This window comes from Cannabis sativa, chromosome 6 (assembly GCF_029168945.1).
Source record: "Cannabis sativa cultivar Pink pepper isolate KNU-18-1 chromosome 6, ASM2916894v1, whole genome shotgun sequence".
In the NCBI taxonomy this organism is placed as follows: Eukaryota; Viridiplantae; Streptophyta; class Magnoliopsida; order Rosales; family Cannabaceae; genus Cannabis; species Cannabis sativa.
The window spans coordinates 68,411,570-68,483,658 of NC_083606.1; the positions used below are offsets into that span (position 1 = coordinate 68,411,570).

Consider the following 72,089-nt stretch of genomic DNA (forward strand, 5'->3'; position numbering starts at 1 on the left):
GTATAAAAGAGAAATTAGCTAAAAGTTTGTTAATGTTTAACTATTTTAAATTCGTTTGGTTTGGTATACGGTACTGTTATATTGTATAATATTATATTAAATTATATTTTATACAAATATTTTTAGGTAAAATTACGTATAAGTACTAATTTTAATTTTTAAGTATTTAAATATATAATATTTTAGTATAAATTAAAATTTAACATAATATTATATAAAAATAAAATAATTTGTGGCATAATTACTTAAGTTTCATTTTCAGTTGTAAATAAATAGTTAAGTTTAATTTTTTACGGTAATAATACTTAAATTATATTTTTAAAACTTTGTAGGTACGTGGTCTTTAAATGTCAAATCATTATCCACGTGTCATTTTTTATTGGTATATTTAAACTATTTTTTTTAGAAAAATAAAAATTTAATAACGTGGACCAATTAAGAAATACCACATGACACTTTACTTAAAACTTAGAGTCAGGTACCTACAGAAGCTCCAGATATATAACTTAGGTATTATTACCGCAAAAAATTAAACTTAGGTATTTATTTACATCTGAGAGTTAAATTTAAATATTTATATCATAAATTACTCATAAAAATATGATATATAACCCAATTTAATATAATATATATAATACAATACGACTTAATATGTTAGAGAGTCTTACATTGCTAAGGTGTGAAAATATAATAAAATATATAAGATCCATAAACTACTCATCTCATAGTCAATTAATTTTGAGATAGAAACTCATGCATCTTATCTTGAATTCTAATATGGTATCAGAGCAAAAAAAAAAAAAAATGTAACACACCAATCTAATCCCAAAAAAAAAAGTTGAACGAAAAAAAGTAGAAAAAAAAAAAAAGAGCCGCCAAATCTAAAAATTAGAGCTAAATAAAAAATAACCGGTTGTGATTTAAAAATAGCCAGTCATTAAAAGGGAAATAGTATTACATTATTAAGGTATAAAAAGATAATAATGTATATAAGATTCTTGAAACTATTTTTCTTATAGCCAATTAATTTTAAAATAAAACATTACAAATTACAATGACATTTCTAATAATACAACACAAATAAGCACATTTTTTTATGATTGGATTCACATTAACATGTTTAAATAACTTGAGTTTTCACATGATTTGCAAAAACTATGAAACACTCAAATTTTCAATACAAGTTTCTATTATATCCTTTTGTTATAAGGGATTTTATCATTAAAAAAGGCAAAGGGTATTCTTTAATTAGAAAAATAAATAAACACGATGCAAATTTAGATATCACATAATTGTATATATTTTTTTTCTATTTTTTTTTTTAAAAAAAAGTCTATATACTAATCAAATTGTATTTGACCATTTTGGCATCACTCACACAAGCCATCGTTTCTACTGGAAGGTCAAGCTTAGACCAACTGAAAAATAATACCAAACTCTATGATATGAGTTTACATCTTTAGACAATGGCATAATCGTATTTTACATTAATTGGTCACATTTTGACCAAAATTTGTTACTTATCATACCATTTAAAAATAATTTTTCTATAGTATATCATTTTTTTCTCTCTCCCAATTCTAATAATTTGATCAAAGATAATGTTTTTTTTTTTTTTTTTGACTATTGATTAAAGATGAATTTAAAATTTTGTGTAAATACAAAATAGGGTTCTGGTAGCATGGTAGCATGTTCATTTTTTTTCCTATCACATTTTATAATTAATATATATATATATATATATATTATGTAAATTTTCTTATACTTTACACACTTTTCACCTAATATAGTTAGTAGAACACTTGTATAAAATTATCCAAAAATATAAACATGGTTTGTCCATAAAATTTTGTTTTTATTATTAATTAGATAAATGAAAATGAATAATATTATAAAATGAAAGGGAATAAAAAGGATGGGCAGATAACTTTATTTAATTTTTAATTATAAGTGAACAATTTTGTAATACAAATTTATGGTGTAATAATAATAATAATAATAATAATAATAATAATAATAATAATAATAAACAACTTGTTATGTAAAGATCTTTCAAGAGATTTTAATAAATGTAAGTTATTAGCAACTTGAATCAAACCATTAAAAAATCAATGATTTGGCATAAGTTGTAAACTATAATTAATTTAAGAGAAATGTTAAAGGGTACTAGTGGTGCCTAGCACCCTCCTATGTGTCAGTATCGCTATTAGTCTAAACTAAGTATCGGGTCCCATGTAATTTAATAAAATAGTTTTTAGGGAGTATCGCTAACCAATCGCAACGTGACATGTCGAGAAGGTGCTAAGCACCACTAATACCTTATAACAATACTCTTAATTTAATTATAATAAAAATGATACATATATTAATTAAATTGGAATATTGAAATTTGTTTGTGTTAGGAACTCAAAAGGGCACATGCTCTCTCCAACTTCATAACTACTTAACTGCTTTTATTTATTTTAATCAATTTCTTGGCTTCTTTATTAGGCAGCCAATCAACCCATAAACATATAATTAATAATTAGTTCATGCTAGCTAATCAATCATTAGTGTATAAGTACTTAATTTATTAGGTTTATTTTTGAAGAAAACGCAAGTTTTTTTTTTTTTTTTAAAAAAAAAATATATATTTTCTTTTCATGCTCAAAACTTTTTTAATGTTTTGAATTTGTTTTAACTAATAGTTCATTATCAAGTTCCTCAAGGGGTGAAGCATTGTGGTCCCAAATGGCTTTTAGCCTCAAATATTTGTAAAGTGATATTTTTTTGGGGGGAAAAATTTATCTCTCTTGTAATTTTATTTTTGTTGTTAACAATTTAATTTGTTTAGTATATATGTTATAGCTAAGTAATGGTGTTGTTCTATGATCACACACTACAAAAAACAATTACATTTAGTGATAATTTTTTAGTCATAATATAAATTTTTGTAACTAAATGTGACTTTTAGTCACAACAAAAAATTACTTGTGATTAAACATAGTATTTAGATACAAGTTATCACTAAATTAGTTTTAGCCACAACAAATATATTGTGACTAAAAATACATTTAGTCACAATAAATTGTTATTTTTTGTGACTAATACTTTTAGACACAGACCTTTTAGTTACAACATAAGAATGATAATTTATAATTAGTCCTAATTTTTTTTATTTTTAGTCACAAATTTTATTGTACTAAAAATAAAAAAATTTGTAATACGTACAAGTAATTTCGATTTTGGGAAGCTGCCCTCCCAGTGTATTGTCAAAGTCTTTAAGTCAAATTTTACTATAAAATATTTCCCTAAAATATTTTTTTTTTCTTTATATTTGTAAGGTAAAAGCTATTTTTATCATTCAATTTCAATTAACACATAAATAGCCAAATTAAGAAATGTGGAATATATATATATATATATATATATATATGGAAGAGGTTTTAATGGTTACATTTTTATTGTAACCATCATGGTTACAATTTTTGTAAGCCATTGGATTACTATTAAATGGTTGTGATTAATTTGGAAATTAAATAAAAATAAATAATAAATAACTTGTAACTTGAAAGTAACCTAATAATTTATTTCTTTATAAAACTTTAATTAAGATTAATTATATTTTAAAATTAAATTAATTATTTTAAGAAAATAGTTAATTATAATTAATTAATTTTAAAAAAGGAAAGTCTACCTATTAGTAACCTGCTATTACAGGTCAAAGAAAAATGTAACCATATAGTTACAATAAAAATGTAACCATTGAATAGTCACCCATATATATATATATTTGACTACACAAATTAACTTTAATAATCTTTACAAATCAGAAAACTTAGGATTTTTGGTAGTAATATTTATTATTTATTGGTGAGCTCACCATATTTAATGTGAGTGACTCATATATAATTTCTTATTTAAAGTATTTCACACTATTGTTATAGAAATGTTTAGAAGAATTTTACCAATAATTATAATTTAAAACATAAAAGTTTTGATGCTGCATTTAAACTAAAATGATACATATGTTAGTAGATCCATTAGAGATTATGTTTGATTAAACTAATGCTACAAGACATGGTTAAGATTAATAATTGAAAAAAATGTATATATATTTAGTAATGTATGTAGTCCAAGATTTTATTATCATTATTACTTCAATATTTATACAATAAAATAAGTAATATTAATTATACCATTTTCTTCACTATCCCCAAAGTATTTTTTTTCCTTCAAAAAATTGATTTAATAAATAATAATATTTATAGTGAAGGTGGAAAATGAACTTGACAAGTTGGAAATAAATATCATCATCATCATTATTATATTATTATTATTATTATTATTATTATTATTATTATGACATGCATGATTAATTTTGTATCTGTAATTTTGTCAACTCGGAGCTTGACATGGATCTCTTAGTGTTTTTTTGGGGGAATTAAATCCCTTTAGTGTAAAATCACCAACAAGCAAATTGTAATCTCATTAAGATCCACCCACAAACATGAGGAATAATAAATATTCGACCATGTTTAATATATTTATATATACTATATGATTGTTACGTGTCAAGCTACGTAGTGTTAGTTTTATTTAATATTTTAGTTTTTTTTTTAATTAATAATTAAAATAGTATGATTATTTGAACGATTTGTTTTATAAAAATAAAATATGTGTGAGTATATTTAGTAAGTAAAACATAGTTGTGTTCTAATAATATATGTTATTAATAGTAAAATGTACATTAATCTTCTAATTGAAAAAAGTTCTATTATCTCATTTCATATCTAATAATAGCTACACAACTATATATTTATAGACTTTCACATTCTTTGCAAATTACTAATAAGCACCAATAATATTTTCATATTCTAATATTTTTCAACCTTCTCCTCTTGGTGGCAAAATTAAAAATAAAACTAAAAATAAGCACAAACATGTAAGGTAAATACTAATTTCAGCCCATTTCATCTTCTTTTTAATTTTTTTAAGCCCAAGCCCAAAAATCTCTAAGCCAACACAATCAATCTTATATTATCTTTTCTCATATACAGTCTCACATTTATATTATCTTTTCTAGACATTTTATCTATATTTTTCTTTTTTAAAAAATAAATAAAAAAATTATTAATATTCTCCCAAGATAGGTTTGTTAGAGAGATATGTGGGTAAAATGATTTTTTTAATTTAAAAAGAGATTATTAATATTTAAAAGATTTTTTAATTTTTTGGGTTTAATTATTGGACTTATTTGTTAAATCAAACCTAATTGTTAAATTTAACAGAATATTCTTTTATTTTTAAGTATATTCTGTTAAACCAAGAAATGTTAAACCAAAAAATACCGTTAGATAGTCACTTTTAATATATAAAGATATAAAAATAGATATTTAATCTCTTTTATCTTTTAATCCTTTTTTTATTGATCACTTATTGTAAAGAAATTACAAATTTTATGATTTTCCTACTTTTTAAATTTTTTCTTCAATTTTTTCATGAAATAATATTTTTTAAAATATCATATTTTTCATAAGAATCTCTGGTTACACTCTTTATCTGATTTTTCCATATTTTTCAACTTTCTCTTCAATTTTTCCATAAAATAACTTTTTGAAAAATAAAATCATATTTTGACATTTCAATTAGGGCGGTGGTTTGGTCCATGGGACAATTGAAGGCTCCTGGTCCGGATGGGATGCCGGGTCGGTTCTATAGAGCTCATTGGGATATTGTGCGCGATGATGTCATTGGTTCAGTCATCCAATTTTTCCAGACGGGGGAGTTCGTTAAATCACTTAATCAAACCTTCATCGTTCTCATCCCAAAAAGAGGTAATGCCCAGTGTTTTGATGATTATAGGCCAATTAGTTTGTGTAATTTCTCCTACAAGATTATTTCGAAACTCTTGGCCAATCGTATTAAGAAGCTTTTGCCTGGTATTATCTCTCCTTCTCAATCTGCTTTTGTCCCGGGGCGATGGATTGCGGAGAATGGTATCATTGCTCATGAGATTATGGATTCCTTTAAGAAGATGAAAGGCCGTAGGGGGTTCGTTGGTCTAAAGCTAGACATGTCAAAGGCGTATGATCGGATGGAATGGGGATTCCTTGACAAGGCCTTGGATTCCTTTGGGTTTGGTGCCGACTTTAGGCGGTTGATTGCCAAGTGTGTGTCTTCGGTGGCTTTCTCGGTTCTCTTAAATGGAGGACCTCTTAAGCAATTCTACCCTGAAAGGGGGCTGAGACAGGGGGATCCTCTCTCCTCCTACCTTTTTATCATCGGTAGTGAAGTCCTCTCCCGGCTCATGCTTAACTCTGAACGGCTTGGTTTAATTAAGGGGTTCTCTCACGCGAGGAATGGTTTGCCTATTTCCCATCTTATGTATGCCGATGATACCTTCATATTTTGCGAAGCCAATAAGGAGAACGTTTTGGAAGTCAAGCGATGCTTGGAAATGTATTGTAGGAATTCGGGTCAGTGTGTGAATTCCCACAAGTCGGCCGTTGTCTTCTCGGATAATGTTGAGATGGGGATTAGAGGTGAGATCAAGGGTCTGTTGGGGTTTCGAGATCTTAACCGTGAGGATAAGTTTCTCGGGAATCCGATTCTGCTGTCGGGGAGTAAAGTAAGGGATTTTGGATTCCTAGTGGATAAGATGGCGCGGCGCATCGAAGGGTGGAAATCTAGACTCCTTTCTTTAGCAGGCCGCTCTACCTTGATCCAATCTGTGGCTATGAGCGTTCCCATTTATACCATGTCAACTTTCCTGATCCCTAAGTCCATTTGTGCTGACTTGGATAAATTGGTTCGCCGTTTTTGGTGGAAGGGATCTGATGACTCCAATAGATTCTTAGCTTTGACAAACTGGGATTCGATCTGTGTCCCTAAAGGGTGGGGTGGCCTTGGTTTTAAGAAGTTTGAGGACCTTAATTTTGCTCTTGTAGCTAAGCTTGGGTGGAACCTGGCTGCTGAGAGTAACACCTTATGGTGTCAATTTTTCAAGGATAAGTATTTCAGAAGATCCTGCTCCTTTTGGAGCGCCCCCAAATCTAATCTATGGTCGTACGGAGCCAGAAGTATTATGGCCACTAGAGATTTCATCCGGGATGAGTCCTGTTTTGCTATTGGTAACGGTGAGTTGGTGGATATATGGCATACTCCGTGGCTGCCTGGCTATGGGTGGGAGAGATATGTAGCTTCCTTCAATCCAAGAATCTGTGAAAAAGGGGTGCGGGCTAGCTCTTTACTCATCCCGGGAAGTGGTGAGTGGAACCGAGAGGCTCTTGAGTCTTGGTTTTTTCCTAGTATGGTTCGGGATGCCCTTGAGGTCCCTAGGCTCTCGATGACGGCGACAGATGAGCTGTTTTGGGAAGCGGCTCCGGATGGCCGGTTTACAGTTAAAAGGGCCTTCTTGGCTCGGATTCGAGGAAGAGGAACTCTCGAACCCCTTTGGAGGTCTCTTTGGAAGGTTTCGGGTCCTGAACGGATTAAAATTTTCCTATGGAGGTTGGCTAGAGACATCCTTCCGTTTGGCAATAGACTTCAACGTATCTTTGGTAATAGTTCTCAATGTGTGCTTTGCAATTCTGGAGAGGATTCGGCTAGCCATTTGTTCTTTCACTGTGATGTTGCTGTCCAAGTGTGGAGATCGGGACCGTGGGGCTTCTGTTCAGATTCCATGGTTTTTGGTGATAATTTGGAGCTGGTCAAGTGGTTATTGCATCCGTCTGGCACTCCCTTGGGTGAGAATGATTTAGTTCGGTTCACTATATATGCTATATCTCTGTGTTTTGTGTTGTGGAGGGTTAGAAACTCTTCCTTCCATGAGGGTCTCAACCCGATGGTGACTAAAATTCAGCAAGAGATTTCCTCTTTGGTGGCCGACTGCTCTTTGGATAGGCCTTCTTCTTTGGAGATGCAGAGATCCATTCCTGCAGTGACGGAAGCAAATTGGAGAGGCCTTTGGACTGAAGTTAATGTGTTTGTGGATGCGGCAATTCGTGAGGAGTTCGGTATAGTGGCGATTCTTGTGTTGGATCGTTCGGGGACTGTGATTGAAGCTGTTACCGCTAAGAGGAAGGTGCCTACTCCTTTTGTTGCTGAACTGGAGGCCTTCTATTCGGGTTGCTGCAGAATTCTGCAGTCGGGTTGGGTGAATGCTACCATTTTCTCCGACTGCCAGACTTTGGTGAAGAGTTTGGCGGCTGGCACCTCGCCTGAATGGAGAGCTTGTGGGCTGTTCCAGGATACCCGCAACCTCCTCGCTCGGCTGTCGCATTGTCAATACCGTTGGATTCCTCGCCGTTTGAACTCCGGAGCTCATTGTCTTGCTGCCTGGGCTGCTGATCATAGCAGCTTTAAGTTTTTTACTCCAAGGGAAGTGGCACCCTTTGTTGCTACTATGAACCATGGCTGTTAAGCCTTTTGTTTTTCTTCAATAAAGCTTTGTTTTTCATCAAAAAAACAAAAAAAAGTACCACACAAAAATATTCCTCATATATTATTACTACTCCAAAAATCCCATGAAGTACTCATTGCACTACCTAATAGTTTAGATTTTAATGACAAAGTGAGTAAATGTGATATTAGTGTTAGGCATAACCAAAACATTACATATATTATTTCTACAACCTTTCTCCATGAGATTGTCTATACTTGAAAACTATACCCATTTGCATCTTTGTAGATCTCAATGAAAAAATATAGTAATAAAGCAAAAAGTATGTTTTCTTCTTCCTCATTTCCTTTACCCTTTTCAGTCAAAAAGGGCAAATTTTTATTTTTAATTAAATTTTTAATAAAATATTCAATAACAAATCAATTCATATTGTAAAATATTAATTATAATCAATTATTGATACCCTTCCAAATATATTAATTAACTAACCTAATTGCAATATATATGAATTGAGTATATATCCAAAAAAATATACATTTTTTCTTGGCATGGTATCAAATTTGTGAAATATTTTTGAAAGAAAATTATTTTTACTTGAAAAGAAAGGTATGTGTGTAATGATTTACTATTATTCCCATAATGAATTTACTCAAAAATAGTATTGAAAATGATTGCTCTTTATACCATGACCACTAGTCTTACTAATCATATTTAAAAGTACCTTTTTTCCTTTTTTTTTTTTTGAAACAGAGTACCTTTTTTCCTTAGGAGTAGAAAAGAAGAAAAAAAAGTTATTTATCTTGAATAGTTATGAGGGTCCATAATATAGTGTTTAATTATCAATTTTTTTATCTTTACTTCATGTGCAACTGCAGTATATGTTGAGAAAAGATTTTGAAGATAAAAAGGTATCACAAAATAACAATATATATATAAATTTTAGAGAAAAAAAAAAAACATATTTCTTTTTGTGTTTTTTCACCAAATCTCATGATCTTATGTCTCCTAAAAATCTCTTTTTACACAGTGATAAAGATTAAAATAGAAAAGAGTTGAAGATTTAGGGAATATTTGCTGGGACCTGATGATGGGCTACCATTTGTGATCCCTTAATTAATGTTGGATCAAATTAGGATCTTCTAATAATAGTTGGAACTTCTTATTAATTACTCCTTTTCTCGAATTCATTTTCAATTAAAATTTTTATTTAAAAATTAATTAAGATCCTTCAAGATATGTTACATGCATGTAGAGCAAGTGTAGTAATTTGATGTTACTAGATATAGAGGCATGAGATCTTTTTTTTTATTATTATTATTTTTTATATATCTATATATATTAATTAACATAAATTTTAATAGTTATTTAATGCATGTGAATAATTTAGTAATTTATCAAAAATATTTACAAAAAGTTTCCAAGTCATGGTAGTACTTTTTTACTCAATACTAGATTTAAGCTCCATTTCCAAAAATAAATAAATAAATAACACAACTTGATTTAACCTAATATTGTACTGGTGTACTTCAATTAATCAAAATGATAATAAAAAAAAGATAGGTTAGTTTGGTAGGATTGTCAAATCTATGTATACTATATATGATGAGTGGGAGTGACTATATCTCAAGTTCTCAACAGTAATAATTAGTTAGATTGATAATGACCATTTATATTTATATATATATATACTCATTTGATGATATTGTTTAATTTAACTTCAACTTCAACACATGTAAATGAAATTTATAAAAATTAATGAGGTGTGCATGGCTTCAAATATTATTAGCTTCAGTGATAAACTAATAAGAGTTCGTAGAATTATTGTGCATGTAGCTTATGACATTTCCATAACTCCATGCATGCATGATTTAATACTAAGTTGTCTAAGAAAATATTCTAATTTTCACACGTTATTTTTGAAAATTATGGGATTCGATGTTCCATTTGTTCGCTTATTCTTGTTCGTGGCTGGAATACCATTTTGCTCGCTTGGGATATGGTTCTACTATACCATGTTCAGAATCATGAGGTTCTATTTCAAAACTAATTGGTGATGAGTAGAATAGCCTATGTTCTTATATATAGTTCAATACTTTCACATTAATCCATGAGGAACAATGTTCTCTAATAATCTTATAATTATATGTTTGTAATTTTTTAAAATTTGTAGTATATATGTTTATTGGAATTTTGATGAATATTTTAACAAAATATAGAAGTGTCCTAGCGTGTGTAATGTGGAAAGAGTCTCATATTCTTGTTTATAAGGTGCAACTTTAGCACTTGGATTTGGGCCGAAGGGCAGCCTGAATGTGCCATCACTAACAAACCACAATGATACTTCGGTATGAAATTTTCATATATAGGTATGAAGGGAAGATGATATTAAGACAAGCAAGTTACATTGATTATATTTGTAAGAAAATTGAAGATGAAAGATGCTGCCAATGGATCAATGCCCAAAAAAATATATGAAAAGGAGATGGAAATGGTTAGTAGATTTATTACTCTTCAAACAAAGATAGCATAGCATCACTAACTTCTTATGTATTTTTTTTACTAACAAGAATTGTATAAGTTGGAAAGGTTTGTAGTTGTCTTAATCACCACAGAACCTGAGTTTATGGCCACTGCTGAGGCTTTCAAAGAAGCAATATGACTTCCAAGGCATTATTCTACAATAGTTGAAATTATTAAAGAAGAAAAGGTAAAATTTTGTCAGATAACCAATTTTCAATTCATTTATATTTGTTAGATATTAGATGTATATTAGCTGTAAAAGAATTAGATATTTAGTAGATATTTAGTAGATATTTAGTCTCCTAACTTTGTATATAAATATGTATTATTCTATGAAATCAACACACAATTCGAATCATTATTTTCTACATGGTATCAGAGCATTGTGATTCAAAATTCGAAATTCGAAAATAGGGTTCTTAAAAAAAAAAAAAAAACAAAAAAACAAAAATTAGGGTTTGAGTTTAGGGTTGTTTTTCAGAAACCCTATTTGGAGTGCGAATTTAGTCTCACCGCCCACTCAGCCGTGTTGCCCAGCCGCCGATCTACGAAACCCCGAAGTCCGGTCGCCGGATTCCTCGCGCGTGGGGCTCACGAGCCGCCTGAAGCTTCTGCGCGTGGGGCTCACGCGTCGGCGCGTGGAGGCGCGTATGACGGCGCCTTCGACGGCGTTCTGTTGTCGATTCTTCACTGGGTTCTTCTAAGCCCACTCACATCTGTTCTAGGTTGTAATTCGGTATTTGTTTGTCTTCTTCGTGTTTGGGTGTTCATTCTTTGGTGTTCTTTTGTTCTTTTTCTCTGTCCTTTGTGTTTGCTTTTGAGATTATGGCAGAGATAAGATCAAATTCAAAATCAGTTGTTGTTTCTGATGTTGTTCCCGTGATGTCTAAAATCACGGACCATAAGTTGATTGGTTCGAATTATTTGGAATGGAGTAAGACGATTCGACTGTATTTGAGGAGTATTGACAAAGATGATCACTTGACTGACGATCCTCCTGAAGAAACAAACGATTCAAGGAAAATATGGCTCCGTGAGGATGCTCGCTTGTTCCTTCAAATTCGAAATTCTATCGATAATGAGGTAATTAGTTTGATTAATCATTGTGAATTGGTTAAAGAACTAATGGGTTACTTGGAGTTTTTGTATTCTGGCAAAGACAACATATCTCGCATATATGATGTTTGCAAAGCTTTTTATCGCGCGGAGAAACAAGATAAGTCTCTTATGAATTATTTTATGGCTTTCAAGAAAACATATGAAGAACTTAATGTGCTATTACCCTTTAGTCCTGATGTAAAAGTTCAACAGCGCCAACGAGAACAGATGGCTATTATGAGTTTTCTTGCAGGACTCTCATCTGAATTTGACTCTGCAAAGTCACAAGTTCTCTCGGTTACGATGTCTCCTCTTTACAAGATGTGTTTACTCGTGTTCTTCGCACAGAGACTACCTCTTCAACTCCTCTTAATAGCGCCTTGGTGAGTCGTAATAATTCTGCACCGGAAAGAAACTCTACTCCCAGTGGATTTAAATGAGGTAATTCACAAGGACCTGATAACACCAAATTCTGGGAGCATCATGTGCAATTATTGTAAGAAACCAGGCCACACCAAGTTTGAGTGTAGGAAGTTACAATTTAAGAATCGACAACAACACTCTGCCAATATTGCAAGCACTAGTGATGCATCTGACAAATCGGTCCTTATTTCTGATGAATTTGCCAAGTTCTCAAGGTATCGGGAAACACTTAAGTCTTCATCTTCTTCTCATCGCGATTCTTGATTCAGGTAACTCTAATGCATGCCTTCTTTCCAAATCCTCAAAATGGGTCATTGATTATGGTGCCACAGATCATATGACAGGTAATTCCCGTCTCTTTTCCACTTTTCAGTCTCACAGTCCCACTTCTGTTGTCACCTTAGCTGATGGGTCAACAGCTTCTGTTCTTGGATCTGGCACTATTGTTCCTACACCTATGCTATCTTTGTCATCAGTCTTACATTTACCTGATTTGTCGTTTAATTTGCTTTCTGTTAGTCAACTCACTCGTAATCTAAATTGTTGCATCTCATTCTTTCCTGATCATTGTTTGTTTCAGGATCTTATGACGAAGAAGATTATTGGTAAAGGACATGAATCTGGTGGCTTGTATGTTCTTGACCCACTTCCGCCAACCTCTATTGTTTGTTCGAGTGTTGCTTCCGCTTTTGAGGCTCATTGTCGTTTAGGTCATCCATCCCTTCCTTTGCTCAAGAAACTGTGTCCCCAATATAGTAGTTTATCTTCGTTAGATTGTGAGTCATGTCAGTTTGCCAAACATCATCGTGTTAGTTTGAGTCCACGTGTCAATAAACGTGCTAGTGTTCCTTTTGAGTTAGTTCATTTTGATGTTTGGGGTCCTTCTCCTATTTTGTCTCAACCTGGATTCAGGTATTTTGTTACTTTTGTGGATGATTATTCTCGTGTAACTTGGTTATACTTAATGAAAAATCGTTCTGAGTTGTTTTCTATATTCTGTGCTTTTTGTGCTGAGATTCAAACTCAATTTAATGTATCTATTCGTACTTTGAGAAGTGATAATGCCAAAGAGTACACGTCTGCTCAATTTCAATCTTATATGACCTCTAATGGCATGCTTCATGAAACTTCTTGTGTTGATACGGCACCTCAGAATGGTGTTGCAGAACGTAAAAACAGACATCTTCTTGAAACTGCACGTGCTCTCTTGTTTCAAATGAAAGTTCCTAAACCTTTTTGGGCCGATGCAGTTTCCACGGCATGCTTTCTTATTAATCGCATGCCATCCTCTGTTCTTAATGGTGAAATTCCATTTAAAATTCTTTTTCCTAATAAGTCATTATTTCCAGTTGCTCCGCGAGTATTTGGTAGTGTTTGTTTTGCTCGCGATGTCCGTCCATCTGTCACCAAATTAGACCCTAAGGCACTAAAGTGTGTCTTTCTTGGTTATTCTCGTCTTCAGAAAGGGTATAGGTGTTATTGTCCTGATCTCAACAAATATCTTGTTTCTATTGATGTTACCTTTGTAGAAAATACACCTTATTTTTCATCTTCCACTACTTCTACTAGTCAGGGGGAGGATGATGATTTGTTAGTTTATTCTGTCACATCCTATGCGCCTGCTACATGTTCTGGCGGGTCTCTTGTTCCTTCACCTGCCTCGGTCGTCACCCCGACAATACCACCTCCACCACTCCCTCAGCCTCCACCACCTGCACCACCTCTACCACCTCCACCACTCCCTCGGCCTCCTATAGTGTACACCAGGCGCCCCCCTCCTCCACCTCCTGTTTCATGTCCTGCACCTGCATCTTCATCATCAGATCCGGAAATCTCAGATGATCTTCCCATTGCACTACGTAAAGGTAAACGCCAATGTACTTTTCCTATTACTTCTTTTGTGTCTTATAATCATCTCTCCTCTTCTTCTTGTTCTTTTATTGCTTCTCTTGATTCTATCACTATTCCTAAAACTGTTCGAGAAGCGATGTCTCATCCTGGTTGGCTTGCTGCAATGATAGAAGAGATGAATGCTTTGGTTGCGAATGGTACTTGGGTCTTGGTTGATTTACCTTCCGGAAAACAGGCCATCGGGTGTAAATGGGTGTTCACGGTTAAATTCAATCCAGATGGCACAGTTGCTCGCTTAAAGGCCCGTCTTGTTGCCAAGGGTTATGCTCAAACCTATGGAGTGGACTATTGTGATACTTTTTCTCCTGTTGCTAAACTCACATCTGTTCGACTGTTCATTTCCATGGCAGCTACTCATCATTGGCCTTTGCATCAGCTTGATATTAAAAATGCTTTTCTTCATGGAGATCTTGAGGAAGAAGTATATATGGAGCAACCTCCTGGGTTTGTTGCTCAGGGAGAGTTAGGGCGAGTTTGTCATCTTCGCAAATCTTTATATGGATTGAAACAAAGCCCTCGTGCTTGGTTTGGTAAATTTAGTCAGGTTGTTGAAAAGTAAGTCAGATCATTCTGTGTTTTATAAAAGATCAACTGTTGGTATCATTTTGTTAGTGGTGTATGTTGATGACATCGTTATTACTGGAAATGATACTGAAGGCATCTCATCCCTTAAGTCTTTCATTCACACCCAGTTTAACACGAAAGATTTAGGAGAGCTCAAGTATTTCTTGGGGATTGAAGTTACTCGGAGTAAACAAGGTATTTTTCTGTCTCAAAGAAAGTATGTACTTGATTTGCTAACTGAGACAGGGAAATTGGGAGCAAAACCTTGCAATGCTCCGATGAATCCAGCTGTGCATCTTACACGTGATGGGAAACCATTTGAAGATCCTGAGAAATATCGCAGGTTAGTTGGAAAGTTGAATTATTTAACTGTGACTCGTCCAGATATTGCATTCCCGGTTAGTGTTATCAGTCAGTTCATGTTTTCTCCAACAATTCATCATTGGGCAGCATTAGAACAAATTTTATGTTACTTAAAAGGAGCACCAGGACGAGGTATAGTTTACAAGGATCATGGACATACCCAGATTGAGTGTTTTTCTGATGCAGATTGGGCAGGCTCCAAGGTAGATAGACGATCCACTTCAAGATATTGTGTATTTGTTGGGGGCAATCTGGTCTCTTGGAAGAGTAAGAAACAAAATGTTGTATCTAGATCCGATCTTTGAATCAGAATATAGAGCTATGGCCCAGTCTGTGTGTGAGGTAATATGGATTTATCAGCTTTTGAATGAATTCGGGTTTAAGACTTCTATTCCAGCAAAATTATGGTGTGATAATCAAGCTGCTCTTCATATTGCCTCGAATCCCGTATTCCACGAGCGAACTAAGCACATTGAGATTGATTGTCATTTTGTTCGTGAGAAAATTCAACAAGGTCTGATCTCCACAGGATATGTGAAGACCGGAGAACAACTAGGAGATATTTTTACAAAGGCTTTGAATGGAGTGCGGGTTGATTATCTTTGTAACAAGCTGGGCATGATTAACATCTATGCTCCAGCTTGAGGGGGAGTGTTAGATATTAGATGTATATTAGCTGTAAAAGAATTAGATATTTAGTAGATATTTAGTCTCCTAACTTTGTATATAAATATGTATTATTCTATGAAATCAACACACAATTCGAATCATTATTTTCTACAATATTGAAATCCAGTATATAATGAAAAGAGCACACACACATAGATGTTAGATTATATATAAGAGAGCAGATTGTTCAGCTTGAAAAAGTTCTGAAGACAGGAGAGCCTTGTTGATATGGGCAAGTTTAAGCATTGTTTAAGTTTCCGAAATATTGACATTTCTAAGCTCATCCGTTTAGAACTTTCCTACTTCAAATTTTGATGAATGAAGGTTGAAATTGTTAAATAATTTCCTAAACACATTGATAGAAGACACTGAAACTAAAATGGCACCTCAGACATGGCTGAGATGAGATGGCTAAGACTGTAGACAGCGACTCCACGAGCATGCATGCTGACTTTCCCCAGCACCTTGGGCCTGAAGAATTCCTTTCGAAAAATGTTTTTAAGGGATTATTTATAGGTTACCTGTTAAACACCTGCACTACACAAATGGCAAAACAATTTCAGTCGAAAAAAAAAGGCAAATTATGTTGCTAAAACTTGTGAGAGTTTATTTAAAAATATCAAAACAACATCATACTGTTATGTAATTACTTACTCGTACGAAACGATGGATGATTCCGTAGTCATAATGGAAAGAGAAATTAACAATGTTCCTTTGAAGTGCACTCACTGAACACCTCTTCACCATTTTAATCACTTCCTCCTTCAACACTCTTCTTTCTTCTTACATTTTCCATCTGCTAATATGGTAAAATGAGCTTCTTGCACAAACCACTAGCCGAAATCTAAAGCAAGCATAAAGCTATCCCTGAATGTATGAAATTCTGGTTCAGAACTTAGAGTCTCTATTTCTGTTGTTAACAAAACTAGGGAGTCATATACTAGTTTAGATTGAGGATGTAAGTTATCGCCAACTGTGAACTCATGAACAATGCCATTAACCTCAATTGAGCTACAACCAGGAGTCTTCTCCACTCCTCTGTCCTTCATCATTTTCCGTACCTTTGCTGCCTCATCCCACATATTTGCTTCCACATACATACTTGCAAGCAGGATGTAATTCCCACTATCATAAGGATCCAACTCAAGAAGCTTATAAGCTGCTCTTTCTCCTATTAGAATATTTTTATGCATACGACAAGCAAAAAACAATGCACCCCAAACTACAGCATCTGCCTTGATTGGCATGTTCTTGATAAGCTCTTCAGCCTCTTCCAAAAGGCAAGCTCTACCAAGAAGATCAACCATACAGGAGTAGTGTTTACGGCTCGGGGAAAGATGAAATCTGGAGCTAATTTGGGAAAAGTATTTGCGGCCCTCGTCAACCAAACCTCCATGACAACAAGCAGATAAGACCCCAATAAATGTTATTTCATCAGGCACCAACCCTGTATCAATCATATTTTCAAAGTAAGAAATGGCATCATGTGCTTGGCCATGAGCAGCCAAACCACAAATGATAGCCGTCCATGTCAAGGAGTTTCGTTCTGGCATATTCTGAAACACCTGAAGTGCCTTTGTGATGTTTCCACATTTGGCATACATGTCAACTAGAGCAGTTCCGAAGGGAACATAAGAAGAAATGAGATGTTTTTCAACATAATGATGAATCCATATTCCAATATCAAGAGCTCCAAGTTGTGAGCATGCTGATAAGCAACCAACCATGGTAATCTCGTCAGGCTTTATGTTCCTAGCCTGCATGTCATGGAACAGAACTAGTGCCTCTTTACCACGGTTAGCTTGGACAAATCCAGTAATTAGTGCATTCCATGGCACAACATTCTTCTCTGGCATTTCAAACAAAAGCTCTCCAGCAATATCAAAAAACCCAAATTTGGCATAACCCACTATCATTGTAGTCCATGAGACAATAGTTTTATTCACCAAACCACCAAATAATTCTTCAGCTGATGCAAGATCACCACACTTCACATACATATCCATGAGCGCATTACCCAAAGGGGCCGTTAAATTTAATCCATTTACTTCAATAAACCGATGAAATTCTCTCCCTTTATTTAAATCCCCTAGTTGGGCACAAGAAGAAACCAACCCCACCATTGTAACTTCATCCGCCTTAACTTGATTCGCTTCCATGTCTTGATACAACCTTATCGCTTCAGATGCTAGTCCCACCCGAGCATACCCATTAATCAAAGAATTCCAAGAAACTAAATCTCTAACAAAACTTTTATCAAACAGGTTGCGTGCTTCATCCAATTCTCCACATGAAACAAGCATATGAATCATAGCATTGTGAACAAATAAATCAGAACAAAAACCCAATTGCAACACATGCCCAAGAACTTGAAACCCGATCAAATTCGACTGCAACAAAGCACAAACCTTGAGCAGTAAAGGATAAGTATACTTATCCGGCCGAGACACACCATCTCCAACCATCCTCTTATACAAAACAACAGCCTCCCACGGTGATTCACTCTCCAAATACCCTCTGATCGCTACATTCCATGAAAATACATTTGGGTTTTCAGTGTTGAACAAAATTCTGGTGCCGTAATCATGATTCTTCAATTGGGATAGCGAACAAAAGGCAATAAGGCGACTGGAAGCGAATGGGTCAGCGATCAAGCCAGTGATGGTCATTCGAGCTTGGATTTGCTTCAAATGAGAAATGGATTTGGAATTTTCAAGAAGAGCAAGGAGTGGATTGGCTTGAACAAGGGCATGAGTTACATTCCAATTGGTGGCGGGTTTGTGTTTGTGAGATGGAATTGAAGAGCGGGTGTGAATGAGAGAATGAAATGGGTACGAGAACGACGTTGGCAATCGGCGATGAGATCTGAGGCCGCCGCCGCCTAACCCCGAAAAGGCTGCCGACGTTGGCAACATGCAAAATTGGATGTAAAGATTTTATGGAGGCATGGTTAAGTCAAACACAACAACTACAAAGCAAGAAAAAAAAAATCCTCAAATTCTTGTGCCCCTCATTTTCAAGTCAAATAATCCATAGAAGACATGTTATTATAAGAACAAAAATAAAGCATCTAATATACCTGAAGATAAACCTTTTGTTCAATCACATCATAAAAAATAATGAAGAATAAATAAAAAATCTATATCAAGTGTTATAAATGGTGTCTCAAATTCAAGTTCATTACTCTTCTTAGTAGCTAGTACATTGTTCTTCACAATTTCAATAATTGTGACAATAGTTGTTATCGATGGTGATGAAATGAAGTTAAGATCAAAATCTTTATAATATGCTTGGCAATGATAACATATAGCATGTATGAAAAATGGTCAAATGAAATGTACCCATTCCGAGAGAAGAAAGCTCGGCCTCATTGTGTTTCAATGTTACTATATTCCCCTCTGCATCAAAAAAAATAAGAAATTCAATCGCAAAGCCTTATCTGAATTTCTGCAATATGAAGCATCAAATCTTGGAAAATAATAAGCTAGTTGATAGGAATTTCCTATCATTTAAGTGTAAACAGTAGCCAATAGAAGAATATAATAACTAATATTGATATTGGAGTGATAAGAGAACAAGTTATTGGGTGTATTCGAGAGACCCAGCTCTCTCCCAAGAGCTAAAGCTCACTTGACTAAATGATTCACACCCCGAACTTTTCTAATACCAGTTTATATATACTACCTCAATACCCCATTATAATGAACCATTTACCCTCATTATTTAATACCCTAAGGCCTAACACTAGTTTTCAAGTATTCAAACAAAGGCTGAGGCCTGAGACAGAATACCTATTAATTTGATCATTGATGGGAAAAGTAAATAAAGAAAATAAGTCAAACTTGATTAACATACATTGAAGATTTAAATCTTTAATTCTTCCGTTTCAATATTTATCGAAAAGCCAGCAAAAGGTGAAAGCAAACAAAATAATCTAGGCCTGGTTTTTGTTTCAACTTTATTGTGAAGGGTGGTTGCTAGAGTGAGACTTATAGGTATAACTCCCAACCTAAAAGCAACAATTTTATGCAGTGTGTTGTACTAAAGGCAAAAGCTTCAAGGCTTGTCCTTGAGCACCAACTCAAGAGTTGCAAGAAACTAAACACTTAGTAGCAACCACACTTGCTTTCATCAAACCTCCCAAACATATACAATGTACATGCAAAGAGACAACAACAACTTAATTAATGACAAAGAGGTTTAATCAATCATGTATACAAAGAAAATCATAGATACAGAGAAAGCTTTAAATTTTTAATCAACTAAGTATTTCTATAGAGATGAAAGAAAACCTTGTAAGTCTCCTCTTACAATCTATCCTTGTTAGCATCAACTTATAACTTGAATTCAATAACAAATTTCATTAACATTGACCAACCATAACAACTGCTTCAGAGCAATACAAACTCTACAAGCAAGTATTATTCATATCAATTATCATATGCTTATCTTTCCTATCATATATATCACACGTACAGACATAATTTTAGATAACATAACAGAATGGGCTTAATCTAAAGCTTATGCATACAAAACTATTCTTTCAAACAATAATGTCAACAAAAATTAAGGTCTTAAGGTGTTAATAAAGCTAGAGACTAAAAATGGGTCTTTGAATACTGCAAGCACCAAACTTTCTTCATCAAACAATAAAATTCAACACTTTCTTAAAGTTGATATCATGATGGTAAGTGAAGAGCTAAGTAGTAGAGGCGTTAATAATGAGTTTTTCAAGAGATAAATTTAAATTAAAGCTGAGGAGCTCAGCTATGTAAATCAAAAACTATACTAACAAATCAATAAATAACAGAATCTAAAGAATCAAAATCAGAAGAAAAGAAATAGACAAAAAGTAACCCATACCTGCGTTCACCGGAGCCACCACCTGCGAACCAGCAGTAACCCTCCCGTTCGTCTCTACGTCGCCGGCCCCCGCGTTTGTTCTGTAGCAGCTCCCGGCGTTCTCCCGCGTTTCTCCCTGGTTTTTCTAATTTATGATTTTTTTTTATGGGTTTGAAAGTGAAAATAAGCAAGGTTTTTTCTTCCTTTTTTTATCACTTCAAATTAGTTTTTTTTTTTTTTTTACATAAATTCACATAAAAATTAGCAATTTAAATTACATCTAAAATAACTAACAGAACAATACAAATGATAAAAATTAAAAAATAATACAGAGTAATTCCCCAATTAATAATTACTTATAACTTCTTATTTTTATTTTTCTAAATGAGTAGTAATTATCTAAAATAATAATATTTTGTAATTATAACCAATAATTCTTTTTTTTATCCAATACAACCAATAATTCACGTGTCTCTACTATGAGAATTGATGAGCGGATATCTCTTCATTATCTTTAATTAAATGGTTATGGTTAGGAGTGTTCATTGGACTATATTCAATGTTTTTTTAAGTCTATTCAGATCTGATCTAATTATATATGGAATGTTAGATTTTACCAATCCAATTAATTTTAGTTATCCAATCAATTCAACATCCATTGGATATTGGATTGGATCGGTTATATCCGTTGGATGTATTTCATATATATTTATTAATTTAATTTAAGTTTATTCAATATTTTAGATCTAGTATTTTTTGGATCGGATCGAATCCATCCAATATTTTAGGTCCAGTATGTATTGGATTGGATTGGATCCATCTAATCTAAGAAAAAAATAATATAATTTCAATGTTAATTTTTATATATACATATAAATTTTACGTATAACAATATAAAATCTAATTGTTAATTCAAACTAAAAGAAAATACTAATTAGTTCGATTGAATGTTGGATGTATTGGATTTTTGAACACACTGTTTAGTCAAGAACAGTCATTATTTGTTTTGTGTGAGTTCTCTCTTTTTCAGTTCCTAATCCTCTCCCTTTCTTTACGTGGGTGATTTTTATTTATATGGTACGTTCTTTGATTGCACGGGCAACCTGTTGTTTACCTACTCTTCTGACGCGTGTCCTTTCTCTCTGTTCCTTCCATCTTGCTACGTGTCTGCTTTCTGGTCAACTGCTGTTTTTACTATTGCTCTCTCTTGGTCTGACGGTGTTGTATCCTTCTTTGAAGTGTTTATCTCTCTCTTTGTAGACTACATCTCTTTTCTCTGCCGCAATTCCTTTCCTTACTTGAGGCGGGTTGGGTCTTCTCCCGACGGAAGTATTTGTCCTTTACTAAGGCGTTATCTTGGTGTGTTACCTTATTATGTTCTAGGGACAAGTCTTCCGTCAGCCGGTCGGTCGGAGGACTCCCCTTGGGTCCTCCTCTTTAATATGTCCTGCGCCTGGCCCTTCCTCCTTCAGTAAACTTTGGCTTTAACCTTCCATCTCTCCTTTTCTATAATTTCCGTCGACGTTTATTTCCCTTTCTTGTCGTTAGTGCTTTTTGTTTGTATCTATCCTCTAGGGTTCTTATTGGGCCGCACAATATTGGACCTTTTTAATGTACCCGGACCTCGAGCTTTTGGGTACCCACCCATTCTGTTTGGGCCTTTTAATGCTTTTATTCTATTTTATTGGGTTTTTGCTTTGTGCCCATATTTTCTCCCCCAAACACACCTCATCCAACATCTAATCTTATCCAATTGGATATTTAAAAATAGCATCCGATCCGATCCAATCACAAATTAGATATCCAATGTTTAGCGGTCGGTTGTAATTGGATTGGATAATTTATGTACACCCCTTATGGTTAGTGACAGACACAAAATTTTTACTATGTAAAAGTTAATTGTGATAAAATATATATATACTTACACTAAACAAAAAATATAATTACTTTTAATAAATTTATTTAATTTTATAAAAATTTAATTATTATAAAATATATTTGTAGGTTTTTTTTGTTATTTTGTTCTTTAATTATTAAATAAAAAAAATTAAAAAAAAAAAGATTAAATTAAAACTCCATACAATTTTTATAAAAAATAAATTATAAATCTGCCTTACTGCAACAAATGAAACTATTAGTGTCCATATTTTTTACTTCAAAGTTTCATAAGAACTACATTTTTTTACTAAAATTTTTATTTAAATAGACCAACTCGGCCTCAACAATGTTAGCAACATCAAAAGGGAGATAAAACTCTAAATATATACGACCAATATATAAATGAAATACTCTAGCCATATAGTGAGCAACTCAATTGGCAGATCATTTGACAAAACGTAAAAAAGCACTATTAAAAGAAGCTAGAAGTTGTTTACGATCCTCAACGACACCATCAAAAGTGGATGACAAAATACTTAAATTTTTAGCAGCTTGTACTAATACCAGACAATCTGATTTGATAACATTAACACTCAAAAAATCTCGCTTTAACCACGAAACCACTTTCTTGAGAGCCATGGCTTTAGCAATCTCTAGACAAACACGCCCAAGCCGCAATCCTGAAATCCCAACCACGACCCAACCCTGGTGATTCTGAACAACCCCATTGAAACCATGCCTTCCCTCCTCGTCAAACAATGCAGCATCAATGCTTACCTTGAGTTTTTCATAACTTGGTTTAGTCCATAGCTCAGCCCAATCTGAGAGATACCAAGTACCAAACGAAGGAAACAAACTTCTTTCTTGAGCTTTCCTCCACTGATCAAGAACGAGCCAAATTGACAACGAACTCCACCTAACTTCTTTTACTCAAACTAAATTGCCCAAACTAACATCACCGCATGAACACTTTGCTCCTCACCTAGCCGTGAGAACAAGTGTAAGAACTAGTCCCCAAACAACCTTGCATCAACTGAGACTATAGCCAAACCCGTTACCTGCCAACAATTATGCGCAAAATTACAAGAAACTAAACAATGCAAAATTGATTCACCTGCCCCATGACACACCAAACACAATAGAGAAACATCCACATGTTTAGTCTTCAACTGAACTCTTGTCGACAAACACCCACTAACTGCTCTCCATACATAGTTTTTTGCCTTTGGGGGAAGTTCTAACTACCAAAACTTCTTCCAAAATGCCATAACCTCCTTGTCCACACTACCATCTGTATAAGCATATAACAAATTAAACATATTCTTTACTGTTGTTGTGTTAAAATTAGATACGCAAGTGCACGTAGTCACAAACAAGTAATACAGTGATAAGTAATGAGTATCGTCTCCACAGGGACTGTGAAAATAAAATTTCTATTGCAAAAATTAATTACCAAGCAACAAGCCTAAAAACTAAAATTAAATGATTAATGAATCAACTAAAGGAGTAAGAAAATAAGTAAATTAACTCAAAAGTAGATGCAAGATGAAAATAAAATTTAGTTGTAATCTTTTGAAATGTGAAAGGCTTGAACTATTGAATCCCCCTATGTTTAGCAAAAACTGTGCGTTTTTGCTGCAGCAAAAAGTTAGCAAATCTTTAGCAAAAATCCCAGGTTAACAAGAACTCCATTAAAGTGCACAAAACTCTTCCAAATTTTATGCAATCAATCCTTGGACCTGTTCAAACATATTCCTATGCCAAGCAAGCTCAAGAATACCATTTCAAGCATAGTTCTCAATTGTTACACAATGATATAACATATTCCTATGTTATTTCAAATCTAATCTAAAAAAAGATTAAGAACTTGTGTCATTCAAGCTAAGTCCATTACATTTAACCTTTCCAGAATTAAATATAACTCAATAATCAAGCTATTGGTGGCCAAACAATATCAAGAAATTAGCAATACACACACTTGAATGAACATGAGAATTTTTACTAAATATTTGCATAAGAAAATTACTCAACTAAACATAGGGTTCTTCAACAATTCAAACCATTAAAAAGTTTAGCTCATAGCTAACTTAAGAACCACCATTACAAGATAAAACTTAGACATAGAGTTTGAATGTTAAGTTAAAGAAATTAAAAGAGAGAAGAAAGAAATAGCAAACAATAATAGAGGATTTTTCCAAAAGGATGGATGTTGAATCTTGTTGTGCTTTCTCCTCTTTCCTCCTTCTTCTTCTTCTTCTTTCAATCTTCTTTTTTTTTTTCTGTGTAAAAATGGCAGCCAAGAGTTCCCTTTTCGTTCAGCCCCTCTTTTTTTCTCTAAATGGAGGCTCCCTTCTTTCTTCTCTCTCCTTAGGTTTTGTACCTTTTTGCCCCAAAATAAACCCTACACATGTCATGTAGATATCCTCTCCATGTAATAGCTCCAGCCACCACTCTTATATTGCCACGTCATCTCCACAAATGCCACCTCTTTTAATGAAATGCCAACTCACCCTTTTTCTAAGAAAATAAAACACATCAGCCACAAATCTGTTTGCTGCAGCAAAAACTTCACAGAATTTCAGCAAAATTAAGAACATGACTAACTTGCTATTTTCTTTGCCAATTTATGCACAAGAGTTATTGATTTTAACTAACAACTTCAAAATACACACAAAGACATAAATCACTGAAACTTTCACAAATTAAGAGACAAACATAATTTAAATGACACACAATTACATAAAAAAAATGCTTAAAGTGATATCAAATAACTCTTTACTCAAGAGTTATCAACTGTATACGTGTCCAAAGATTCAAAACCCCAATACCAATAATTCTTAGAAACTAAATCAAAAAGGAAAACACCAAGAATATTGGTTGTTACTTCCTCTTCAAACAAGTCTTTGACAATTCTAACATTTCAAGCTTTCTCACCCACCACAAAAAAACTACTAACATGTTCCTTGGCCAAACCAGGATCCAAACTAGTTAGACTCAAAAATGAACCATTCGGTAGCCACAAATCATCAAAATAAGAGTCTCCTTCCCATTACCAATTCCCTTTTTTGCCCCCTTACAAACCAACTCTTTTACCTCAACAAGACTTCATCAAATATAACTTCGATTGCTACAAAGTCTTGTCGAAAGGAAGTTCCCATTTTTAAAATACCAAGCTATGTAGGCTCTAAAGATCAACGAATCAGGCTTGGTTAGAAACCTCCAAGCTTGTTTACCTAATATTTCTAGATTGAAATAATGAAGAGAATAAAAAACCCAACCCAACAACCTCTTTACTACACGCCATCCTCTCCTATCTCATCCACAAAATTCCTTGACTGGAATTCGTAGACGACTTCCACTAAAAGTTAGCCATAAGTTGTTATAACTCATGACATGTTCCTGTAAGCAAAAGGAAAATGTTCATAGCATAAGTTGAAAGATTTTGAGCCATATTACGAACCAAATCCTCCTTACCAACATGCGACAAGAGTTTACCATTCCAACTTTGTATACGCTTCCTCATCTTCTCTTTTAGAAAACATAATACAGTAGACTTGTTATGACCACTTGTACTTGGGAGACCCAAATACATACTATTCGCATCCAGCTTCATGTATATTCAAATAGCACTAACAACCTCCCAAAAGTAGTAGATTTAGTCAAATTAATCTTTTATCTTGACATAATATCAAAGCTATGTAAAATCTCCACACTTTTTGAGTCCCCCAATGTTAGCTTGGACAAGAAAATAGCTATCATCAACAAACAACATATGAGAAATTGGCGGAGCACCCCTAGCCACACGACACCCTTTTATTAACTGATTCTACTCATACCTACGAAGTAATCCCAAGAAGCCTTCCACACAAATAAAAAACAAATAAGGGGACAAAGGGTCTCCCTGCCTAATTCCTTGAGAAGGAGCAATAGGCCCCATCCTATGACCGCCATGAACAACTTGATACCTCACCGTGAAAAAACAAGACGAAACCATTTTCACCCAGTATTGTGAAAAACTAAGTTTCTGAAGCATAACCCTTAGATAATTCCACTTTACCATATCATACGCTTCACTCATATCAAGCTTTAACGTCATAACTCCTTCCATCCTAAAAACCTTACGCTTCAAATAATAATATTATAAAAAATCAACCAACCCAGTATAAATGTACTTTTTGTGTCAAAAATTACCAATGGTAGCACCACTTTAAAACGATTGGCCATCACTTTAGAAACAATCTTGTAGACCACATGACACAAAGAGATTGGCTTTGAGTCCCCCATCTTCATAGTGTTCTTATTTTTTTGGAATAAGAACAATATTTGTATCGTTAATGCCAACTAGAAACTCACCTGAAGAGAAAACCTGTTAAACCAACCTTACCACATACGCCCCCTCAATATGCCAAAATTTCTGATAAAATCCTAAACTCATCCCATCAGGACCCAGAGCCTTCTTCGAATGCATTTTAAACAAGGCCCTACGAACTTCCCATTCCGAAATAGGTCGCACCAGATCATTATTTTGAGAAGCTGAAATCGAAACTTTAATATCATCAAACATGTTACCCCACTCGGTATTCAAGGCAGTAAAAAGACCTTGAAAATAGTCTTTTATTAACTGAGGAAGGCCATCATCCTTAGTAAACCAAGCTCCACTATCATTCTACAGCTTAGAAATATAATTTATCCTTTTACGAGCACTCCTTTCAAACCAAAATTGTTTCGACCTTTGCTTCAACAAAAAAAAAAAAAAAAAAAACTTCTTCAAAAAACAACTACAAAATAATTAAGAATTATATAACCAGATTAGTGGCAATAATCAGTAAATATTATTCTAATTTTTATATTATCTTAAAAATTAGAGAAGCAAAATCATATTAAGCAGAAGATAAAAGAAATCAAAGATAATTGAAGTGAGGAGTGAGGACCCAAATTTCATCACTTTCTCCTCCAAATTTCAACCCAAAATCACTCACTACACTCTTCTCTTCTCTTGCTGGTACTGGTGAGTTTCCAAAAATCTACTCTTTTTCTGGATAATGTTTTAATTTCTAATCATTTTCTATATTTACACCAAAAAAAATTCGCAAAAAGGTGAAATTTTTATAGCAATGTCACACCTGGTTCTCCACTATCCACCGCTCTCACCCTCTCAATATCGCCGTCATACTCCGTCATCACCACCATCGTCATCTTCGTCATTATCGTTATCCTTAAGTTTAACGGCGTGGAGTAAACCCACGAATCATGGGGTTCGTCTCAGTTCGCGGTCTTTATTAACGATAAGGTGTATGGCTAAGCCGAGGAGAGTGGCAATGGTGGCTAAGCAGATAAGAAGGGAACTCTCTGATATGCTTCTCACTGATACCACTTTACAATACGCAATTTTACCTGAAGCTGCTTTGGGAGCTGACCGTTATCTCTCTTCTCTTACCACCATTAGTGATGTTGAAGTTTCATCTGACTTGCAGGTACCTTTTTCTTTGCTGGGTTCTCTTTGGTTAGTATTGTTCTACTAGAATAATTTCAACATAAGTGGGAGTGAGAGTAGGAGCAAGTGTTTGGGGTAAATTATTGGGGTTTAAGGACTGGTATTGGTTCCCATTTGGGTTTTGGATTGTGTTTGTATATTTAGAAATGTAATATCTTATTTTAGAGAATGGTAGGGGTAGTATGTGAAATCATAGATACTTGTTTAGAGATTGCAATTTTGCTGATTTCTTGGTTTGAAGAGGTCTTGCTTTATTTATGGCATGATGCATGATGATTGAAGTTGTATTGAACTGTTGTTCAGTTATACTTGATGATGTTGGAGTTAATCAGGTAGAAAAAAAGGATTTGCTTTATATAAATTGAAGGAGGTCTATTTATGTGATTGTTTTCATTTTTTAAATGTATGTAGGTGGTTAAAGTTTATGTATCTGTTTTTGGGGATGAAAGAGGGAAGGAGGTTGCTCTTGCTGGGCTAAAGTCGAAAGCCAAATATGTTCGTGGTGAGTTGGGAAGGCGTATGAAGTTGCGATTGACTCCCGAAATTCGTTTCATAGAAGATGAGTCTTTAGAAAGAGGAAGCAGGGTGAGTTATAATCATATCTTTCTAATTGTGTCAATATGTTACAACTTCAACTAGAGAGCTTATGATTCATGTTCTTGAATTTAAAATACATGTTTGTTTTTGAACTTAGTACAAATTGCTTTAGGTCACTCATGAGCTCATTAAGGTTGGTATGAATTGGAGCAAAATGCTTGTATATAGATAGAGCTTGACAAGACTGTTCTGATAATTTGTTTGTAGGTCTGTTATGATATTGGGGTTTGGATTTTCATATGGAATTCTGTTAGTATGTTTCCGCTATGTTGGGTTTGCTGTGGTACGAAAATAAATTGATTTTAATCCTTGGTGAAAAAAAACTTCACCTTTATCCTTATTGTTCAAGAATTAGGTGTTGGCTGCCAATTTCTTTATATTAAGAGAAAATTCTATTTGCAATTAAGAGGTTTATAAAATTCTCTTTTATAAATTGCTGTCATTTTATCCAACTGCCCTTGCTCTCACAGCATTTCATACAAAATAATGTTTTGTTTTCTCAGTAGAAAGTTGCTATTTGCTGTAAGAGCTTTCTAAATCTCTCTTTTAGGTGTTCCATCTTACTTTCATTGTTTGCTAATCATTTTGTTCCTGGTCGAACTGCCATGGCCATGAAAAAAAGAAACTAGTTAAGCTTTGTCCGCTTTTTAGTGCCATGCTAATCGGTTAAAGTTGATTGTTTCAGGTGATAGCAATTTTAGATAAGATAAAAAATGAAAAGAATACTGCACAAAGTGAAGATGATGAGGAAATTGAATCATCTGATGCTCCTGAAGATGGCAGAGATTGGGAGAGTGATGATCCTGATGAAGATATTATTTACATAAAGTAGTTTCTTTTTCAACTCCGATTTACTCGTTTTGCTTGTTGAATTGAGGTGTAGCTCTGCTTGTTACAGGTTAGTTGTATTTCTAAAAATCACAATGATGTTACAACTACAAGCTTGTTATTTTTCATTTGTCGTCTATAGATTCGGTTATTTACTTTTCGCGCTACCTTTTTCTCTAGAAATAGATTGTGAAAAGGAAACAACTGAGAGCCTTATCATGGTTTTTGGATCACCATAAATATGTATTTGTTTTAACTTTGTTGTATATTTTTATATTACTTTTAGTACACAAATATTTATACTTGGATAAAAAAAAGGAAGTATTTGTCCTGAAAGCCTTTTCTTTTCATTGTTTTTCAATTGATGAGAGCTGATATTGAGATTGTTTCTGAACAATAATGTCTGCATAAACAAAGAATAGATAATTTCCACTATACTTTTTGTATTGAGCTCCATTAGGATAGATTCCTAATTGCTTTGGACTTATAGTTCATTCATTAGATTCTAAGTTCAGCATGTAATTGTTCCGAAGAAAATTACAAAATCACAATACCAGATGCACTCATTGACCTAAAGAAAATTACAAAATCACATATTCCAATCGAAAATGTTCCAGTTCGAATTGAAGTCCCAGAAGGACAATTAGCTAATGATTCTAAAGCATGCTTAAAACGTAGTAGACCAGTCAATTCTAAAGAAAAAAAATTCTCGAAAAAGAAAAGAGCAAATAATCAAGATGACCCTAATAAAGAGGCTAAAAATTTTGAGGAAGATGTTGATATAAACAAATTTCTTGAGGAGATTTAGGTACCTGAAAATATTAGAAATAATGAGATCTCAATAAATTATGTCAATACAAGAAAAGAATGGAGCCGACTCGAAGTAATTGTCGATAATATTTTTGCTTATAATGTAGCGCTAGAAATTGTAAATGAATACGAGGATCTTGAACCTAAATCTATCAAAGAATGTCAAAATAGAAAAGATTGACCAAAATAGAAAGAAGCAATTCAAGCAAAATTGAATTCACTTGCTAAACGCAAAGTATTTGGACCTATAGTCCAAACACCTAAAGGTGTGAAACCCGTTGGATACAAATGGGTATGTTTACGTAAAAGAAATGAGAAAAATGAAGTTGTGAGATACAAAGCAAGACTTGTAGCACAATGTTTTTCCCAAAGACCAGTTATTGATTATGAGGAGACATATTCTATTGTGGTGGATGCAATAATATTAAGATATTTTGTTAGCCTGGCTGTGAGTGAAAAACTCGATATGCGATTAATGGATGTAATCACAACTTATTTATATGGATCGCTAGATAGTGATATTTACATGAAGATCCCTGAAAGACTTAAGATGCCTGATGCATATAATTCAAGCAATCGAGAAATATGCTCAATTAAATTACAAAGATCACTGTTGATTAAAACAATCAGGACGCATGCGGTATAATCGACTCAGTGAATATTAAAGGAAGGATATAAAAATGATTATATTTGCCCATGTGTTTTTATAAAAAGTTTAAGTTGTGAGTTTGTTATCATTGTTGTTTATGTTGATGACTTGAATATTATTAGAACTCTTGAAAAACTTTCAAAAGCTGTGGAATATCTAAAGAAAGAGTTCGAAATGAAAGATTTAGGAAAAATAAAATTTTGTCTTGGTCTATAAATTAAGCATTTAAAATGTGAAATTTTCATTCATCAGTCAACTTATACTGAAAAAATTTTGAGAAGGTTTTATATGGATAAATCACACCCATTAAGTAGCCCAATGGTAGTTAGATCACTTGATGTGGAAAAAGATCATTTTCAGTCTAGAGAAGAACATGAAGAGCTCCTTGGTCCAGAAGTACCATATCTTAGTGCAATAGGAGCATTGATATATTTTGCTAATTGTACAAGACCTGATATAGCTTTCTCTGTCAATTTGTTAACAAGTTTTAGTTCTGCTCCAACATATAGACATTGGAAAGGGATTAAACACATACTTCGCTATCTCCAGGGTACTATTGATAAATGATTGTTCTATTCTAATAATTGTGGGTCACAACTTATTGGCTACGCATATTTATCTGATCCACATAAAGTTAGATCTCAAACTAGGAATTTGTTCACTTGTAGTGACACTGCTATATCTTAGCGATCAACAAAGCAAACTCTAGTGGCTACTTCCTCAAATCATGTTGAGATACTTGCAATTCACAAGACAAGTCAAGAATGTGTTTGATTAAGATCAATGACACAACATATTCAAGGAACATGTGGATTAATATCTAATAAAGAAGTACCAACAATCCTCTATGAAGATAATACTGCTTGCATCGCTCAACTTAAAAGAGGGTACATTAAAGAAGATAGAACCAAACATATTTCACCAAAATTCTTCTTTACACACAATCTTCAAGAAAATGGTGATTTCGATACTCAAAAAATTCGATCAAGTTATAATCTTGCAGACTTATTCACAAAATCATTACCAACATCAACTTTTGAGAAGATAGTTCACAAGATTGGAATGAGTCGATTAAAGGATCTCCATGAATGCCAAAATGAGTGGGAGTAATTTCATACTGCACTCTTTTTTCCTTGATCGAGTTTTGTCCCACTGGATTTTCTCGGCAAGGTTTTAATGAGGCAATTATTATGGACATCTAGGAGAGTGTTATAAATATTAATAATTATGTGGATGTCTAAATCTTTTATTTATTACCATCAATTGTAATCAATATTCTCCTTTTCTTATTAGTTTTCATTTTTCTTAGTTTCTTAATATTTGACTTTTATATATGTATAAATAGGAGATCTACCATTGGAATAAAACACTAAAAAAATTATCATCTCTTCTCTATTTTCTTTCTTTAAATTATAATATTTCATAATAAAGAATAATTTTTTTAAAATTATTTAAGTTTATATTTTTTAATAATAAAATGTACTTATTATTTTACGGATGCAAATAGAATTCTATAAATAAAAAAGGGTAAATTGCGGTATAAATACTTAATGTTTCAGATTTTATACACTTAAATACCTTATCTTTATTTTTAGATGCAAAAATACCCAATGTTACAATTGTCTTACATCTCTTACTACCACTTCCGTTAACTCATAAATATGGACACGTGGAGGGTCTAGATGTATTACATTTATTTTTTTATTTTAAAATTTAATATTCTTAATGTTAGAAACTAAATACCCTTTTTTTCACAAAAAAAAAAAAAAAGTTCTCATTATAATTTTTACACAGTATTGACATTTTAATTCGATAATGGTATAACATTTCTCTCATTTTTTTCTTGAAATATGTAACATTTAGTTTATGGTATTAAGAATATTAAATTTTAAAATAAAATAAATAAATACAATGCATCTGGACCTTTTATGTGTCTATATTTATGAGTTAACGAAAATAATAGTAACATATGTAAGAGAATTGTAACATTAAGTATTTTTACCACTAAAAATAAAAATAAAATATTTAAGTGTAGAAAATCTAAATCATATTTTTGCATTAATTTATATATAAAAAAAGTTAGCAATTTTAAGGTCGAACCAGCAGAAGTGACTACGGACGAGCCCTTTTCATCAATTTCTACCCAAATCTTAATCCAAAATCAGGCGACGCCCTCTCTTCTGGTTAGTTTCATTATCTCTTTTCCTCGTTTCTTTGGTGTATGAAATCATTGTTTTTGTTGGGTGAAGATAGTTCGGATTTTCCGTTTTAATTTCTAGTGATTTCCACGTTCGTGTTATCTATCACTAAACATGGAGAAGAATCAATTTTTGTATCTGATATGCATTCTATCTTTGTATTTTGAGGTTTCTTTCTCACTCTCTTTCCAATTCTTGTGTATATTTTCTTGATTTTTCTTTTTTGGTTTCACATTAATAATCAAGTGGTTTTTCAATTTTGAATGTTGGATTGAATTATGATGGGTGTTCGTGTATTCAGTTCTATGAAGTGTGTATTGCTCCAATTTTGGTGAAATTTTGGCTCTACTATGATGGTGATTAGTGATGCTAGCCAATAATGATGAAGGGTGTGCTTCTTTAATGGGTTTATGGAGTCTAAATTTTTCCAGATATATGTGAAACTTTGAACAATGATGTTGGTAAAGAGTGATGAATCCTTTGGTGCTGTTAATGATTGAAAATGTTAAGTCTGATCACTGTTTGAAATTTGAATGTTAAAGTCCCAAAATTTCTTTCAGTGGTTGTGGTTCTTTTTCCACCCTATTTGCTTTCCACCTATAGATTCTGTGAATTGGGGCAATCATGGTCCTTTTTTTTTGAAAGAGCCCAATCAGTCTTAGTTGTACAGATTGTGTTTTTTTTAGTGAGAATCAAATTTTCTGAGTGGGATAGTACTAGAGAAGGTTAATTGTGTACATTTCAAGTTTTATACTGGTGTTGAATTTGATGCAGAGCATCTTTAGTTGTCGTTTTAAGTCATTAAACTTCTCTGTTTTTGTTGTTTGCACCATATTTTCTTTCAGTTAAAACTTATTTTCGATTCTTTTTTTTAAGTGGTGAGGACAGAAGTTGTTATGTTGTTATATGAACTATGATATTGATACTAAGTTTATTTCACTAATCTGTGTGATTACAGACTACAGAGTACCCAACACAACAGTCACCTTGCTTGTAGTGTCTTAACTAGCTAGCTATTTCGATAAATATGTCAGAGCCATATGAGAAGGTGAAAGGAAATAGGCTAACTTTCAAAGGAGGAGATTTAGCTACTCGGAGCAAACCCATTAGCAAGACTAAGAATAAGAAAAAGAAAAAAGTTAAGCTAGATGCTCAAAATGTGGATGGCTCTGAGTCCAACGGTGTAGCGACTTCTGCTGCTGCTGCTGTCGATGGTTCAGGTGGAGCAAGCGAGTACACAATTGATGCAGCGAAGCGCATGAAGTATGACGAGCTGTTCCCTGTTGAAGCCAAGAAATTCAGTTACGATCCTAAAGCGAAGGTGAAGTCCATTGAGGATGCACTAGACGACCGTGTTAAGAAGAAGGCCGATCGTTACTGCAAATGATGTGATGTTCTCTTTGCCCCTTCAGACTAATTTTCTGCTCCATGGCATTTCCTTGTGTTGAAGATAATTTTAGTGATGAACATCGAGCCAATAGCATAACAAACAAGTGTTGTATGTAATTTTAATCACATTGGAGAAGGAGAATAGGATCAGTATGTGCATGTTTTTGCTACTTATATTTGCTGATTTAGTCATTTGAAAATATAATTAGACAAAGTATAATGTTGTTTAGATTCATGATGTGTTGCACTTGTTGAACCTTTTTCTCACTCTTTGACTTTCTCCTTGTTAACTGTTATAATTATTGAACATCTACTTTCAAAAACTTGAAGTAAATCTGTTTTTTTGTAGCTTAATAACAAGAGAAAATTATTTAAAGAAAAGGAGAAAAAAATATTGATAAAGGAAATGATTTTGCATTATTTCAAGTGTGGCAATCTATTATTAAAAAAGAATAATTTTATGCAAGAGAGAACTAAGTAAACACCAATTCAAGAAACCAAGAAACAAACAAGAGTTTCCAAATCAAATGCCACAACGCATAGATGGAACAACACTATACCTTACTAAGATAACATTAGATATAACTACAACAAAAAAATGTTATTAACAATAACATAAAAATGTTAAATTAGCAAGATAACTATATTCAATTTTCAACATTATAATATTCTTACATTTATAGTTGCAACACAATCATAAGTCTTTTTATAGTAGCATAGCGTAACTTTTGGTAATTTGAGTGACCAAATAGGATATTTTGCTAATAAATTTTTTTATTGTGATTATTTTTAAAATAACATTGCTACAAGGTACCATGTTTAATGTTAGATACATATTTAAATTATACACTTTTTACCCACAATAATATGTAATTAATTTTGACCATATAATTAAAAGTAATGTGGTCCTTACTTAAAAATAGGGGTGGGTAACATTTAATCTATTCCAATTGAACCGAATCGAACCGATTCAATCCAATTCATTACAAAAAAAAAAAAATGGGTATCTAATTACAATTGGATTGGATTGGATGCTAAAAGTTTGATTCTAATTGAATTGGATCGGTTATTGAATGCCAATCTCAAAATTCTATAAAAAAAAATGATAAAAGTCAATTACATTTATATATATTAAAATGTTTTTTATATTTATTTATATAAAAAAATATTAAAAAATATAATATATATTAATTATATTTTTATTGGATTTTCTTTTGTGTTGAATTTGCAACACTTGATTGTTTTGTGTATTTATTTTTATGATATTTTGTTCTATTTTATTATTTAGAAATGCCGTTGTTTTAATTATTTGAAACTTTTAGTTGCATTACATTGTAACGATAATATGTTTATGGAGTATTAAACTTATATAAAGAGTGGTATTTAATTTTTATGTATTTTTCTTTATATTTTTATGTTAATATTAAAATTTAAGTGTATAATTGAATATCCAATTAAAAAATTGATCCAATTTAATTAGTAATTGGATTGGATTTTAAGGTCTAATTGGATTGGATCGGATAAGCAAAAAAATGTTAGATTGGATTAGATGTTCATCCCTACATGATAGCATGTAATCAGTGTGTGTAATACACAATGATACAGCGTCTTGTAAATTGTTAACAATATTTTATAATAGTTATTAAATTATATTATTTGAGATATCCTACCTAATTATTTTAATAGCAATATGCTATTATAAGTGGATGGTGTTAATAAAACACATAATAAGAATGAGCATTACTATAAAAGTACTAATAGTGTTTAATATCACCTAGAAATAGGGCCTTACAGCTGGTTAGTGATCTTCCATACAAATTAATACATTAATTTATATTGATTGTACCATATTGAAAGTGCTAAATGTGTCATCATATTCCATATTGTAACATTAAGGCAGTGAATGAAAGTGCTGGGACCCCTGAAGGTATGGTTGTGGAAGGTCCTTCTCACCTACCACATTCTTCTGAAGTTAATATGGAGGCACCTCTTAATGACATAGCAGAGGAGTTGGTGGATTCTACTACAAAGGCCAATGTTAATGTACCAGGTGGTGATATTGAAGTCTTGCGTAGTAACTTTTTGGAGTCTATGTCACTGGAGCTTGAACCTGATTTTGAACTCACTGCAGAAGTGGTAAATACTGGTGTATTGGTGAGCTTTTTAGGTGGTAATGGTGTTTCCAGGTCTCGACTGAGAGATATTCTCACTCAGATCTGGAAGCTAAAAGGGTTTTGGAAAATCAAATCAATGAAACCAGGGGTGTGGGGAATTTTCTTTGATAAACAAGAGGACTGTAAGGCAATTCTCAGAAATAGACCATGGATAATCAATGGTAAACTGCTGATCATCAGAGAATGGCCTGAGGATGGGGATTGGTTTAATATGGATATGGGGAAGGCAGTTTTTTGGGTCATGGCTTCTGGTCTTCCAACTCCGTATCTCAACGCTGTTAATACTCGGACGATTGCCTCAAAAGCAGGGGTTTTTATTGGAAGTGATCTAGCAAATCAAAGGACCATCACAAGGAGGGGTTTCTTAAAGTTTCAAGTAGAGATCAACACCTCTTTCCAACTCATCTCTGGCTTTTTTCTTGACATAAAGAGAGGAAGAAAAGAGTGGATACAATTTCGATATTTCAAGCTACCAAAGCTATGTTACAATTGTGGCTACCTTGGCCATGATAAGAAAGCATGTTTCCGCTCAACCGCTTATGCGTATCCTCCCCAAGGTGAAGCGGTTCCTGCTTACGGACCTTGGATGAAGGCCGAGTCGGCGGTTTTTAGTTGCTTTAACACACGAAATCAACTTGAATTTTACAGACAAGATGGAGGCCGGACGGTATCTCCGGTGAGAACACCTGCTGAGCCTAGCCCGCAATCCAAAACTCAAGGAAAAAGACCCATCAAGAGCAGTGATGGGAGCCTGAACCTGCATCATACAGCTAGCAAACTAAAGAAGAAGGTAGTCAGGGTCAATGAGAAGGGTGCAGGTGCTGTTTTTGGAAAAAATTTGAAGGTTGTGGAGAGTCCAAGTATCAATCCGTTGGACAAAGGCAAGCAAGTTATGTGCTCTGGTGCAAAAGGACATGGAATACCTGGAAAGGAAAGGAAAGCAAGATCAGTCTCTCCTAGATCAATGCGAAGACATGCTCAAGGAAATAAAGGTACTTTAACTGATGATGATATTTTAAATAAGTATTCTTCTAGGTCTCCTCCTAATCTAGCAGATAATGGTATTCTTACAACCATTATGGTCAACATTGGGCCTACTTATGACCAGATGGTGGATAAGGCCCATGTTGAGCTTTGCCAATCTAGACAGCCACATAAACACCCTGAGCCCACACACTTTCCTTGGCCCATTTATGCTGAAGAAATTGGATTGGCTGAAGAGTTAATGGGCCCAGCACCTGTTGATAAGATGGAACCAATTCCCACCCTTTTCCATGACCCAGTTGATGTTACAGACCTTGTACACCCTTGTCCTCAACCACGAAAACGTAAGGCCAGCCTTACATTGATCCCATACGTCCAACATACTGAAGACAATACAATTGAGTTTTCAACTGAAGTACCTGATCTCCCTAAATTTTCCCCGGCTCCAAACACCCCGTTCAAAATGGGTTCTGGTGCTTCATCCTCATCTCTGAAAAACGACAAGCGAAGGAGGAAAGGCTCTCGATCGAAGAAGTCTATGGCAATGGATACTAGCAATTGTGACTCTCAATCCACCCCTGAAGTTGGTACTGCTTCTACTGATCAGGTTGGTACTCCAAAGAATCTCATCGACTCCCTTAATCTAGTTGAAGTTCATGTTGAATGTTCTCAAAATTTTTTCACGGGCGAGGAGGCGGCCCTTATCAAGCCCCCCAAAGCCCCATGAAGTGCCTTTCGTGGAATTGTCGGGGCCTCGCTAGAGACCCGACACCCTAAGCTATTTCAGCTTGGGTAAGGAGGTACAAGGTAGACTGTGTTTTTCTAATGGAAACGAAAGTAAGTAACAGTAATATGGAAGAGTTATCGAGAAAGTTGGGATTTTCAAGAATTGTTTGTGTGAGTGCTAATGGTTTGGCTGGAGGATCGTGTCTGATGTGGAATAACAGCATAAATTTGGTGATTAACTATTTCTCTGAGGGGTTTTTTGAAGCTACAATTTGGGATTATCAAAACCAATTACACTGGAAATTATTTGCAATCTATGGCACACCTTATCTGAATGCAAAAGAGGCTTTTTGGAAAGGTATGGAGGTGGAATTCTCTTCCTGCCAACTTCCTTGGGTGTTGATAGGTGACTTAAATTGTATTGGTAGTCAAGAGGAAAAAGTTGGTGGTAGAAAAGTGACTTCGGTGGATACTAAATGGCTGAGAAATTTCATGGGCAACACTGGCGGTATCGACTTGCAATTTATAGGTAACAAATTCACTTGGCAAAATAATAGGTTCTCTGGGGGACTTATTAGAGAGAGACTTGATAGAGCTTTGTGCTCCCCAGATTGGATCGTGGAATATGCTTCTGCTGGGGTGAGAAATCTGCCTATTGCGATCTCGGATCATGCTCCCATTATTCTCGATTCGCACCTATTTGCAGCAAAGGGATTCATCCCTTTTCGATTCTATGAAGCTTGGTCTTGGGAAGAGTCTTGCAAGATGGAAATCGAAAAGAATTGGCTTTCCTCAGGTGACAACGCTACTAACTCCTTTATTCGTAATGTCCATAATATAAAAGTGGTTTTACAAGCCTGGAAGAAGACTCACAGAGGCGTAAATGAGAGTGACATTAGATTAATGGAGAATAGATTGGCTTGGATACAGTATCAGCCGAATCCTGAAGTTTTCAAGGAAGAAGAGGCAGTTATTCAAGCAAAGTTGGTTGCCTCTTGGTCTAAACTTGAGAGTATGTGGCGACAAAGGTCTAGGGAGACGTGGCTGTCATTGGGAGATCGAAACACAAGGTTTTTTCATGCTGCAACAGTCATAAAGAAACGAAGGAATAATATATGGGTGATTAAAGATAGCTGTGGCAAAGTTTGGAAGGATAGAAAACAGGTTGCTGAAGTTATAAATCTTCATTTCAAGGAGCTTTTTACTTCGGGCAGGCCAAGTATTGATGATACTTTTGACGAATTGTTCATTAAAAGGGTCGATAATATTGCAAATGAAAACTTCGTTAAGGTTCCTTCGGAAAAGGAAGTTAAGGAAGTAGTGTTTGATTTACATCCCCTCAAGGCCCCGGGTCCAGACGGGTTTTCAGGTTGTTTCTTCAGAAAGTATTGGGATATAGTGGGAGCTAATTTAGTAGCCTCTGTTCAGGAATTTTTCACTATGGGAGTCATGAATCCTAAACTCAACAATACCTTCATTTGCCTCATTCCAAAAGTAGAGTTCCCCATGAGCATGGATCAATTTAGACCGATAAGTTTATGCAATTTTTCCTATAAGGTTATTGCAAAAATCTTATCCAATAGATTGAGGCCACTCATGAATGAGTTGATTTCCCCGTTCCAATCTGCCTTTATCCCTGGTAGGTGGATTGGAGAGTCATCTATACTCACTCAGGAGATAATTCACAAGATTCGACACAAGAGAGGCAAGGGAGGGCTTATGGCAATGAAACTCGATATGCACAAGGCGTATGATAAAATGGAGTGGACTTTCTTAGACAAAGTTCTCGAGGCAAATGGTTTTGATGAGAGGAGTAGAAAGCTGTTGATGTCGTGTGTCTCTAGTGTCTCTTATTCAGTCCTTTTGAACGGAAGTCCTCTTAAAAAGATAGTCCCGCAGAGAGGATTAAGGCAAGGAGACCCCATGTCTCCTTTCTTATTTCTTCTTTGTCAGGAGGTTCTATCTAAACTTGTTCGGAGAGCTGAAGAAAGAGGCACGGTTCATGGTATAAAGATCGCTCTAGCAGCCCCTCCAGTTGCACATCTCATGTTTGCCGATGACACGATTCTTTTTGCTAGAGCAAATGAAAATGAAGCTAGGGCCCTAATTGAGTGTATATCAACCTATGAGAGATGGTCGGGCCAAACCTGTAGCAAACCCAAATCAAGTGTCTTATTTTCAAGTAATCTCTGTAGTGCCAGGAAAGATAATATGCTGAAAGCTTTGAATATAGCCCAAGTGCGAGGTGACGAACGACATCTAGGAAACCCCTTTATTTTTAAAAGAAGAAAAAGGGAGGATTATATGAGGCTCAAGGAGAATTTGATGAAGAAAATGGAAGGTTGGAAGGTGAAGCTTCTGTCTCAAGCTGGGCGCTTAACTCTTATAAAATCCGTGACTTCAGCAATGCATATCTATGCCATGTCCACTTCAAAGATTCCTTTGTCAACATGTCGTGAGTTAGACTCGCTGATGAGAAAGTTCTGGTGGTTAGGAAATGTTGATAAGTCTAAATACATGGCCTTTAAAGCATGGGATAAAATTTGTCAACCGAAGAGTTCAGGAGGTTTGGGTTTGAGGAAATGTGAGGATATGAACCAAGCTCTTTTATCTAAGCTGGCTTGGAGTCTTGCTACAAAGGAGGACAAGCCATGGGTAACTTGTTTATTGGGAAAATACTGCAATAGTGACAGTTTCTGGTGTACCAAGCAAAAGAATAATGATTCCTATCAATGGAAATGTATTCTGGAAACTAGAACTATAATTCTCAAAGGCTCGCTGTCGGTTGCTGCATCAGGATCTTCAATTAATTTCTGGAGCCAGCCATGGATCCCATGGCTAGACCATTCAGAGTTTGGAGTACTAATGGAGAGCTTGAGAGGTAAGGATTATACAATTCAAACTTTGAGTGACATTTCCCTGGGAAATGATTGGAATTCAGAGATGGTTTTTCAGTTATTTGGAGAGGAATTAGGAACTCGAATCATGAATATTCCTAGAATTCCTTTCCCACACATGGATCAAGTCTTTTGGAAACAAAACCAAGTAGGAAATTTCTCTGTGCGAGCAGCCTATAATACTGCAATTATGGATAGAATTGAACCACAGGAGGAGGTTTGGAAATGGATTTGGAAGGGGGGCATCCATCCTAGGATCTCAGTTTTCTTATGGAGAGCCCTGTCTGAAGCTATTCCTACAAAGAATCGGCTTCATTTTTTACAGGACAAAACTTGCAATTTATGTGGAGTAGAGGATGAAAGTGCCTGCCATACTCTTTGGAAGTGTAGTTTCTCAAAAGCTATCTGGTTCGGATGTCGTCTGGCGCTGAAATTGGAAGATCTTCCAGCTGATAATGTGCTCATCATGTTTAAGACTTTGTTAGATAATATGGGGGGCGCTGATAGGAAGGAACTGATCACCTATTTAGGATGTATCATGACTGAAATCTGGCACCAGAGAAATATCTGCTGCATCAAGAACCAAGAAGTCAATGTGCAAATGGTCTTGGCAAGAATTGAAAAGAAGGCAGAGGAGTTGATGCCTTCCATGTCTGCAACTCCCAGCCTTATCCATATTGATGGTAATTTAGATGTTATGGGAAGGCATATAATGGAAGAGCCCAGTGGCACTATGGCTAGCAACACCTCTTCTGTTTCATGCAATTATGCATTTACTGATGCATCCTGGGTGAAGGACACTGCTGGTATAGCTGCAATTTCTGTGGAGATATCATCAGGTCGCTGGTTCGCTAATGCGCATAAGATAAGGGCGGAATCAGCTTTGGAAGCTGAGTTTACAGCGATCATTCTTGCTCTGAACAGGGCTCGTGATGCAGGTTGGAAGGAAGTGCGCGTTATATCGGACTCAAAAATTGCAGTACAAGCTTTAACTACTAATTCTCTTCCGGACTGGAAAGTTGCTAGTGTGTTTTATTCATCTTTAAACTTAGCAAAAAAGTTTCAGATGTGTTGTTTTTCTTTTATTAAGCGTAGTTGTAATGCTTTGGCTGATGGTGTAGCTAAAAGTGCTAGGATCTCTAGTGATTTGGCAATTTTGTACCAAGGGGAGGGCAATCCCCCTGTGATTCCCATCAATTTTCTTAATTAATGAACTCATGGTTCTTTCAAAAAAAAAAAAAAACAAACAACATATGTTGCTTCTGTTTTTAGTAAGTAATTGGCCGACAATGGCCGATGCTGTGATCTCTCAATGGAAAAGAAAGCCAAAGTGAGACTGGTGAAGTTTTGAAAAAGGCTCAAGTGATGGAGGTTAGATTCTGTGATATCCTCTTCTCTTGTCTTCAATTTCAAATTTCAATGTAGCAAACATATAAGTCCTAAAGTGATAATCACTCATCATCGCCTTGACATTGCTAAAGAGATCCAAACCCTAATTACGAAACTAGATGAAATCACCTTATGTTTGGACATAGGAGAACAAGTGTTGATTATGCTGTTGAAAATTGAAATTAAGTGTTGCTTATAAGGAAACTTTGATTGATAGACTAAGGCAAAGTGGGAGTGACCAAGATGACGAAAAACCCAAATCATCCCCATTGTTGGAAAATGGGAGGAATTGGAAAGACTACTCTAGCCAGAAATGCTTACAATGATGCTGAAATTAAGACCATTTTTGAAGATAAAATGATTTGGGTTTGTGTCTCAGACCCATTTGACATTGGTAGGATTGCCAATGAAACTATTAAACAACTCACTCGTCAAACCCCAGCTGTCATTAGCTTAGAGTTGCAGTTGCTGATCGATGAGAAGAAATTTGTGAATCTGTGAAGGATAAGAGGTTTCTATTGGTACTAGACTATGTGTGGACTACTGACTACAAGAAGTTTTCAAGATTGGTGGTGTTGAAACTGGGAAGTACAGTTGTGGTGACAATGCAGAATGAGGAGGTGGCCAAAATGATTGGAGACACAAACAAGATTTGCATGGATAAATTGGCTGAAGAAGATTGCTGGCTGTTGTTAAGAGAAATAGCACTTTCTAACAGGATGGAACAAGTGAGGGAATATTTTGGCACAATCGATTGAAAAATTGTAAGTAAATGCAATGACTTATCTCATGCTGTGAAGACTTTTGGGAGTCTTTTGCATGTTAAAGATATTGAAGATTGGCTTGAAACGTTAACAAGTGAATTATGGGAGTTAAAAAATGTGGAGGTGGAGATTTTTAACCCATTGATACTTAGTTATATGACTTGGCTCCGGTAGAAAGAAGATTTCTTTGTACAACTTAATTAATATCTGATGATGATGCAGGAAAGGAATGAAACAGGGGTTGTGGGTTGGAAAATGAAGGACCCTTTGAAAATAATGCCTTTGTCTTGAATCCTTAGAATTATCATGGTCTCAATATCTGGAATCGTTGCCTGACTTCTTGGAGTCAACAGTCAACACCATTGAAGAATTTGAAGATTTGGTGTTGTGATATCCTACATAAATCTTGCCAAAAGGAGAAGGAAAAGATTGGCACAAGATTCTTCATGTCCCAAACATTGTTATCTCAAACAGGTAAATATATATATATATATATATATATATTTATATATATGACTACTGATAATAGTTTGATTACCATGATAACCTCTGCCATTTGTAGATGGAAGGTCAAACTTCCGCGGCGGACTAATGATAATGAAGAAAAGTAAGTACATATTCGACCTTTTTAAATTCCAACTTCTTTGATGCGAATAAATTTTCTACTGAGTTATTTTAGGCTCTCATCATATTTCATGAATTAGATGGATAGAATGTCTCTTATATTATTGGATATAAATTTGGTTGGGAACCAATTTTGTATATAATATAGTTATTTATTTATAATTTTATACATCTATGACTCATATTATAAATCTGCAATGAGAACAAGATTGTTTCTTGTTACTAGTCACTAGATCTGATCTGCATCTGTGTGCTGCCATGGTGACAATTTCTTGTCTTTTCTAATACTATTATAAAATTTTAGTAGACAAGTCAAATTTTGAGAAGAAAAGAAATGAATATGATCCTTTATTTTGAAGATAATTATATAGTTAGAGTCTCATTCTCTCATAGTATCACATTTACTACTTTCTTCTGAACTCATCAGACATGCATGATGCTATATTCAATTTTTTTTTTATCAAGAAGAAAATAGCCTTCATTAATCAAACACCAAAGTCAATTACTCTTGTATTGTTCTTTATAAAACCATAACAGCGATTAACATAATAGTGCTTCCTATGGTGCCTTGAAAATCGGTGATCTTCATGTCCTATCCAAAAAAATTGGTGGTGCCGGTGAGCAGCTACGTTGTCTATTCTTTCGTCATGACAAGATTCCACACTCCTTTCCTCAAGTGATGCTTAATCATTCATGTATGTGTAGATATGGCTAGCATAGCGATTTTTTTACATAAATAATTGTTGTGTTGTGGATGTAAATATATGGGAACTATTCATTTTGTGTTATAATGTGTATCAAATATTGTAACGAATAATGATTTTTTTTTTTTGTTTAAAAAAAATAAATACAAATGCTAAAGGGCACCACTGGTGCCTAGCATCCTTTTACGTGTCAATATCGCTATTGGTGCAATTAAGTATCGGGTCCCATATAGTTTAATAGAATAATTTTTATAGAGTATCGCTAGCCAATTGCAAGTCGACACATTTAGAAGGTGCTAGGCACCATTGGTGCCCAATAGCAATGCTCATACAAATATTGTAACTCAATATGGATGGTAGCCTCGAAAAGAGCTCACCAACCACCGTAGACTTGTCTGTTAGTTTGTTTTTCTACAATATTAATTACAATATTATTTTTTGTCTGGAATATTTATTATAATATTAGCGCTCTTAAAAACACAGGAGCTGTAGTCATTGTTTTATATTTTATTGGAACTTAAAACAAATAATTAGGAAAACTTGCCTATTGTTTTATATATTTTATATTTTATTGTTTGTTGCTCATTATTATAATTATATTCTCCAATCAGAATAATTACACTTTTATAATTATTCAATTGTAAAAGTCAAGTCCACACTACATTCATCAAATATTACTCATTTCATACTTTTTTAGATTGATTACTACTCGTCATTCTGGTTTATAGTATTCAAAATCAGTCATCTTGATCTGCAACAATGGCTGATGCTGTGATTTCTGCTATCCTCAATCAGTTGGCTTTGGTCATTCGTCAATATGGTGAAAAAAAAGTGAAGCTGGTAATGGGAGTCGATGGAGGAGTTGAAAACCTTGAAGCAAATCTGATAGCCATCAAAGCAGTTCTTACAGATGCTGAAATGAGACGATGGAATGAAGAAGCTGTGAAACTCTGGCTTGAAGATCTCAAAGATGTTTCCTACGACATGGATTCTGTCCTAGATGAGTGGAACACTACCATTCTCATGTCAGAATTAGACCAAGGAGGTAACAGAGCTGAAAGTAGTACCAGTCAGATTACTAAAACCAAGGTTTGGTGTTCTATTCTATTCTCCTGTTTTAATTGTACCAAACTAAGTCCTCCAGTGATCATTTATCGTCATCACATCGCTGAAGAAATCCAGAGCTTAAACCAGAAACTAGGGAGGATCAACGATAGAAAGAACATGTTTGGTTTTAGATCAAACACGATTGGCGATACTATTGAACTTAGGTGGCCAGACTTCACCACCTCCTTTCTTGATGTGCCTGTGATTTATGGTCCAATGGACAATAAGAAAATTCTGATTAATCAATTAACACTGGGTGGGAGTAGCCAAGAGGAACAGGGACTCAAATTCATTCCCATTGTTGGAATGGGAGGGATTGGAAAGACCACTCTAGCCAGAAATGCTTATAATGATCCTGCGGTGAAGACTCTTTTTGGGGGTAACATGATTTGGGTTTGTGTTTCAGATCCATTTGATATTGGTAGGATTGCCAAAGAAAGTATCGAACAACTCACCGGTGTAATCCCCACGGTCATAGGGTCAGAGTCACTAATGAGAAAGTTTCGTGAAGCTGTTAATGACAAGAAGTTTCTACTAGTACTAGATGATGTGTGGACTACCGACTATAGTAAGTGGCTTTTACTAGTGCAAATTTTAAAGCTTGGCGCAATTGGAAGTAGAGTTGTGGTGACTACACGGAACGAGGAAGTGGCTAAAATGATTGGAGATACAAATAATATGATTTGTGTGAACAAATTGGGTGAAGAAGATTGTTGGTTGTTGTTAAAAGAAATAGCACTTTCCAACAAGACAGAACAAGAGAAGCAAAATTTTGATGCCATTGGTCGAAAAATTGCACGTAAATGCAATGGCTTACCTCTTGCTGCCAAGGCCTTAGGGAGTCTTTTGCGTGTTAAAGATATTGAATATTGGCATGAAATGTTGAGAAGTGAAATCTGGGAGTTGAAGAATATGGAGGTAGAGCTTTTCAACCCATTGTTATTCAGTTATTATGATTTGACTCCTGTAGAAAGACGATGTTTTATGTATTGTTCCATCTTCCCTAAAGATAATGTGTTTCGAAGAGATTATTTAATACAACAATGGGTGGCTCAAGATTATTTCAAGTCAATGAACGATGGTAAGCATGAAGATGAACAAAGAGGTCTGGTGTGTTTCCAAAATTTAGCTACACGGTCATTTTTTCAAGAATTTGAGTTTGATAATTATAACTTCACTATGGAATGCAAGATGCATGATATAGTACATGATTTTGCGTGTTATCTCACAAAAAATGAATACTCCATTGAACTAATTTCTGATGTTGAAAAGAGAGTTGACTTGGATATTCGTCATCTCAACTTAATTTATGTTTCTTCATCGGTGACTCCAACTTTCTCAAATCTCAAGAAGAAGAATTTGCACACTCTTATGGTTACGTGTGATTCAATGTTGACAGGTTCGAATAATTCACTGAGTTCCTGCATGTTCCCTTATGATCTCTTGGATTTGAAACGTCTGAAGACATTAATTTTGAAGGGAGAATCAATGAAGATTCCAGTAAGTATCGGTGATTTAATACATTTGAGATATTTTAGTATTAGATCTTATGATATCATAGATGTGCCACCCACGATTGGAAACTTGTTTAATCTCCAAACGTTGAAGTTTTATTGTTGTATTACTGAACTTCCTGAAGAAGTTGGAGAATTGATGAACTTAAGACACCTTCACTTAATTAAAGGGTGTACTAAAAGTTTGCCGAAAAGTATTTGGGCCTTGACAAGACTTCAGACATTGGATATTGGTGGTAGTATAAAGGTAGGGGTCCTAGGGGATATTCGAATCTTGAACAATCTTTGTATTATTCGTTTGGAAGGCTTAGGCAAAGAGGAACACAAGGAAGAGGCTAAGGAAGCTCAACTTCTTAACAAAAAAGCTCTTGTCCATTTGCATTTGAAATTTGATAAGGATTCTTCAGTGATGGATACCCATGAGATTGTACTGGATTCTCTGCAACCACATCATGAAAACTTAAAATCTTTAAGAATTGAGGAGTATTGTGGCCTGCTCATTTCTCCTAGTTGGATGTTATCATTGACTAATTTGAGAAACTTAGACTTGTATGGATGTTTTAACTGCATCACATTGCCTCCTTTGGGGAAACTCCCATGCCTCGAATCGCTTTGTATTGATAGTTTTCCTGGTTTGAAGAAGATTGGGTCTGAATTCTTGGGAGAAGAAAAGGATAGCAAGTCACTGTTTCCGAAATTGGAAAAATTTGAAATCAATTTTGCAGATTCGTTGGAGGAATGGGTAGGGGTGGCAGGGTGGACAGTGAATGGCCCTTTGAAAATAATGCCTTGTCTTGAATCTTTGGAAATGTCATTTTGCGGTTTGTTGAGAACATTGCCTGACTTTCTGAGATCAACACCACTGAAGAATTTGGTGGTTGCTCAATGTGATATTCTAGAGAAATCTTGCGAGATGGAAAAGATTCGCCATGTCCCAAATATTACTATCTGTTAAAGGTAAATTAAAACATAGGTAGAAAAACTAGCAATAATGACATCTATTTTTTTTTACTAATAATAGTTTGTTTGTTTGTTTGTTTCAATGAGACAAACCTAAATACCTCTGCCATTTGTATGTAGCTAAGGATCCAAAGAATTAAGGAAAGGGTTGGCCCCAAGTTGAAGCAGTTCTGTCTTCTTTCATGTGAGTAAATTTTCTACCATATGCTTTTATAGGATCCCTTCGTACTTTATAAATTACAGTAGGGGTGTTCACAAATTATCCGATCCAATCCAATCCGCACGATCCAATCCAATCCAATCCGCAAAATGCGGATATCCGCACTTGTGCGGATTGGATTGGATTGAAAAAACTAAAATCCGCACTTGTGCGGATTGGATGTTGTTTGACCTCAAAAAGTAACCGATCCAATCCAATCCGCACTTAATTATAAATTTTTAAAAAATTATAATATATAATATATATTAATTAAAAAAAGACACAAACTTCTAATTTCTTAATCTTTTTTAATAATATATTGAGTTGGTGCATTTTATTTATTTCATAATAAAAAACACAACAAAAATAATTCTTATTAACATAGACACATATATAAATTTAAATATATATACTAACTTATTTATTTTATTTATTTTAGTAATAGATACATATATATTTTAGTATAAATCTAAAGATAAGTACATATATATTGATATATGTATATTGGTTTGATTTGTATATAAATAGAGATGGAAATAGATTATTATTGGAGTTTAAGAAACAATAGTTTTTTTTTTTAAAAAAAAATTTTTCTATGAAATATTAAATAATTTATTATTAAAAAAATAACCGATCTAAAATAACCGATCCAATCCGCACTATTGCGGATCGGATTGGATTGGATTTAAACTCTTATGCGGATCGGATTGGATCCAAAATATGAAATCCGCACTTAGTGCGGATTGGATGTTGTTTGACCAAAAAAGTGCGGATTGGATCGGATGAACACCCCTAAATTACAGTGTCTAAGATTTTATTGGATATTAAATTTGAGTGTTTCTTTAGTACAAGTACAAAATTTGACAAAATAAATTCTATTAGGAGTCTCATACTCTCACAGTGGTTGAACTAATCATATAGAGTACTGAGAAATTTGGAGAAAAATAACTCTGTTATTTTATTTATGTGTATATACATCCTAGAAACAATCAATATCAATATATCAATATAAAGGAAAGCACAAAGGGAATTTAGGTGGCAACCTATTATTTTTTCTTCTTATTTTTTCTATTTTATCACACATTCTCTTATTTTATTTGAGAAATACACTATACATATAAACTAAAAGTCCCACATCATTTAAAAATCGTTTAGAAGTTATCCATGTAGGTTATAAGTAGTAGTTTTATCACTTTACTTTCTTTTATCTAAAAAATATTATTTTTTTACGAGTAATTGAATAATTTCTTACTCAATATTTTTTTTATATACATATTTATTTATATAAGTAATTATTTATTTTTTAATAATTAACTTTGTAGTAATAATTTTTAATTTTATATATATTTATGAAATAAATTTTAGTTTAAAAATTTTATTTTACTATTCTAAATTTTTATATGTTCGAGTTAAAAATAATTTTTTATAGCTAAAATTAATTTACCAATCATCACTATATATATATATCAATATATCAATCAATCAATATATCAATATATATATATATATAAAGGAAAGCACAAAGGGAGTTTAGGTGGCAACCTATTATTTTTTCTATTTTATCACACATTCTCTTATTTTATTTGAGAAATACACTATACATATAAACAAAAAGTCTCACATCATTTAAAAATCGTTTAGAAGTTATCCATGTAGGTTATAATTAGTAGTTTTATCACTTTACTTTCTTTTATCTAAAAAATATTATTTTTTTATGAGTAATTGAATAATTTCTTACTCAATATTTTTTTTATATACATATTTATTTATATAAGTAATTATTTATTTTTTAATAATTAACTTTGTAGTAATAATTTTTAATTTTATATATATTTATGAAATAAATTTTAGTTTAAAAATTTTATTTTACTATTCTAAATTTTTATATGTTCGAGTTAAAAATAATTTTTTATAACTAAAATTAATTTACCAATCATCACTATATATATATATATATCAATATATCAATCAATATATATATAAAGGAAAGCAAAACAAGAGTTTAGGTGGCAACCTATTTTTTTTTTCTTCCTATTTTTTATATTTTATGATACATTCTCTTATTTTCTTTGAGAAATACACTACACATATAAACAAAAAGTCTCACATCATTTAAAAATAGTTTAGATGTTATCAATCAATATATAAATATATAAATATATATATATATATAAAGGAAAGCAAAAGAAGAGTTTAGGTGGCAACCTATTTTTTTTCTTCCTATTTTTTCTATTTTATGATAAATTCTTTTTTTTTTTCTTTGAAAAAAAAAATACTACACATACAAATAAAAAGTCCCACATCATTTAAAAATGGTTTAGATGTTATCTATGTAGGTTATAAGTAGTAGTTTTATTATTTTACTTTCTTTTATCTAAAAAATATTATTTTTTTATGGGTGATTGATTAATGTCTTACCCAATAATTTTTTTTTTTATAAATATTTGTATAAGTAGTTATTTAGTTTCTAATAATTAACTTTGTATAATAATTTTTAATTTTATTTTATATATTTATGAAATGAATTTTAATTTAAGAATTTTATTTTACTATTCTAGATTTATATATTGTTAAGTGATCGAATTAAAAATAATTTTCTATAACTAAAATATTTTCTCTTATATATATATATAAAAAGGAAAGCATATTTTTTTTTCTTCCTGTTTTATTTTATTTTATGACACATTCTTTTATTTTCTTTGAAAAATACACTACACATACAAATTAAAAGTCTCACATCATTTAAAAATCGTTTAGATGTTATCCATGTAGGTTATAAGTAGTAGTTTTATTATTTTACTTTCTTTTATCTAAAAAATATTATTTTTTATAGGTGATTGATTAATGTCTTACCCAATAAATTTTTTTTTATATATTTTTTGTATAAGTAGTTATTTATTTTCTAATAATCAATTTATATATATAAAGAAAAGCACAAAGGGAGAAAATATTCAAACGACACCACAAAACAAAATATAAAAACTTTAATAAAAAATAGTTAAACTATTTTTTTGTATTAAGCAAAAAAAGTCTAGATAGTCTTTTAAAAATAACTACATCATCAGATACAAGGTCAGTTTATTAAATTTAGAAATAGTTAACTTTTTCATTTATTTTATTATAAAAGTACATGTAATTTCTTTGTTAATTTTACAATCTTTAATGTTTCTCATAAAATCACTATCTTTCTATATATTTTAAAAATAGTAAATTATATTTATAATTTTAATACTGTTACTTTGTTTATAATAACACAAATTAAAATATTATATTTTAGATTATATCACTCAATATAATTGCAATATATATAAAGATTACAAAAATTAGACAACACCGCGCGAAGCGCGGCTTAGTTTCCTAGTGTATATATGTAGTGAAAATACAATCAATCCCATAAATACAATAACAAAAGAAATTAACACATTTAATCAAAAAAAAAAAAAAAAAAAGAAATTAACACAAGGAAAATGATGGTAAAGCAACTTAAACGATTCGACTTTCTTATTTGCCAACAAGTTCTTAAGGAAAAATTGATTATTTTATGAATCTTAAAATAGATCCCTAAACGATTCGACTTCATATATAGTTTATCAGAAAATTATTAACTAATTATTTAGTTATTGCTATTTACTAATTAGTTTTGATGAATCCGAAGTTATATTTAAACAGAGGTTGTTTTGCTTAAGAATTATAGTATGAAATCGTCTTGAATAGATCTTTAATTAAATGAAAGAGTGCTAATTACAACCTCCTATTATAATCTTTTAGTCAACCTCTACGTCTGAAATCACATGTCGAAATATTTTTTTTCATAGCGGTATTCGTATTACAGTATCATCTCTGTAAATTTTTGAAAAATTTCGAATAGTTTACCACGTATTTTCAGCATGGTAACCTATTTGAAAATTTTCAAAAATTTACAGGGATGATGTTGTATGCATAACGAACACCCCTATGAAAAAAAACATTCCGACATATGTTTTCGAGTGTAGAGGTCGACATATGTTTATTATGATAATGTTTTAATAGAATCAATATAATTTGTTTATTAAAAGTTCATAAATAAGTTTAAAAATAAAATATTTATGTTCATTTTGTTTTAAGAAACGGAAACTAAATGTAAAATTATGTATAAATATTATGTTTATATTTTCCATTGATTATGTTTATAAATTATTAATTTAATATATTTAATATATAATTTTATAAACAAAATATGCATATTTTATTTTATTTTTTTGCTATAAGGAAAAATATGTATGTTTATTGTTTATTTATATAAGACTTAAGAAAAATTAATTACCTTATATAGATAGTATATAAAATCAAAATTATATTTATGTATCTAATATAGAATATATAATTAAATGTAAATAAATTATTTTGTATTATATAAAGTAATAAAATTATATAATGTATACAAAATTATAAATTTTTCTTAAAGAAAAACAACATGTTTTTTTTTTCGCCAAAACATGTTGTCTAATTTGTAGTTTTTTAAAATTTTCATTAAGTGCACTGGGTTAAAATCTAAGAGAAAAAAAATATATTAAAATGTCCTAAATTTCTCTTCTTTTATTTTTCTCTCAAGTATTTCTCTAATGTGTTTCTAGCTCAATCTGATATGTACTGGGTTAAAATCTATCTAGTGAAAATGGTTAATCAAGATATGGTAAGATTCTTCTAATGAAGAGCGATCGAGATAAAATTGATGCCACTTAGTCGATTAAAATTGGGCTTTCTTCATAAATATGGAATTTTTTAAATGTATTTTAAAGAATATGGACATTTAATGAAAAAATTTAAAGTCTGAAAAAAAAAATAAAAAACTTAAAAAATGGAAAAAATAAAATACCTATAAAAGAATATTTCCATTTATAAAATCCACACTCAAAATATCCAAACTCCATCTATTCTCTATCGTGGCTTGCATTCTTCTATGCGATTTCCTTTATTCTCTATTTCTTTGTTCTCCTTCAATTTCTTTCCTTCTCCTCTAGTGTGATTATGATTTTTATCTTAGTGTTCATATTCCTACTGCCGATGAAGAAAATTAATAAAATTTGAAGTCAAAATAAACAAAGTTAAGAAACTATTGAATTTGATTACATTTTTGACGTAGTTAACCTATTATTTAGGAAAAATGATAAGAAATTTTAATTTTAGGTTTTTATTTTGGTTCTCATAGTAATGTGTTGTGTTGTGATTGTAATTTTTAACAAAAAAACTCTCATATCTTGAAAAGTTCACCTTGTAGTTCAATCTTAGGGTTTTATATTGCTTCTGAATGTAACCTGGTACATTACATTTGAAAATGGCCTGATACTTTACATTTGAATATGTCTATATTTGTTGTGTTGTGGCTGCAATTTATAATAAAAAAATACCATGTCTTGAAAAAAGTCACATACTAGTTCAATCTTAGGGTTTTATATTACTTCTGAATGTAATCTGGTACTTTACATTTGAATATGGTTGTGTTTGTTTTGTTGTGGCTACAATTTATAACAAAAAAAATTACCATGTCTTGAAAAAAATTACCTGCTAGCTCAATCTTAGGGTTTTTTATCTCTTCTGAAAGTAACTTGGTACCTTACATTTGAATATGGTTGAGTTTGTTTTGTTGTGACTGCAATCTACAATAAAAAAATGCCATGTCTTGAAAAAAGTCACATGTTAGTTTAATCTTAGGATTTTTTATCACTTCTGAAAGTAGCTTGGTACCTTACTTTTGAATGGTTGTGTTTGTTTTGTTGTGACTGCAATTTATAATAAAAAAAAATACCATGTCTTAAAAAAAGTCACCTGATAGTTCAATCTTAGGGGTTTTTATCGCTTCTGAAAGTAACCTGGTACCTTACATTTGAATATGGCTGAATTTGTTTTGTTGTGGCTGCAATTTATAACAAAAAAATATTATGTATTGAAAAAAGTCACATGCTAGTTCAATCTTAGGGTTTTATATTGCTTCTAAAAGTAACATGGTACCTTAGTTTTGAATATGGTTGAGTTTGTTGTGTTGTGACTGCAATTTTTAACAAAAGATACTATGTCTTGCAAAAAGTCACTTGCTAGTTCAATCTTAGGGTTTTATATTGCTTCTAAAAGTAACATGCTGCCGTACTTTTGAATATGGTTGAGTGTGTTGTGTTGTGACTACAATTTTTAACAAAAAAAAATCATGTCTTGAAAAAGGTCACCTGCTAGTTCAATTTTATGGTTTTCTATTGCTTTCGAAAGTAACCTAGTACCTTACTTTTTGAATACAGTTGAGTTTATTGTGCTGTGACGACAATTTTTAACCAAAAAAAAAAAACCATGTCTTGAAAAAAGTCACCTGCTAGTTCAATTTTAGGGTTTTGTATTGCTCCTGAAAGTAACCTGGTACCTGACTTTTGAATATGGCTGAGTGTATTGTGTTGGGACTATAATTTTTTTTAGAAAGAAACATGTTATTTTAAATTTCTTATAAAGTAACTTGTTAAATGAATTTTATTTTTTCTTTTTGCTTCAGGAAGTGACCTAGCACCTGTAATTTTCTTGGAGAATGAATTTTATTAAAGCATTAATTTATTATGGAGGAGAGTAGAATGAAAGTAACTGCTACTCAAATTACAAAGTGATTGGTGTAGATATTCCCGATAATTGTTCATTATTTGATCTTGGGAATTTATTTGATCAAAAATGAAATAAACACAGATTGAGACAATGTTGAGATCTCATACCAAGTAGCTAAAAGTGAGCCACCAATCAAGTAACCATAATTTCAGAAGACTTGCTGATTATACTAATGAAGTTGTTGACTTCATCATTGAAGAAACTACAAGAAACAAAAGAAAAAGGGAGGAAGATAAAACAATCATTGAAACTCACAAGTTGCAAATATTAGTAGAAGGACAATTTTTCAAAGATAAAAAATGTTCAAATCTGGACTTTGCTACTTTGTGCAAATAATCTACTACCATGCAAATTGATTTTTGTTTAATGTATTGAGTTATGACAGAGTCTTATGAAGAAAGTAATCTGTTCGTTTACAAAATAAATCATGACATATGTATTAGTAATATACTTAGTTGAGTAACGTGTTAATTTGAAAAGTAACCTAGTTGTTGAATTTTAAATTTTGTTTTTGTTTTAGGAAGTAACGTGGTACTTTTACTTTTGATTTTGGTATAGTTTGTTGAGTTTTGATTGTATTTTTACACAAATTAACGTGTTAATTTGAAAAAAAGTAACATAGTTGTTGAATTTTAGACTTTATTTTTGCTTCAAATTGTAACCTGACACTTTTACCTATACTTTTTGTATAGTTTGTTAATTTTGATTCTATTTTTGCGTAAAGTAATTACATGTGAATTTTGTAAGTAACCTGAGACATCCGGGTTTTATTCGATTTGATAATCTTATTAATTATTTATTAATTTATATGGATATAATGTAGTTTATAAATATATTTTAATTTGGTGTTTGAAACGATATTTATTGAAATTTATTAAGTCCATTAATTAAGTGATTTTATTAATAATTAATTTTATACTTTACTATATTATTATTATATTTATTTTTTTTCCTTTAGTTTTACATTAAGTCATAATTGTCTTTATATTTATTTATATTATTATTTTCTGTAAGCAATTATTATTAGTCAAATAATCAGCGAATTAATATTTTATACATTGTGAAGATTTGTTGTGCCACAATTTTGTTGGCTTTGATGCCTTTCAAGGATTTTGCGCTTATTTTTATAGCTTGCCCCTAATTATTTAGGGCAATATGATTAATTATTCCATATTTTCATGAGAAATAAAAGTTTTCAACGGAAATTTTTGCGGTGTTGAGCACCACGAGCTTAGTTGGATTAGGTGCTGTTATATTGTCAGAAGAGCCACGTTGCGTAGAGCAAACTCCTCAAAAATTAGTTATTGTGGGTACATTAAAAATATTATTTGTTGCTTATTTCATTATTTTGTTTATTTCTAAAGGAATTTTTTGATATCCTAAGTTATGGGAGCATTGCAGGGCTTAATTGTTGCTACTAGATTACATATCAAAATCCTTTTTAGGTCTTGGGTCTTAGTAAGGGCTTAATTGTTGTTGGATATTATTTTACCAGGATCTTAGATCTACTCACAAGTATGTTGATTAACACCCTAAATATGAACTTCTAAAACGATTATAAATTAAACACATATAAAGTATGAGAAACCTTACATTGGGTGCAACGGAATAATATGTCTCCTTCCACTCAGATCTCTAACCCTTGTATCCTTTCTGTCGCAGAGTATTATCAAGGTCTGAGCCCGAATGTCCTTCTTGTTGAATGTCTTTCTTCACGATCTTCCTCACTATGATTGAGGTACTACTTGCTGTGTGTGGGCACTACTCTATCACTAAGAGGTTCGAAATTTACAATGAAGAAGAAGGAGAGGAAGGTGGCGGCTAGGTTAGAGTGAAAGGCTCAGGTTTTTCTCTGAAGGAAACAAGATGTGAAAGTCACTTTTTCCTGAAGCCATCACTATCTATTTATAGCATGCCACATAGGGTTAGGTTTGAATTATTTGGCATTAAAATAATAAAAATATTAAATGATAAATCCTACAAAGGTGGCCGGCCATGGCTAGTGGATTTGGGCCTCACTTTTGCAATTTTGCTGTTTTATCATTTCTGCATCTCATTTTCTCAAAAACGCCAATTTTCAAATTCAACCATTTAAATGCCAATTTTAACTATTTAATAACTATAAATAATTACTAAATAATTTTTTTCATTTATCATATTTATTAATTAGACCATACAAAGTATCTTAATTAACAAATATGTCCTAAAAACTCTTTCCTTACAATTTCGCCCTTGTTTAGTGAAAAAATTCACAAATAGACATAGTCTAATTTGAGAATTATAATTGATTAATCAAAACCAATTAAATGAGTCTTACAAGTAATATTGTCTCAACTAGTGGGGGGACCATGGGTCTATATATCCGAGCTTCCAATAAGCAGATCAAGAATTTACAACCTAAATTCACTGACTTATTAATTCTTCGTTGAATCCACGCATAGAACTTAGAATTGCACTCTCAGTATATAGAACGCTCTATATGTTCCACCATATAGACACGTCATTAGTTATCCATTGTTATAATCCTAATTTGATCAATGATCCTCTATATAGATGATCTACACTGTAAAGGGAATAGATTACCGTGACACCCTACAATGTATTTTATCCTTAAAACACTTAACCCCGTATAAATGATATTTCAGCTAAGTGAAATGAGTACTCCACCATTTATTTTCGTTTGGTCAAGCTCGAAGGAAATTATCCTTTACTTTCTATTTGCCAGATAGAAGCTATAGATTCCATATTTATGTTAGCGCTCCCACTCAATTGCACTACCATGTTCCCAAAATGTACGTATCACCCTGACCCAAAAGTAGGCTTAACTAATAAATCAAAGAACACGAATAACACTCTTGAGATTGAACCTAATCATATCAGGATTAAGATCATTTGATCTAGGATCAACTAGGCGATATTGACTTGAATAGATATTACGGTAAGTTTAATAAATCTATGTCAAAGTTCAATATTGGTCCCTTCCGATGCATACTCCATGCACCCAACCCAAGCTTTACTTTAACTAATGCTCTGGAAAGAACATAGCATTTTTCCAAATGCAAGTAAACTTTGTTGTAGATTATCATATCAGTAAAACCCCGTGTTCTGATAAATTTAAGAATCTTTATTCACATAGTCATGTTTACTTTCCACTGTGTTGACAACACAATAAACAGGATCAAGTATGTGAAAAAAGTTTGGATGAATTTATAAATCAAATAGACAAGCAATTGATAAGATGAACCAAAACATACAAATGAATGAAAAATACTTCTGTTTCTTTATTGATATTGAATAAAATGGATTACATTGAAATGAAGTTTTATTTAGGGCATAAAACCCAACAATTGCTACTAGCCAGGGCCGACCAGAGGGTGGGGCAGCCGGGGCCTCGGCCCTAGGACCCACAATTTTAGAGGCCCCGAAAAAATTAAAATTAATATATATAAAAACATATAATATATAAATATTTAACTCAATAAATTACACATGCAGCACATATGGTAAGTAGAACTTTTATTGGCCTTGCGGATCAAGGTTCGATCCTTACTTGTTCACCTTTTTTTATACTTTTAGTTGTTTGTGAAAGGTTTTACTTAGCATTTCAAAAATAAATAACAATATTATAACTTAAATATTTATATTAAACTATATAAATAAATATATTGAAGTACTTCTAATTTTAAAATATTAATGTACATTTTGAACGATACTATTAATAATAAATAAAATTACATTTATTATTTTTTTTTAAATATATATAATTTAAACACATTATTTTTTTCTTTCAAATGTGCTAAAATATATAGCACTTCAATAGAGATGTTCTTAATAATTAAATATTACTTAATCGAGTTAGCTTACGTTGCAAAAAATTATTTATTACGTAGAGATAAAAGAATTAAAATTGATATTGTGTCAAAATTTAATTAAAATTTATTTTTAATTTTTATTAAAAGAAAAGTCCTTGTTTCAAATTTCGCCCTAGGCTTCTCATCACCTTGAGACGGCCCTGCTACTAGCTAAAGGGTATTCCCTTTGACTAGTTCTAGTAATTTTACAGGGGGATCTAGTTGTTTAGTTTCGGTGTTTGATTGATTTTGATCAGCTTGATAATTTTTTAATTATAATTTTTTTTTAGTTTTTTGATATTTTTTCAGTTTATCCAGATTTGTTAGCTTTGATGACGGTCATCAACAACAGGAAGATGTATTTCAACGAGTTAGGAGTGTTGTTTGAAGATGTTATAGCTTTATTGTCTAAATTTCCAGGGACAGTTTTGTCCCATGTGGTTCGCTCTGACAATTTAGCGGCTCATGGCTTGGCAAAGCATGCTCTGCGGTTAGACGATGAGCTATCCTGGTTCGAGGAGGATCCAGCGCCGGTGGTAGACGTCTACGTCATAAATTCATGAGTGATTCTAATTATTTTGTGAAATATATATATATATATATATATTTATATATAAAATTAGTGGTTAATTGGAATTATGAAAAATATGAAATATGGAATATGGAATAATGTATGCAATTAAAGATAAACACATATTTATTGGAAAATAGGCAGTTTATATATAGTAATTAATTATTAAAGATTTATGTTATACGTGTGTCATACGTATGTGTTATGCTATTAATTTTTATAATTATTATCGGCAACAATGGAAATTCGGTGGATTGACGAAAAAGTTACAGCAGTATAATTTTAGCAGTTTAGTGGTACCGTAGATTAGTTTATGAACACTTAAAAATATTTGTTAGTGTGTGTTAGTTTAGAATGACAACTATGCCTCTAGTATTTTTGTTATAGAATTTCTAATTTAAAGGTAAAATTAGTAATTTGGTTATATTAATCAAAGATAAACTTTGATTTTTAAGAATTAGCTAGAATAATAGAAAATTGAGGTAAGTAAAGTATTTAAATGCATAAAGTATTTTCAGTGGCGAATTTAAGACTTAAAGTGAGGGGACATAATTTTTTTTTAAGACAGGGAGGACGACAAAAGTAAATTAAAACTAATATTATGTCTATAAATATTATTTTTTATTATAAATATATGTCATAATTAATTAAATTGTATGTACATTTTTTTTTTTTTTTCAGGAGGACGACTGCCTCACCTCGCCTACATGTGAATCTGCCCTTCATGTCTTATAATATCGTTTACCAAGTATACTAAAAATAATAGTATGGGTGTATATAGAGTTTACATTTAAATACTAATATGTAGTGATGCTAAAGGGTAGTGGATAATATTGATTAATGCTAAATACAAATGTTCAGATCTTAGTATATGCATGTATGATCGCTTAGTTAAATGTTCAGATCTTAGTATATTGATAATTATACATGTTTTTCTTACTGAATTTGCCGACTCACACTTATTTGCATGTCTAGGTAAAAGAAAAACCTAAGCTAAGCATCAGTTCGCTGGAAGCTTGGTGAAGATATATTGGATGTCTAGACTTGTTGGGTTACATTTTTTGGGACCATCGTTGTCATGCTTTTGTAAATGTTGTTCACGACACTTTTGGGTACTTTATGAAGTAAAATATTTTGTAACTAGATTTCGGAATCCCATATTATAAATATTTAATAAAAGTGTTTGTTTATAGTAAAATTTTAATTAACACGAAAATTTTACTAAATATACATTTAATTTCAAAACTCTTTAATTAATAAAGATTAGCACACTAATTAAAAAACACGTAACACGCCTTAAATATTAGGACATTACACTAATGGTTAAATAAAAAAAATACTATTAGCGAAGAGGCCCGCCACTAATAATAATTGAATATTAAAGAGTGCAAAAATTTCCAAGTTTTTACTGAACATTAATATCAATATGGTATTAGCGGCGGACTCCGTTACTATTACTATATATATTTTTTTTAATTTTATTTTATTTAAGACATTAATAGCAGCAGACCCTATTTTTCACCGCTAATAATGCCTTATTAGCCGTAAAATTTCTCCGCCGCTAATACCATAATTACTATAGTTTGTTAGTATTTTCTTTTTTAATATGAGTATAAAATAATATATTTATTTTTGATTAACATAGTTATTTTTTATTGTAACTTTTTAACAAAATATCTTGGGTGTAAAATATATTAATTTAAATATAATTCACTTGAAGATATTTTTTAGCACGAATAGATGTAGAACACGTAACTAGTTTTATCATAACACATTTACACCAGATTATTATTCGGTTTTATTTTACAACAAAATTAGTCCATGATCTTATTTGTAGTATTTAAAAAAATACATGATATATTTTATCATTTAACAAAATAGAGAATCTATTTACTTTTGTAAAATACAGAGTCTAAAATGATATTAACCCTTAAAAAATATTTGATCATTTTATTTAATATTGGAAAAACTTGTCTGTATAGTGGAATTTGGAAGCAAGAGAGTTTCTCCCATTTAATTTATTTTTGTTAATTAATAATTGAAATAAAATAATAGTCGATTAACTAAAGGAAATTTTTTCATATACTATTTTTTTGACTTTTTTTTAAAAAAAGTTATGGTTTGAGTTGCTCCGGTAGTTTCTATGTAGGTTGCTATAAATATTTTGATTGCAATTTAGGTTACATCGGTAGTTTCTATGTGGGTTGCTATAAATATTTTGATTGCAATTTAAGTTGTTCATTTAGTTGCGATAAGAATTCCGTAAAAATATATAAAAAAAATTATTTTGAAATATAAAAATAAAAAAACCACTTAACTAAAATCCTATATGTAGAGAGGTAACCTTAAGATTGCATTCAGGGTCGACTCTAGGTATAGGTGGGCTAGGCCCGCGCCTAGAACCTACTCATTTTAGGAGCCTAAATAAAAAATACTTTTTAAAAATATACATATATTTTTAATAATTTTTAAAAATACCATTTATCTTTATAGTAAGGGTCTAATTTTTTTTTTTGCTTATAATCTATTTCAACTCAAGGCCGGTCCTGATTGCATTACATAATTATTGACTTAGGTGATTCAAAATTATACTTTGCAACAAAAAAAATCAAATATTAAAGAGATTGATTATAAAGAGAGTCAATATAACCTGCTGCATGTTGGAAGTTATTTTACCAGGATCTTAGATCTACTCACAAGTATGTTGATTTAACAACCTAAATATGAACTTCTAAAACGATATGAAATTAAACACATAAGAGTATCAGAAATCTTACAGTGATTGCAGTGGAATATATATGTCTCCTCCCACTCAGATCTCTAACCCTTGATTCCTTTCTGTAGCAGAGTATAATCAAGATCTGAGCCCGAAAGTCCTTCTTTGTTGTCTCTGAAATCTACACAGCCTTCCTCACTATGATTGAGGTATAACTTGATGTGTGTGGGCACTACTCTAGCACTCATATATTTCGAAACAGTGAAGGTATAGAGAGAGAGAGGGTGGCGGCTCAGAGAGAATTTCCTGAGAGAAAATTCTTTCAGAATAATGCTGAGAAAAGCTTTTTCAGAGATACAGAGATGTGTTAAAATCTGAAGCCTTTTTCCTTCTATTTATAGAAGACCACCAAGGGCTATGATTGACATTTTGAACTGAGAAAATCAAGGGAAAAGGAAGGTAAAGGGGGCCGGCCTAGGCAATATGGAACAAGGCTTGCCTCTTTTCTAACTTTCCTTTTTCCTACACTTGATAGTTTCCCTTTTTGTGAAATATTGCCATTTCCATTGTTCAACCATATTAATGATAAATCTAATTACTTAATAATTAAAAATAATTATCAAATAATATATTATCATTTATTTTATTAATAATGAAACTAATTAAAGTTTCCCAATTAATAAATATGCCCTTCAAAATCTCTATTTACTGTTTTGCCCTTAATGAGTGCCAAATTCTCAAACTGACAAGTTTATCTTGAGAATTCTTAATTGATTAATTAAAATCAATTAAATGAGTCCTACAAGTAATATCATCTCAACTAGTGAGGGGACCATGGGTCTATATATCCGAGCTTCCAATAAGCAGATCTTGAATTTACCACTTAAATTCACTGACTTATTAATTCTTCGTTGAATCCACACATAGAACTCAGAATTGCACTCTCAGTATATAGAATGCTCTATATGTTCCACCACATAGACACATTATTACTTATCCATTGTTATAATCCTAATGTGATCAATGATCCTCTATATGGATGATCTACACTGTAAAGGGACTTAGATTACCGTAACACCCTACAATGTATTTTATCCTTAAAACACTTAACCCTGTATAAATGATATTTCAACTAAGTGAAATGAGTACTCAATCATTTATCTCGTTTGGTTAAGCTCGAAGGAGATCACCCTTTGCTTACTATTCGCCAGATAGAAGCTATAGATTCCATATTTATGTTAGCGCTCCCACTCAATCGCACTACCGTGTTCCCAAAATGTATGTATTGCCCAGACTACAGTTTTAGGCTTAACTAACAAATCAAAGAACACGAATAACACTCTTGAAATTAAGCCTAACCATATCAGGATTTAGATCATGTGATTTAGGATCAACTTCTGATATTGAATTGAATAGATGTTTACGGTAAGTTTCAAAATCTAATTCAAAGTTCAATATCGGTCCATTCCAATGCATACTCCATGCATCCAACCTGAGCTTTACTTTAACCTATGTTCTGGAAAGAACATAACATTTCTCCAAATGTAAGTAAACTCTGTTGTAGATTGTCATATCAGTGAAACCCAGTATTCTGATAAATCTAGGAATACTTTATTCACATAATCATGTTTATTTTCCACTGTGTTGACAACACAATAAACATGTTCAAGTATGTGAAAGGGGTTTGGATGAATTTATAAATCAAATAGACAAGCAATTGATTAAGTGAACCAAAACATACACAAGTGAATGGAAAAATTACTTCTGTTACTTTATTGATATAGAATAATCTGGATTACATTGAAACAGAGTTTTATTTAGGGCATAAAACCCAACAAACTCCCACTTGCACTAATATAAAACAAATCAGTACATTTCAATTAATCCTAAATTCTGACGGTGCTTTTCGAATGAAGTTAGTGCCAAGACTTTGGTGAATGGATCAGCCAAGTTATCCAGCGTATCCACTTTCTCCACCAGTACATCCCCTCTTGCCACATATTCTCTGATAATATGATACTTTCTTTCTATGTGCTTACTTCTCTTGTGGCTCCGATGTTCCTTACTGTTGGCTATAGCTCCAGTGTTATCACAGAGCAGGACTAGAGGCATTTCCATTCCAGGAACTACACCAAGACTGGTGAAGAACTTCCTAAGCCAGACAACCTCTTTAGCTGCTTCACCATAGCCTATGTATTCTGCCTCCATGGTAGAATCCGAAATCGCAGTTTGTTTAGCACTTCTCCAAACTACTGCTCCATCCCCAAGAGTAAACACCATCCCAGATGTAGATTTCCTGTCTTCAAGACATCCCTGGAAATCTGAGTCTGTATAGCCTAAGGGATTCAAAGCACCACCCTTGTAGACTAATACATAATCTCTTGTACTCTTTAAGTATTTCAAAATATACTTAACCGCGTTCCAATGTACCCTTCCTGGATTTGACTGATACCTGCTCACGATTCCAACGGCATAGCAGATGTCAGGTCTAGTGCATAGCATATCATACATCAGACTCCCAACTGCAGAAGCATAAGGAATTTTTGCCATGTCTTCTATCTCTTGAGGATCAGTAGGACACTGTTCCTTAGATAGACGGATACCATGTCTAGAGGGCATGTTTGCCCCTTTGGTATTGGTCATGGAAAATCTCTCAAGAACTTTGTCAATGTAAGCTGTTTGAGAGAGAGCAAGGGATCTGTTCTTTCGGTTTCTGACAATCTGAATACCAAGAACATAGGCTGCCTCACCCAAGTCTTTCATGTCGAATTGAGTGTCAAGCCATTCCTTGATGTGAGTCATTTTCTTGACATTGTTTCCAATGATCAAAATGTCATCAACATAAAGGACCAGGAATACTACTACTTGGTTTTCCTTGAGTTGGTAAACACAAGGTTCATCTTCATTCTGATGAAAGCCGTAGGTCTTGATGATCTCATCAAACCTTTTGTTCCATGAGCGAGAAGCTTGCTTAAGCCCATATATGGACCTATTTAATTTGCAAACTTTATTCTCCCCGCCTGTGAAGAACATAACCTTCTGGTTGCTCCATATAGATGGTTTCTTCAAGAAGCCCATTAAGAAAGGTTGTCTTGACATCCATTTGCCAGATTTCATAATCTAAAGCGGCAGCTATGGAGAGAAGAATTCGGATGGATTTGAGCATGGCAACAGGACTAAAAGTTTCCTCATAGTCCACACCTTCTCTTTGGGTATAACCCTTGGCGACCAGTCTAGCTTTGAAAGTTTCGACTTCGCCTCCAGCACCCCTTTTCTTCTTGTAGACCCATTTACATCCAATTGGACGAAAATCTTCAGGTGGTTCTACATATTCCCAGACTTTGTTCTTCTTCATGGAATCCATTTCTGAATCCATACCGCCGACCATCGCTTCCGTTGCGGACTTGCCATTGCCTGTTTATAGGTCAATGGGTCGTCATCAATACTGTCACCAACGACCATATTGATTTCACCATCCAAGCCATAACGAGATGGTTTTGTAGAAACCCTCCCACTACGACGAGGAGCGGTGACTTTCTGAACAGGAGCTCTAGTAGTAGTTTTCTCAGTTGCTACAACTGAGGGAGTGGGATGTTCCTCTTCTTGAGTAGAAGAAGATGGTACATTTGAAGGAACAGTATCTGTGAGCATTTCCTCTAATACAATTTCACTTTTCGGTTTGTTGTCTTTCATATAGTTCTCTTCAAGGAAAGTAGCATTTGTCGAGACAAACACTTTGTTATCCTTGTGACTATAGAATAGTCCACCCCTAGTCTCTTTAGAATTCCCGACAAACATGCAAACCTCAGTTCGCGATTCCAGTTTGCTTTCTTTCTTTCTTAAGACGTGAGCAGGGCACCCCCAAATCCTATAATGGCGCAAACTAGGTGTGCGACCATTCCATAGTTCGACGGTGTCTTAGTGGACCGCTTTAGATGGAACAACATTCAAAATGTCGTTTGCCATTTGAATAGCATATCCCCAGAAGGACGTAGACAGAGTTGAGTAACTCAGCATAGACCTAACCATTTCTAAGAGAGTGCGATTTCTTCTTTCTGCAACTCCATTCTGCTGTGGAGTGCTAGGGGCAGTATATTGGGATTCAATTCCAAGTTCAATTAAATGGTCTTTGAACTGCATATCCATATATTCTCCACCCCTATCAGTTCGCAAGATCTTTAATGTTTTACCCAATTGGTTTTGAGCCAAAGCATGAAATTCCTGAAACTTATCAAAAGTTTCAGATTTCTTTTGCATTAGGTAAAGAAAACTATATCTAGAGAAATCGTCAATGAAAGTGAAGAAATACTCATAACCTCCTCTGGCTTTTACATTCAGCGGTCCGCAAACATCTGAATGTACTAACCCTAGGGGTTCTTTGGCACGCTCTCCCTTTGCAGAGAAAGAACGTTTGGTCATTTTACCTTCTAGGCAAGACTCGCAGACTGGCAGCTCTCCTAAGACGACATTTTTCAATGGACCGTCTTTGGTTAGCCTATTGAGTCTATCAAAGCCTATATGACCTAAAGGTAAATGCCATAGATAAGTTTGATCATCATTATCAATCTCTTTTCTCTTAAGGCTTCTAGGTCTAGCTACATTGAAAAGTTCAGTATTTAGTGAGATTTGAGTATCAGGTCTTAAAACATAAAGCCCTCGTTCCATGTTTGCAACACATATATGAAATCCATTACGAGAAATTGAACAATTTGAACTCGAAAAATTCAATATATAAAATTGTGTCTGTAAACATGAAACACTAATCAAGTTTCTACTAAAATTAGGAATATATAAAACATTCTCTAAAAGTAAAAACTTCTTAGAATTAAACTTGATTCGGGCTATTCCTCTTGCTTTAACTGATACCAACTCGCCATTTCCAACTTTAAGCTTTAACTCATCTGGGTGAAGATTCTCCCAAGTTTCAAGCAGCTGTAATGAAGAACATACATGGTTAGTAGATCCAGAATCAACAATCCAGGAGGATTTGTCGTTCTCTAAAACACATGATTCAAATACAAAAGCATCACCTTCGTTTGAATTGTCTAGAAGCCTGGGACATTGTTCTTCTTTATGTCCCTTTCCATTACAATTCGCACAAAGAACATGATGTCTGACATTTGTACTTGAAGAAGCAGCTTTGTTGGAGCCCTCATGCTTAATCTTCTTCCTCTGATTAAAACTTGCAATGCTAGCAGGTCTCATTGCAATCAGATCCCGCTCATGGGCCCTCAACTCAGACTCGAGTTTGTCCATGTCGGAGGAGTTAGGATTGTTCAATAAGTAATATAGAACAAAACTGTTATACTCCTGAGGAAGACTATAAAGTATGAGTTTCACCCATTGTTCCTTTGATAAATCAATTCCTAGTAGATTTGCCTTTTGGAATTTCAGATTCATCAACAATAGGTGCGAGTTAATGCAACTACCAGGATGCATTTTCACACTATTGAGTTCTTTTGCAAAGATACTAACTAGGAGTGGATCGGGATGAGGGTTATTCATATTGGTACTACAACATATCAATAAACAGAAGTAAGGTTTCGGTTCTATAAATTCATACACAGGTTCAGAAAACAAACAATCACTTATGTTATAAAAATACTAAATCTAACATAGTTTATTTTCCAAGGTTTCCAACGAACTGATACAGTGTCCCGTTTAGGCGAGAGTCAAAGCATCATCCATTGAATAGAGTTGTCAATTCATCTAAAATGTCAAACATTCTAGCAACCTTTTATTCGATCAAGACTGGAATTCAGCGTTGTCCCGTTTAGGCGAGAGTCAAGGCAATTCTATCTTATGAGCTTCTACCATTGTTTCGCATTCTTATAAGTCTTACATGGTTGCCACCATTAGGGTGGTCATGAACCATATAAATAAACCTATAAGAATACTTATCTTTCGAGATTAAACGGCGCTAACTTGCTAATGAACGTTCCTCCATTAGGGAGGATTACTCACTAAAACAATAGCTATGTAAAACCAACAATGGAGATCGAATTTCTCTTTGATTAAAGCTCATTATTTAAACATGTATTTTGTCTAATCATTTATATTCCATATCTCAATAATGAAATATTACAAATTAAAGTAAAAACTTTAATCAAATTTCAAAAATGGAATAATTTTGAAAAATATCTTATTTAAGTTGTTTAGAAAATCTAAATACCCAACTTAAAATATTCTTCAAACAATGACTTAATTAAATATTACCAATTAAGTAGTAACCACTTAATTTAGAAGATATTCCATTTTAAGTTCCCATATTTAGAAAATATCAACTTAAAAAATATCTAAAGAATCTTAATAACCAATTTCCAAAATTCTTCAACTTAATTTATAATAGGAAATTCAAAAATATTCAAATCTAAGTTGATTTGATAGATTTAACTAAATCTCAACTTAAATAGGAATATTTAATGAAATTATAAAATTAAGATTCAGAAAGAATTTATATGGTTATAATTCCATATTTAATTAAAACAAGAAAAATACATATAGCTTTCTAGAATATGACTATTCAAACTATGTTTTTCTTAAATTAATTTCAAGGAACCATGAAATTAATTATGTTGCTAATCAATCTTTTATTAGGTCAAACTAATATAATTAACCTATCACGGTTATCCAAATCAGGCAAATGGGCCTTCACAATTGGGGTTGTTCATGTGAGGGGGAGCTGGGTCCAGTATGTCGCACCCACTTCTAAGGCTCCCAACTCTCACACAAGGCCCAAAAGAGAGGAATTTAACCTTACAATGAATAACTGTTATTAATTGAATAGGCTCACAACTAAATGAGCCTAAATAAAATCTATCAGTTATGATATTTTATTTAGCAACAACCACCTATATGTATCTATAATAGAAATTAAACATATAGGCTCACACAGGCATACACATTTGGATGGATCCTATCATGTTGCTAAGTCATACACAGATGAAAGAAGTTTGTAAAAATTACCGGTTACAAATTATTTACTTGATCTATCGTCAATTGAACCTTTGGTTAAAACTAGATTAGCTGATCTATCTTCAAGTTAACCAAGGCAATTTAGATCAAGCAATAATAGGTTTTAGAAAACTTACAAACAATCTAAAACACATACTCCTGCAACAAGGTTAGATTTGGATAGTTGGATGTAGGATTTATTTAATTTTAATCATTTATTTCGAAAAATAAAATAAAATTAAACCTGCTATTTTGAAAAATTAGGTTTTGGGTAACCTAAATGTCATTTCAAAATAAATTGCTAACTTTCCTTTTAAATTTCATGTTATTTAATAAATTAAAAAATAAAATAGAAAATGGTAAATACATACCCTTTTCTTGTTTTACAATTTAATTTAATTGAAAAATAACAAAATTTAAAAAATTAACAAAAATACCTTATTTCATCTTTTAAAATTATCATGATTATTGTGATCTTATTTAATTAAGGTCAAGTTACCAAAAAAAATAATATCTGACCTTAAAAAAAATAAAATAATCAAATTTTAAAGGAAATAAGAAAAAGGTAAGCAAAACTTGAATTTTTCCTATTTTCAAAATCAAATTACACTAATATCTAAAATTAATTTTAAAAAATAAAATTAATTTATTTCTGATAATTAGATTTGAAATTTGAAAAACAAAAATCAACATACAAAACTACACAAAAAATCGGAATTTAATTCCATGAAATAGCATGAAAAATCGAAAAAATTGGAAAATTGGATGAACTGTACGGATGGCATGCTGTGCATGGCCATCCGCGCGCGGATCAGGGGTGTTTGGCCGAGAAATCACGGCGCAGGGAGGCTGCAAGCAGCCCTTCCGCGCGCGTGATGAGGTTGCTCGTCACCCCGATTTTTCCAATTTTCAAAAATTCATAACTAATTCAAATTAAATCGAAATCGAGTTCTGTAAAAAAGTAAATTGCTTAGAATTTTCCAAACTATCCAACAAAAATAATTACAGAATAAAAACAGTAACCATTTTTCCCAGAATTCACAAACAACATTCAAACATCAATATGACACTCAAAGCAACATGATACCATCCAAAAAACAAGCAAATCGTTTTAAGTCCAAATTTCTTGCAAGCAAATCAATTACCATGGCTCTGGTGCCAGTTGTTGGAAGTTATTTTACCAGGATCTTAGATCTACTCACAAGTATGTTGATTTAACAACCTAAATATGAACTTCTAAAACGATATGAAATTAAACACATAAGAGTATCAGAAATCTTACAGTGATTGCAGCGGAATATATATGTCTCCTCCCACTCAGATCTCTAACCCTTGATTCCTTTCTGTAGCAGAGTATAATCAAGATCTGAGCCCGAAAGTCCTTCTTTGTTGTCTCTGAAATCTACACAGCCTTCCTCACTATGATTGAGGTATTACTTGATGTTTGTGGGCACTACTCTAGCACTCATATATTTCGAAATAGTGAAGGTATAGAGAGAGAGAGAGGGTGGCGGCTCAGAGAGAATTTCCTGAGAGAAAATTCTTTCAGAATAATACTGAGAAAAGCTTTTTCAGAGATACAAAGATGTGTTAAAATCTGAAGCCTTTTTCCTTCTATTTATAGAAGACCACCAAGGGCTATGATTGACATTTTGAACTGAGAAAATCAAGGGAAAAGGAAGGTAAAGGGGGCCGGCCTAGGCAATGTGGAACAAGGCTTGCCTCTTTTCCAACTTTTCTTTTTCCTACACTTGATAGTTTCCCTTTTTGTGAAATATTGCCATTTCCATTGTTCAACCATATTAATGATAAATCTAATTACTTAATAATTAAAAATAATTATCAAATAATATATTATCATTTATTTTATTAATAATGAAACTAATTAAAGTTTCCCAATTAATAAATATGCCCTTCAAAATCTCTATTTACTGTTTTGCCCTTAATGAGTACCAAATTCTCAAACTGACAAGTTTATCTTGAGAATTCTTAATTGATTAATTAAAATCAATTAAATGAGTCCTACAAGTAATATCATCTCAACTAGTGAGGGGACCATGGGTCTATATATCCGAGCTTCCAATAAGCAGATCTTGAATTTACCACTTAAATTCACTGACTTATTAATTCTTCGTTGAATCCACACATAGAACTCAGAATTGCACTCTCATTTTATAGAATGCTCTATATGTTCCACCACATAGACACATTATTAGTTATCCATTGTTATAATCCTAATGTGATCAATGATCCTCTATATGGATGATCTACACTGTAAAGGGACTTAGATTACCGTAACACCCTACAATGTATTTTATCCTTAAAACACTTAACCCTGTATAAATGATATTTCAACTAAGTGAAATGAGTACTCAATCATTTATCTCGTTTGGTTAAGCTCGAAGGAGATCACCCTTTGCTTACTATTCGCCAGATAGAAGCTATAGATTCCATATTTATGTTAGCGCTCCCACTCAATCGCACTACCGTGTTCCCAAAATGTATGTATTGCCCAGACTACAGTTTTAGGCTTAACTAACAAATCAAAGAACACGAATAACACTCTTGAAATTAAGCCTAACCATATCAGGATTTAGATCATGTGATCTAGGATCAACTTCTGATATTGAATTGAATAGATGTTTACGGTAAGTTTCAAAATCTAATTCAAAGTTCAATATCGGTCCATTCCAATGCATACTCCATGCATCCAACCTGAGC

General features: G+C 32.8%; 7 protein-coding genes across 25 annotated transcripts; 6 read left to right on the top strand and 1 right to left on the bottom strand.

Annotated features, from left to right (window-relative positions):
- The first annotated feature begins 5,647 nt into the window (after positions 1-5,647).
- Positions 5,648-8,404, top strand: LOC115711025 (uncharacterized). Its single transcript, XM_030639366.2, has one exon. It carries the CDS (start codon positions 5,648-5,650, stop codon positions 8,402-8,404), a length of 2,757 nt encoding a protein of 918 aa, XP_030495226.2.
- Positions 8,405-16,045: 7,641 nt separating this feature from the next.
- Positions 16,046-21,057, bottom strand: LOC115694783 (pentatricopeptide repeat-containing protein At2g22410, mitochondrial). Of its 5 annotated transcripts, none has more exons than XM_061117503.1 (4): positions 20,795-21,057; positions 19,273-19,329; positions 16,586-18,827; positions 16,046-16,468 (listed from the first exon to the last, which is right to left on the bottom strand). In XM_061117503.1, exons 2-3 carry the CDS (start codon positions 19,274-19,276, stop codon positions 16,765-16,767), a joined length of 2,067 nt encoding a protein of 688 aa, XP_060973486.1. In that variant the 5' UTR covers positions 19,277-19,329; positions 20,795-21,057; the 3' UTR covers positions 16,046-16,468; positions 16,586-16,764. The 5 variants fall into 5 exon arrangements, with proteins under 5 accessions (XP_060973486.1, XP_030477741.2, XP_060973487.1 ...); XM_030621881.2 differs by having other exon boundaries at positions 16,586-18,812; positions 20,795-21,012; XM_061117504.1 differs by having other exon boundaries at positions 16,046-16,463; positions 20,795-21,012.
- A 6,273-nt stretch (positions 21,058-27,330) lies between these two features.
- On the top strand, positions 27,331-29,906 carry LOC115724499 (probable ribosome-binding factor A, chloroplastic). Of its 3 annotated transcripts, none has more exons than XM_030653790.2 (4): positions 27,506-27,659; positions 27,749-28,125; positions 28,557-28,730; positions 29,428-29,906. In XM_030653790.2, exons 2-4 carry the CDS (start codon positions 27,766-27,768, stop codon positions 29,572-29,574), a joined length of 681 nt encoding a protein of 226 aa, XP_030509650.2. In that variant the 5' UTR covers positions 27,506-27,659; positions 27,749-27,765; the 3' UTR covers positions 29,575-29,906. The 3 variants fall into 3 exon arrangements, with proteins under 3 accessions (XP_060973488.1, XP_030509650.2, XP_030509651.2); XM_030653791.2 differs by having other exon boundaries at positions 27,519-27,653; XM_061117505.1 differs by having other exon boundaries at positions 27,331-28,125.
- A 3,150-nt stretch (positions 29,907-33,056) lies between these two features.
- On the top strand, positions 33,057-34,851 carry LOC133038900 (uncharacterized). Of its 2 annotated transcripts, none has more exons than XM_061117506.1 (2): positions 33,057-33,212; positions 34,193-34,851. In XM_061117506.1, the coding sequence occupies exon 2, from the start codon at positions 34,255-34,257 to the stop codon at positions 34,612-34,614; it is 360 nt and encodes a 119-aa protein (XP_060973489.1). In that variant the 5' UTR covers positions 33,057-33,212; positions 34,193-34,254; the 3' UTR covers positions 34,615-34,851. The 2 variants fall into 2 exon arrangements, with proteins under 2 accessions (XP_060973489.1, XP_060973490.1); XM_061117507.1 differs by having other exon boundaries at positions 33,085-33,212; positions 34,186-34,851.
- Positions 34,852-38,626: 3,775 nt separating this feature from the next.
- Positions 38,627-42,607, top strand: LOC133039370 (uncharacterized). Its single transcript, XM_061118252.1, has one exon. The coding sequence runs from the start codon at positions 38,627-38,629 to the stop codon at positions 42,605-42,607; it is 3,981 nt and encodes a 1,326-aa protein (XP_060974235.1).
- On the top strand, positions 42,588-55,640 carry LOC115701089 (putative disease resistance protein RGA3). Of its 12 annotated transcripts, none has more exons than XM_061117494.1 (7): positions 42,623-43,673; positions 43,773-44,024; positions 44,113-44,157; positions 44,712-44,869; positions 45,607-48,472; positions 48,580-48,643; positions 55,173-55,640. In XM_061117494.1, exon 5 carries the CDS (start codon positions 45,638-45,640, stop codon positions 48,452-48,454), a length of 2,817 nt encoding a protein of 938 aa, XP_060973477.1. In that variant the 5' UTR covers positions 42,623-43,673; positions 43,773-44,024; positions 44,113-44,157; positions 44,712-44,869; positions 45,607-45,637; the 3' UTR covers positions 48,455-48,472; positions 48,580-48,643; positions 55,173-55,640. The 12 variants fall into 12 exon arrangements, with proteins under 12 accessions (XP_060973483.1, XP_060973477.1, XP_060973480.1 ...); XM_061117497.1 differs by having other exon boundaries at positions 42,623-43,550; XM_061117499.1 differs by having other exon boundaries at positions 42,623-43,550; positions 45,674-48,472.
- On the top strand, positions 43,030-43,841 carry LOC133039371 (putative disease resistance protein RGA3). The gene is made up of 4 exons (XM_061118253.1): positions 43,030-43,230; positions 43,290-43,514; positions 43,587-43,673; positions 43,773-43,841. Exons 1-4 carry the CDS (start codon positions 43,030-43,032, stop codon positions 43,839-43,841), a joined length of 582 nt encoding a protein of 193 aa, XP_060974236.1.
- Positions 55,641-72,089: the final 16,449 nt, after the last annotated feature.

Bases quoted from the DNA above. Each gene is read 5' to 3' on its own strand.
- LOC115711025 (XM_030639366.2), top strand. From the start codon at position 5,648: ATGGGACAATTGAAGGCTCCTGGTCCGGATGGGATGCCGGGTCGGTTC.
- LOC115694783 (XM_030621878.2), bottom strand. From the start codon at position 18,846: ATGTTGCCAACGTCGGCAGCCTTTTCGGGGTTAGGCGGCGGCGGCCTC.
- LOC115724499 (XM_061117505.1), top strand. From the start codon at position 27,766: ATGTCACACCTGGTTCTCCACTATCCACCGCTCTCACCCTCTCAATAT. The intron at 28,126-28,556 runs GTACCTTTTTCT...AAATGTATGTAG, and splicing joins AAGTTTCATCTGACTTGCAG to GTGGTTAAAGTTTATGTATC. The intron at 28,731-29,427 runs GTGAGTTATAAT...TGATTGTTTCAG, and splicing joins CTTTAGAAAGAGGAAGCAGG to GTGATAGCAATTTTAGATAA.
- LOC133038900 (XM_061117506.1), top strand. From the start codon at position 34,255: ATGTCAGAGCCATATGAGAAGGTGAAAGGAAATAGGCTAACTTTCAAA.
- LOC133039370 (XM_061118252.1), top strand. From the start codon at position 38,627: ATGGAAGAGTTATCGAGAAAGTTGGGATTTTCAAGAATTGTTTGTGTG.
- LOC133039371 (XM_061118253.1), top strand. From the start codon at position 43,030: ATGACGAAAAACCCAAATCATCCCCATTGTTGGAAAATGGGAGGAATT. The intron at 43,515-43,586 runs GTGAGGGAATAT...CATGCTGTGAAG, and splicing joins TTTCTAACAGGATGGAACAA to ACTTTTGGGAGTCTTTTGCA. The intron at 43,674-43,772 runs GTGGAGATTTTT...ATGATGATGCAG, and splicing joins GGGAGTTAAAAAATGTGGAG to GAAAGGAATGAAACAGGGGT.
- LOC115701089 (XM_061117495.1), top strand. From the start codon at position 45,638: ATGGCTGATGCTGTGATTTCTGCTATCCTCAATCAGTTGGCTTTGGTC.